This window comes from Arachis ipaensis, chromosome B3 (genome assembly GCF_059453495.1).
Source record: "Arachis ipaensis isolate K30076 ecotype BB chromosome B3, ASM5945349v1, whole genome shotgun sequence".
Lineage (NCBI taxonomy): Eukaryota > Viridiplantae > Streptophyta > Magnoliopsida > Fabales > Fabaceae > Arachis > Arachis ipaensis.
In genome coordinates, this window is record NC_142438.1 from 16,192,481 (window position 1) to 16,264,569 (window position 72,089).

The 72,089-nt window shown below is 32.2% G+C and overlaps 5 protein-coding genes across 6 annotated transcripts; 2 read left to right on the forward strand and 3 right to left on the reverse strand.

Annotated features, from left to right (window-relative positions):
- Positions 1-4,902: 4,902 nt before the first annotated feature.
- LOC107634222 (uncharacterized) lies at positions 4,903-8,025 on the reverse strand. Its single transcript, XM_088506721.1, has 6 exons — positions 7,963-8,025; positions 7,693-7,717; positions 7,442-7,594; positions 7,150-7,287; positions 5,126-5,180; positions 4,903-4,937 (listed from the first exon to the last, which is right to left on the reverse strand). The coding sequence occupies exons 1-5, from the start codon at positions 8,023-8,025 to the stop codon at positions 5,158-5,160; spliced, it is 402 nt and encodes a 133-aa protein (XP_088362847.1). The 3' UTR covers positions 4,903-4,937; positions 5,126-5,157.
- Positions 8,026-11,336: 3,311 nt separating this feature from the next.
- LOC148569914 (uncharacterized) lies at positions 11,337-21,268 on the reverse strand. Its single transcript, XM_088506722.1, has 5 exons — positions 21,122-21,268; positions 12,336-12,395; positions 11,781-11,873; positions 11,540-11,608; positions 11,337-11,465 (listed from the first exon to the last, which is right to left on the reverse strand). Exons 1-5 carry the CDS (start codon positions 21,266-21,268, stop codon positions 11,337-11,339), a joined length of 498 nt encoding a protein of 165 aa, XP_088362848.1.
- Positions 21,269-29,836: 8,568 nt separating this feature from the next.
- LOC107629787 (E3 ubiquitin-protein ligase PUB23) lies at positions 29,837-31,412 on the reverse strand. Its single transcript, XM_016332674.3, has one exon. The coding sequence runs from the start codon at positions 31,225-31,227 to the stop codon at positions 29,995-29,997; it is 1,233 nt and encodes a 410-aa protein (XP_016188160.1). The 5' UTR covers positions 31,228-31,412; the 3' UTR covers positions 29,837-29,994.
- Positions 31,413-45,418: 14,006 nt separating this feature from the next.
- Positions 45,419-46,553, forward strand: LOC148569915 (uncharacterized). Its single transcript, XM_088506723.1, has 4 exons — positions 45,419-45,580; positions 45,668-45,754; positions 45,916-46,044; positions 46,404-46,553. Exons 1-4 carry the CDS (start codon positions 45,419-45,421, stop codon positions 46,551-46,553), a joined length of 528 nt encoding a protein of 175 aa, XP_088362849.1.
- A 4,271-nt stretch (positions 46,554-50,824) lies between these two features.
- On the forward strand, positions 50,825-57,384 carry LOC107629788 (importin subunit alpha-9). Of its 2 annotated transcripts, none has more exons than XM_016332675.3 (11): positions 50,825-51,079; positions 51,161-51,398; positions 51,615-51,768; positions 51,946-52,048; positions 52,339-52,523; positions 53,278-53,357; positions 55,400-55,550; positions 55,664-55,745; positions 55,848-55,906; positions 55,993-56,298; positions 57,058-57,384. In XM_016332675.3, the coding sequence occupies exons 1-11, from the start codon at positions 51,040-51,042 to the stop codon at positions 57,223-57,225; spliced, it is 1,566 nt and encodes a 521-aa protein (XP_016188161.1). In that variant the 5' UTR covers positions 50,825-51,039; the 3' UTR covers positions 57,226-57,384. The 2 variants fall into 2 exon arrangements, with proteins under 2 accessions (XP_016188161.1, XP_016188162.1); XM_016332676.3 differs by having other exon boundaries at positions 50,926-51,079; positions 51,153-51,398.
- The last annotated feature ends 14,705 nt before the right edge of the window (positions 57,385-72,089 follow it).

The following is a 72,089-nucleotide window of genomic DNA, read 5'->3' on the forward strand; positions in this document are numbered from 1 at the left end:
TCGATTTAGAATCATCCTTAATATTTTTTTCGTATTAAAATCATCTTTTTAAATAAAATTTTTAATTTAATTCCTAAATTATCCATATTTTAATAAAAAAATAAAATTTAAAAAAAATAAAAAAAAAAACGCATTTTGGGGGAAGGGGGCAAAGGAAACGCGTTGGGGGTGGGGGAAGGAAACGCGTTGGGGATGGGGGTGGGGGAAAGGAAACGCAGGAGGGAGGGGAGGATTCCATCGCTATAGCCGCCGCCACCATCGCCGGTCCGCCCATAGCCGCCGCCACCATCGCCGGTTCTGCTTGTGTTAAATTTGTGTTGATTTGTTGATTTTCTGTTTCTCTGTTGATGCTGTTATTCTTGGAGGTGGAGGTGGAGGTGGGGGTGGGGGGAAGGGGAGACGGGGAGGGGGAGGGGAGGGAAGGGAAGACGAGGAGGGGGAGGGGGAGGGGACGCGGGGTGGGGGAAGGGGAGACGGGGAGACGGGGAGGGGGAGGGGGAGGGGGAGGGGGAGGGGGAGGGGACGCGGGGTGGGGGTGGGGGTGGGGAGGGGAGGGGGGAGGGGGACGACGGCGGCGTTGGTGGTGGTGTTGGTGCTGGTGCTGGTGCTGGTGGTGCTGTTGGTGGAGGTTGTGGCGGTGGTGTTGGTATTGTGGTGGTGGTGGTGGTGGAGAAGGTAATTGTGTTGGTAGTAGTGAGGGTATTTTTGTCCAAAAAAAATAAAAATGACGATTTTAATACAAAAAAAAAACGTTAAGGATGATTCTAAATCGAAAATTAGATGAGGGATGGTTTCGATTCTGGCTGAAAACCTTTGGGACCAAAACCATACTTAACCCTAATAATAATCTCTTAATTGTTTTACCTTTTTTTTTTCGCAATGTACCAAATCATTTGTAAATGGAATTTCCATTATCCATAATCTACTTGAAGAATCTTTATGTCAACACTTTTTATTGGATGAAAATTATCCTTTGTGACCCGAATATGAATATATTGATATTATTTTTGTGATTTAATTTTTTCTCATCACTAATATTATCAGTATATTGCTATTTCTTCAATTATAATAACATGTGGTTGAATTCTCTCGCATGAAACAACAAATTTTGTCAGAAGCTGTGTTTTCTATTCAACGGGGTCAGCCTTAAATTGTTTTTATCTATTTATTTTATACGGCTAACTTTTAATTATTTAAAATTTAAATTTTAAATTCAAAAATTGAAATTGAAAAGAAGAGATTCGTTTTTACCCTTTTATAGAATTATGGAAGATGATTTTCCTCACTCTTGCTCTTCCCCAATTTCCATTTTCTCATTTTTCCAATTTATCCCTTTCCATCTCATAACGTTTTTTCTTCCTTTTGATTTCACACAAAAATACAGAATCAAACCTTGAGTTTCAATTTCAGTTCCGCATAAGGCTCATCCACACAAGAAACAAACTAGTACGTATATACTAACTCCTCTTCTTTGGATTTCTCTTTTAAGTTGGTGATAGTAAATGGAGTATACTTCGAGCTTTATTTATTATTTTTATTTTTTAGTTCGAATTAGTTTTGAGACTGATTCCCATACCAGAGTGTTTTGATTCCCTCAGCTTTCTCTTTGAAATTTCCACACCCATAAGGTATATGTAAAATAGGTGTGGATTTGGTTCAGTATAATTCGGTCTCAATGCAAAAATCCTCGAACAACGATTCTCTTTTTTTTTTTTTTGCTTCCTTTGTTTATTCAACTCTTTGATCCACCCATTCCTTGGTTACATTTTCTGAGTTCTGCTCTTCCCAAATAATGTTCAAGTTGTGTTCTTTCACGAGTTTATTGTTAAAACAAGGTGAAATTTCATTTGGATGTTGTTTAGGATAATCAATAATGCAGGATCGAAGGACTAGAACACGATACCATTGCTCTTCGTTCTGAATTCTTGATGCACCAATTAAATCCAATGAAATATATATAATCAAGCTCTTCCTATTTTCAATTCTATGTAATCAAGCTCTTTGAATTTTTTTTATTATCTATTTATTTTTTGTTATCATTTTTCTTCTTTTCTCAGAGATTTCAAATTTTCAATGCTGTATACTGTTCTGATAGGCTAATGTTTTCTTGAAATCCAATTAGGTTGGAAAAACTGGTGGTGCCAGGTGGAAATCCATGTCCGATGCTGTGAGCAAAGCAAACATGTTCTCTGATTCTCTTTTATTATTCTTTTTTCTTCAAATAACAATTATTTCTGCTTTTGTTGTTGTTTTACGAAGAACATACTAGCATATGAGGAGAATATCAAAGCCTACAACAAAAGATTCATAATTGCTTTAACTCAATATTTTCATTCTCTCTTATATTGTGATTTATACAAATCTTATGATTGAGCTCTTTTAATGTTTAGAATGAGGGTGGAGATTCTAATAAGTCAAAATCTGTGGTGAATGATGATTATGATGATGAAGAGGTGATGGAGCTTTGTAATTTAATTTTAATTGTGAAATAGACTCTGACAATAGTTGTTTTTGTTTGTTAATGAGTTTGAAATGTTATTTTTTTAGAGGATGAGTGAAGTAGCTGCTGTGGTGAAGGAAAAGACCTTGGAGTGGGAAGAAATAATTTCATTCATTATCAATCTTCATATAGTTTTGAAAGTTGATTAACAATATAGTTTGATCATCTTAATTTTCCACTTACTTTTATGTGTGAAGATCATGAGATTTAAGGTTTAGTAGGTTGTGTATGTTTGATTCATCGAAAGGAATATATTTTAGATGCCATAATATAATTTTCTTCTTCTTATGTTTTTGGGCAAAAAACTATATTCATTATTTTTATTTATTTTTAGTTTAAGGGAGTACTTTACCTTTATAGATGTTAGAAAATAAGTTTGTAAAACTCTATATTTATTTAAGTTAGTTATCATTTTGTGTTTGAAAGTATTATGTTATATTATACTGAAGAAAATATTATGTTGAGACATCATTTATGTTTGAGCAAGTTCTTTAAAATTTTTCTTCATTTAAAAGTTTAGAATCCTCTATTATATTACTTTTTATTTCTCCTCAATTTTATTTATTTACCATAATTTTATTTGAGTATTAGTTTTTTTCTAAATTTAATTTGTTTTCCTTACCAAAATTTGAAAATTAGAAGAATGCTTCTAAAGAAAATTGAATGATTAACCTTTGAAAGAGATTTAGTTTATAGCTTTGTCATACAAGGTTTATAATTCAGAGGGACAAAGTTTAATTGTTATATTTAAGAGTACTAAATCTCCTTAGGATACTATTGAAAGAAATTTTTGGCGATCTAACTTTGCTAATTAATTCTTTTTTATTTAGTCCTCTTCTTGATGAAACTTTTCACTTGCATGCTTATTCTATTTTTAAATTAAAAGAGTTAAAAAAAAAAGGCTTTGTACCAATGCCTCATGATTATTTTATTTTTGGAACATGTAATTAACTGGCAAAACTTATACTTCATTATTAAAAAGAAAATAATAAGTTGATTGGGATTGGAGATCAAGAGAATTGAATTTTGAAATTTAGAAGAATAATTTTAGAATTCATGTAAAAGAAGCAGAAAAAATATTTTAGTTGTTTCTCAACATGAAAAAGCCGTATTAAAAATGTTAATAATAAATGTGATGAAACTGTATATATGCGATTGATGGTTTTCAACTTTTTACCTAGAAAATCGAATAAATTATCATAATGGAATGTTAAACATTTGATGAGATGAATTGTTTATTTTGTGATAAAATTTTAGTTTCTATTTCTCTTTACAATTTTCTTTCTCTTATAGTAATTAACTATGAACATAACTTACATTGTGTTCATAGTTGCATATATTTATTTATGAAAATGTTATTCTTTCTATTACCGTATTACATATGTTATATCATCTCCTTAATGAATCATTGTTAAGCGATGGAATGCAATTTTTTTTGTTGAAAAATAGATCATTTATATTTATCAATTGGCTTTTCATAGAGGGTGTGCGTGGTTATTTTGTCATGCCCTTAGCACGGGTCCTGCTTTAGTACTTGATAAAACAATGTTATTAAACCTTCACAACTAGAAAATTGCTTATTACAGACCAATTTACAGACAAATTTGGCCTTTACTACAAATAGATTTTTTGTTACCGACAAAATTATGCGCAAACAAGTATTATGCATAATTATGTGGTTGCATATTGGATGTGATTGTGCATATGTTTCTTGTTACTTCTGCTATTTGTATTTTGGCTTATATTGTTATGTATATATTTATCTCGACCCTGTTATGACTATGTGGGCACAGACGATATAAACAAACTTAACTACAAACCCAGACCTTACTAAGAACTTCCCAGTTCTTACCCTATTTCTCTTCAGATGGACACGAGAGTTCTGTTTTACGAAGTTGATCATCCTTATATCCATGAGGACCCAATGCGCGACGAGTACTATATCTATTGTGGGGAACCTCGTATACGTAATTATGTAGTACGTGGTAAACCCTTTCAGCATCCAATCAGTATACCTTTCTTTGATCTCGATGCACCTTATGACTTTCCTCCTTCCTGGTTGCACCCTGGGAGACCTGGGATACCTCATCCTAAGGAGCAGATGCCTCCTCCACCTGATTATCCTCCACCACCAGACCCTCCTCTGCCTGATGAGCCTATTACGACACAGCTCATCCATGAGATACCTCTTGCACCTTTTGTTCTTGATGAGTGAGGTATTCCTATGTTACCACCTGAGCTCGATCCCCTACCAGAGTCGATTGAGCCACCTATTCCAAAGGAGCAAGAGGGACACAGGCAGGATCAGATTATGGATACCACGTACTACATAATTACGTATACGTGGTTCCGCACAATCAATATAGTACTCGCCGTGCACTGGATCCTCGTGGATGTAAGGATGATCAACCTCGTAAAATAGAACTCCCGTATCCATCTGAAGAGAAGGAATAAGAATTGGAGAGTTCTTAGTAAGGTCGGGGTTTGCAGTTAAGTTCATTTATATCGTCCGTACCCACTACCCACAGTCATAACAGAGTCTAGACAAATATATACATAACAACAATATAAACCAAAACACAAATAATCACGTACCAAACAACCAAATCTGGTTGTTTAGTATACCTTATCGGCTTTCTTCTTCTGCCACAAGCGGTCTAGTGCACTGTCGGCATCACCCCTGTAACCAGCATATCATAGCATTAAGTATGAAACAAAATGAGTATATACCCATTTTGGTCCTCAAAGAATTTTGGACTGGACACTTTAGTCCCCAACTAAAATTAATTACTTGATTGGTCCCTAACAATTAATTTCGTCAGTCACTTGGGTCCTTTACTCCGTTAACTCTAACGGAGGACAAAATAGTCCCTGATAACTCTAACAGGGGACAAAATGGTCTCTGATCTCCTCTGTTCGGAAATGACATTGATCTCTCTCAATTTCCATCATATCTCGCATAACACTAGCAGTCTAATATTGTAATTTCAAACTACACAATGCACACTCTATAAATTTAATGTTCACAAGAAAAAAAAATCATCAACTTGTTCTTAACCAATTCATACTCGGAAAACTAATGCATATGTCTCTCAACTAGTTATCGTTTTTGATGGATCCCATGAATCTAGACAGCAAGTTTGATTTGTTAAGACCCGTCGTCATCGTTGCCATCTCCCTCCTCCTCTACCCTATCGTCTCCATGACCACATTGTCCACCACTCCGATCGCTTCCTTCAGCTTCTTCTCCAAACCAATATTCAGTAATCGCTTCAGTTTTCATATAAGCGGCAACGGCGACATTGCTCGTTGTACTGATAGCTTGGATGCGAGGTCGAAGCTATCTGTCAACTTGGACTCTGGAAAAGAAGAAATGAAGCACTCGGTGTCTATTTTAAATGAGAATTTACATATGATGTCGAAGAAGAATCTTCTCATGATGTCCTAATGTCCAACAATCTATATTGCTTGCCGGAGAGTGGAGAAAGGCGTGCCCTTGGAGTAGTTGTGGAACTTGGTCTTGAGGATGTTGTGGACGTGTCGGGGTTGGAGGTGATGTTATTGAAGACGTGAAAGTGGATGCTTTTGGTGGGTGAAGTGCAGAGGAGGTGGATGTACCAGTCACAAAGATTTAGAAAGTGTGTGGTCCATGACATGTTGAGGTAGATGCGACACGTGTGACAATTACACCATGGCTTAATATTGGAGCTAAAGAGGAGGAAGGATCCGAAAAGATGGAAAAGAAGACTGTAAAGGTAAAGAAGGAGAGTATGAATGTTAGGGTTATGCAAGATACGATAAAAATTGGAGAAGAACAGTGTCGTTTTTGAATAAAGGGGTCAGGGATCATTTTGTCCCTTGTTAGAGTTGTCAGGAACCATTTTGTCTCCTGTTAGAGTTGTCAAAGACTATTTTGTCCTCCGTTAGAGTTAACGGAGTAAAGGACCTAAGTGACTGACAAAATTAATTGTTAGGGACCAATCAAGTAATTAATTTTATTTGGGGACTAAAGTATCCAGTCTGAAATTCTTTGAGAACCAAAATGGGTATATACTCAAACAAAATTGCTAAATGGAAAGAATGAATGATATATAAGACCAAAGAAGGACATCCCGTTAAAAAGTTTAATTTGATACTAATTCTTGAAAGATCATGCAATGGCAGTAGACAATGTCTATTTAATATAAGACATAAGGTAATTGAGCATCAATTTCAGTTAACCCAATAAATTCACCATTCTTAACCCACCTAATATAAATCCACAAACATATAAAGGGGGCACACAAGTAGTCAATAAGATTTAGTGATTAGGAAACATTAGTATAGAATAGTCCAGCCCGTGTCATAGTTAAATCATATTACTATTATCTTTGCCTTAACAATTAAAGAAATACATATTCAATTCAAAATGCTCCAACTCCCACAATAGAAAACCAACAAATACTTGGTAAATAGGTTCCCATGGTTTATATATGCCATTAAATAAGAACAAATTAGATGTTCCCAATAAATAAGAAATAAACCAATTTCCATCAGTGAATGCATCACTGTAAAACAGAACAACTAAATAAGAAATTGCACATAAACTAGAGGTTCCCAATTCCTTCCCTTCTAATGATTTTCAACAGCAGTTACAATATAAAGCTTACCATTCCAAATTCTCGAGTGGTCTTCACATACATCACTACTCATCACTACAGACTTCAATCTCCACAGATACTTAAGCTGCTGCCGAATATCCGTGGAACCTGGTTCAATTGGCATTGTAAAGAACACCAAAACCTTCACTGAGTATATATATATATATATATATATATATATATATATATATATATATATATATATATATATAGAAAAAGCCATCAACCACCAAAAATCAATCAAACCCACAACAATCAGCATCATTCATGCAAATTCAAATAAGTAAAAGCAAAGCTAAACCTGCATTCAAAAGCAAATTTCGATCCTCCTGGTAGTGCTCAATGATCGGAATCAAATCCTTGGAAACCTTGTTCCATTTGCGCACCTGCTTGAACACGTCACGAGTTTGCGGGTCATTGCGCCGCAGAAACCTCAGCAAGTCATTCAGGTTATCTGGAAAGACGGTACCGATAATTGACCTATTAGGAACTAAGAAACCTTCACCGAATTGAATTTAGAGAACAAAAATGGGAAATGGGTGAAATTAATACCGAGGCAGTGTTCTCCCGATGTAGCCTATGCAGTGCCTTTGGTCATCCTCTTCGACGGTGTGGGGAACTGTCCTCTGCTGTGATGTTGATATGTGTGAAAATGGTTAAAGTAGTACAATAATCCTGCCACCCATGATTAGAAAAGGAGTTCAGACTTTCACTGTGTATATTGAATCTTTCTCCCTCACTGCACAATATTAAAAGTAGAATCATAAATGCAAAATTCTCCACTACATTTGAAATTCTCAAAAGATTAGAGGATGGATATACCTGAGGTTTGATGAATTCTAGAACTGTCAGTAAAGAAAAATGCTCAGGTGGCCCAGGCTGCATTATAGCCCTTTTAAACACCTCCTTCCAAACAACAACAATAAGCAATCAAGAAAAACAAAGTAATAAAGTCAAGTTCTAGAACACAGGAAAAGGAATCAAATCAAACACAATAAATTCACACAAAACAGTGTTCAAAATTGGGTCAGTGTTTTACTCAACAAGTGGAATATGGAAAATCACCTAAAACTAAAAATTTAACATTTGATACAACATTAATATAAAATCTAATCACAAATATATTCACCTAGTTGAAGGCATTTAAGATTTTAACATTATTACCTTAGAAGTCATATGGAATTAATATTTCTATCCAAAACAAAGAGTAAAGTAAAATAAGATTAGTTGATGCTCATAGCTTAGAACTTGTTACATTATACACATGCATTCCTTAATAGAGTAATTCAAACTACACCATAGATTAAAATTGCTATAGGTTAATAACAATAGGTAGAAAAAGAAATCTGAATATCAACAAAAGTGGCATCCGCTCATTGTCACATAAGTTGGCAACCTTTAAACTAGTAATCATATTCATCACTTATGAACCACATAGTTGTTACCCAATGCAAACAGTATACAGATTGATATTGCGATAGTATACAAACCGTTGAAACTAAAATATAGACAGCATCCATACCTTAACCTCATGCCAGTGATCCAAACACTCTCGATGTACATATTTTGATGTACCTTAGCATTTGCAAGGAGCAATGAAATCTCTGCCTGGGATGAATTAAAAGTAAAATTAACTAAATATAAGTAAATTCATATACAACTAAAATTCATAAATTCATATACTAGGTAATTGCAATAAATTCCAATCAGTAAACTGAGCTAAGAATTCAGAGTAGCAACTACACGTAATAGCTTGATATAAATAGTTTAAGCTCAAATTGAGATAAAATGTTGTTCATTTCAAACTAAAGCAAATGCATTTATCCACACAAAAAAAAAACCACAAATAGAGTAGAATCGTGCAACAAGCTCAGAACAGGTGATCAAATCCCTAAGCTGGAAATTAGAAACATTTAAACAGAAAAAAGAATGGAAAGGGCAAAATTACCATCTGTTTCAAGATAAAGTGATTACCAGCTTCCCTTACTACCAACCGTTTAATACTTTTTATTCATCAAGGCAGGATAACTATGATTCTAAATAGTTATTAATATTTACAACTGTGTATTTAGTTGCAACTAATGACAAATGGAAGTTAGTTTTGGTTCTCACCAACATCTGATGCATTAACTACATATTATGTAGATTGGAATAGAAGATGCAGAAATTGGATATAGTTCTTGTTTTGCCACTCCAAAAACAAAGATTAAATAAGATGAAGATAATAGTATCATATGAAATTGAAAAACGTTAGAAGAATGATACCACCAAAAAGTGAAGATAGAAAAAGTCAAGATATAAGTATATGAAACACCTTTAATTTCCCTTAGTCCTCTTCTCTAAGGATCTTCTTAATTAGTAGTAAGATACAGTGAAAAAACAAGGAAGAGAAGAATGGAGGGAGGTACCTGAGAATAGATTTTGTTCTTGCTGAGTTTGGCCAGTGTATAGCTCATCCGTTAATGAACGTCTTTAAGCTTTTCGTCGGGATGAGTTATACGTCGGCAAGGAGAGAACAAGGGGGTGGGTATCTGCAAAAGACACGCCGACACTTAAGTCAGTAAGTGTTTAAGAGGTATAAGAATAATTCTATGAATATAGAATGTAAGACATGAAATAAAAGTTATCATGTGTTGTATATTATAATAATTCTATGAATATAGAATGTATCTAGAATGTATGGTGTATATAGAAATTGGTGCCTTTTATAGGTATAGAGTTTATGGTATGACCGTTGATCATTAAGTCAGAATAATGGTCATTAAGTCGGTAATGAAGGTGTCGGTTATAGAATGAATGATAATTAAAACCGAGTTATAACTCATAATGCACAATAAAGATCGAGTTATAAGGTGACGGATCATAGTCCCCAAGCTTTGTCTACCGATTATATGATCTAGGCTAAGCTTAGAAAATAAAATGATTTATAACTCGTTTAAAAGATAAGTGAATAATGATATGGTGAGCCCCCAAGCTTAGTCGGGTTATTATGTCGACACTTGTTCAAAAAATAATTAAGTGATAAGAGTCATTCGATCAAGATAATTGTGTGGGGGAATACTTTTCCGCTTAATAACAATTTTAGCATTTGATTGTATGTGAACTGAAAAGTTCAGAGATAGATATCCATTGACGGAATCGATTGTATGATCCGGAGATATAATGGTTAATTGTCTTGGAAATTTTTTTGGCCCACAACAACTTATTGATAAATTTCTCGCTCAAAGCAATTAGTTATTGAATATTTACAATTTATAGTGAAGGTCTGACATGAATAAGATAAATTGAGAAAATGAATAGGTATAAAGTCGCAACATATATTGAATAATATATATTATAAAAGTAAAATAGTTCAAAGTAAAAAAATATACCTTGAAAGTTGATAATTGTAGAGAAGAACACGACATATATGAATGTCATACATGTATGCCAAATGCGAATATCTGAATTTTGTTTAGTAGGACACACAACTAGAAAATGGATTAATACAGACAGATTTAGTCTTTATTACAGACGGATTTTTGGTTATCGACGAAATTACCGACGGATTTTGTCCCTCTGTAAAAGCCCCGTCGAAAATTATTTACCGACGGATTTTTTTTCGTCGGAAAATTACCGACGGATTTTTACCAGTTACCGACGGATTTTCCCTCTGTAAATTCTCCATCCATTTCCCGGAGACGACGAACTTTCCGACGGATTTTTTGTCTGTAATTACAGACGGATTTTCTGACAGATTTTCTGTCTGTAATTACAGACAGATTTTCAGATGAATTTTTTGTCTGTAATTACAGACGGCTTTTCCGACAGATTTTCCGTCTATAATTTGAACCTTAGAAAATCATCTCACTCTAATTACAAACAGAAAATCCATCTGTAAATCCATCAGTAAAGTAAAATAGAATTTTTTTATTTTTTCATTGCAAAATAAACCTGTTTTCATACAAAATAAATATAAATTTAAACAAGTTCATTGTATTATCAAATTAAAAGAAAAGAACTATAAACAAGCAAGTCAATAAATTTCAAAATATAAACAAAGTATATTGATACATCAACTATAATAATAAGTAACAACCATATATCAACAAAGTGTATTGATACGTCAACTAAGATTCAAAATATAAACTCACTGTATTGTTCAACTATACTACATCAAAAACAAAAGAAGATTCTGTTTTTCAAAGTTCCACAGCTCATTGGCAGCGTGCAGAAATTGAATTCTGGAAGTGGTTCACCAGTGCAGCCTTTCCTTGGATTCGTGCATATGCCAGAGAAGCAACTTTTTCACTATTAAACTTCTCCCACTTCTTCCCATTAAATGTCTGCAAAATCAAATACATTAGTTAGAATCAAACACATTAGTTACAATGAGAAATATGCACAAAAAACTAATAACCTCATAGAATGGAATAATGTGTGATGCCGACAGCATGTTGATAAATGTGTATCCCACATTGCATTCATTCTAAAATCAAAAGAGGAAAAGGATTAACTAAGCTTCACTGGTTTAAATGGAGACTATCGGAAAAGGATCAAAGTAATCACGATCAGTTCAAATAACTTCTGGATATCTCCTGCGACACATCAAATATATAAAAAAAATTGTGCTGAAATTTAACAAGTTATAGAGAATTAACCTGACAACCACCTCGGAAAGCTTCAAAAATCAGGTACTTCAATTGTTCTCTGCTAATGGAAACATCATTTAGATACTCTCTAGCCAAGATGATCTGCAATAGGAAAATATTGCAAATACTATAACATTTAATTGACAACCTACAGATAAAAGCTAATATTAACAAACCTTAAAAAGAACAAGGGCCAATAAATTTTGTAAATTCAGTTGTTTGGTTGTAGAATGTACATATCTCCGCCTTAAAAAGCAAAGTTTTTGGATACATTCCTATGGCTTCTGCCTATCAATCTTGAGTTCTTGACATTATCAGTTTTGAGAAAATGTCATTTTAGTTATAGCCCCGCCAAAAAAACTATAGTAGCTAGTATAACATCACTTTTAGGTGTTTTCATTTCCTAAGTTCATATATCAGTCCTAAGGCTACTCTTATTTAGTTTCAATTGCTGCACATATGCCTATTGAAAAACCAACACATATCAATCATTCAATGGTTGGGGGCTTAAGTTTAGGTTCAATTGAGCAATCTAACATATCAGGTTGGGAGCAGTTAATTTACCTTCTTCCTCAATTGACTCTTCCTAGCAGCCTCACAATTCTGAGCCAGTCTACGAAGAGTCTAGAAAAATGTTTATATAAAAATGTAAGAATCAGTACTACCAATGAAACAGAAATTGAAAAATCCTAATTCTCTTAATTTGTTTAACTATGGTTAAAACAATCGCATATTCTTCCTTCTTAAGGTAAACGTTTAATGTTTTGTATCTACGTCCTCGATAGCTTGCTCCCACTAGTGCACCTGTCTTTTCACCTCAACTGTATTGCTTCGTACTGCATCGTTTCTGAAGATGGTACGGAGAGAGGGGTGAGAAACAAAAGTTTCTCAGTAGTTTATCTATATGGTGTCATCGTATCCATCCCCAGCCACTCCGAGTTTTAAAATAAAAACAGTGATGATGCAATGTTGTTCAATTATTATTTTCAAAAGTCTTGATTAGTCGGAGTGGTGTGACTTTTAGATGCTTCTCATTTACTTATGTTATGACATGTGTAATGCAAACAAAATGCCTATAGCATTAAAACATATAAAGGTAACTCATAAACCTTGGTATGATGTTCTCATAGGCCATAAAGCAAGATAAAATAAATAATAAATAAGAGAAGAATAGTAACATTGCCATAGATAAGTCAAACATAATAGATCTGAATAAAATAAAGATATTATTCAATATCATACATCATACACAAAAGAACTTTGGAAAAAAGAAGGATCTTTGAATGCAATAATAAACATAATCATAAATAAAAAAAGATAAAAGAAAAACAATCATGATCACACTTTTCATTGCACTTTTCATTACTTTTTCTCGTAGCTTTTATGGAAGGTATTGAGCTCAAACTGGTATAAAAAGTGGGAGTCCCCTTCCCTTACTGAAGGTTCTTATCCCAAACGTTTTGGTGATCACCTTCCCTTACCGAAGGATCATATCGATATCTTGTCTTTGGGGGTCACCTTCCCTTACCGAAGGATCATTCCCTCAGTTCAATTTACAATCAAGGTTATTTAGACAGACACAAGAAAAGAGTTATATCAACAAAGATATCTTATTATATAAAATTGATGGGAGTCTCCTTCCCTTACCGAAGGTTCCCAAAAGTTTGTCGATCACCTTCCCTTACTGAAGGATCATCTCGATTATCTTGTCTTTGGGGGTCACCTTCCCTTACCGAAGGATCATTCCCTCAGTTCTTTATGCACATAAGATTTTTATTATAATGCATAATGTGTATGAAGAAAAGAGACATTATATCATGACGTGCAATGCTAACATATATGTTCAAAAACATTTAGGATATGACATATAAAAATTAGCACAAAACCCCCTACCTCGAGTAAAGTTCCGATAGGTGTTCCGATACAAATAGATGCGGTTTGTTAGTGAAGAGAGACTTGTTCCATAGCTAGACTTTGTGTATACTAGAAAGTTTTGTATAGAAAAAGGGAATAGAATGAGAAAGGAAGGATCAAATAGCTCTCAGGTAGTGCAGATTATGTTAGGAGGCATTTAGGTGAAATCTTCAATCTGAATTGTCACTTTGTGAGCCTATAATTTTTTTTACGTTTGGAATTTGAAAATATCTATTAGATACAAATTTATAGAGAATTGAATTATATTTAAAATGAATCTTAAACGAAGTCAATTGGATAACCACAGCTTGAGATATTCCCGAAATACTGTTAGTATATCAGGCTGGCTGATAAGAGCGCGATTTTCTACTATGAACTTGTAACCGATTTATCTACCTAATTTAATTTGAATTTGATTTTATACTGAACTTAAGGAATAGAGCTAGTATTCTTATCTTTTTATATAACTAAATATCATTCAAATCTAATAAATGTAGAATTAATTATGACTATATTTTAAAAGGTTGTTTATTGTCGGTTAGAGATTTACTACCACTAGTGCTTTCATATATTTAAATTTTAAATTTAAATCTTAAATCATTACCATTTTAATTAATTAATTAGTTATTAAATAATGATTTGATTCAAAAAGTTTGGATGTTACAGTGCACCTTATTTAAAGAAGAATGACACCAAAATTATTTAATGATGACGACATAGAAACTGAATCCAAAACAAGTACACAAACAAGACTCAATCAACCACAAAAACACATCCAAATCAATTTTGGATAAGAAAAAGTCATGAATATGACTTAAATGACACCAGAGGCCACTACAATTCCCTTGTATAACCTAATTATATTAAATCCAAGTCAATGAGACAAAGTGCATCTCGTTTAACTCAAAATGACACCGAAATTACTTAATAATAACGACACACAAATCCAGTTCAGCACAAACACACAAATGAGATTTAATCAGCCACAAAAATACATCCAAGTCAATTTTGGATCAGAAAAAGTCATGAACATGACTTAAATGACATCAGAATCATTACAACTATCTGATATGACATAATTATAACAAATCCAAGTTAATGACAACAAGCACAACACATTTAACTCAGAATGATAATGAAAATAATTAATGATGATAACACATGAACTCAATTTAGAACAAACACAAACAAGACTCAATCAACTATAAAAATATTGCATGTAAATTTAAAATTCAGAAAAGCCATCAATATGTTGTTCATAATTTTTGTTTCACTCCTTTAACAAGAACTTGTGTTTCAGTTAAAAAAATTTATTGTCAAAATTGAGAAACTTCTGTGTCATGATTAAAAGATCTCGGTAGTATTTTCTAATAAATTCTGTATAACTCAAGACTTCTCATTTTCTTTTTCTTCATTATCATCGTCATCTTCTTCTTTTCTGGTTCATCTTCTCTTTCTTATTTTATCTTCTCATAATTATTCTTGTTTTACTCTTTAAGCAAAAATAAAACAAAAAAATCAAATAAAAAAAAAAGAAAAACATATAATGTTACAAAAGTATCAAGAAGAAAATGAGGAAAAGAGAAAAAAATACAACAGTAATGAAAGAAAGGCGATAAGAAAGAAACTATCGAAGAAGAAGAAAAAAAAGAATAATCGCGAAGAAAAAAAAAGGAAGAATATAGCATACAAACATTTACGTTAGTGAGAATAATTAGAACGTATATTTACTCTCTTATTAATAAAATTAATTTTTATTGGATTTGAACTAACTTAATTGAATTTAGTTTAAAAAAACATTAAATGTATAATAAGCTTGAATATTAACCACCACGTCTTCATTCTTAGGAATCAATATTAATAACACCCACAAATGCTGTCAATGACTAAATGTAGTGAAAATCATGTACCTGCAAAGAAAAGTCCACGCGGTTTATACTGTTCTATATATTCATATTCATATTATTCAATGACAGAATAATCTCTTTTCTATTACTGCGATTTACTAGTATTTCGGGAAAAATATCATTTAGTTAGGGTTTTTTTTTTTTTTTTCTGTGACAAGTTAGTTTAATTTACTTTCTTATAAAGTAGGACATATTGCGATTACTAAGAGATAACTATGAATCTTTTCTTTTCTCTCGGGCTTATTAGCCGCTCATCTTTTTAGATGCACTTAAAAAGAAATACGATATTTCTTTTAAGAACATATTTTTGGTTAAAAAAATAAATAAACAAATCTCTGATTGGTTGGTTGAATGGCTCTTGTATCTGTTCTTATTAGCTAGTCAAGAAGTCATTCTGCGAATTTTATTTTATTAATAGGAATGTAGTAATAAATTTAATATATATTCCTATTCACATACAGATAATAATTATTCAAAAATATTATTTATATATTAAAATTAATTATTAATATATTTATATATAAATATATATAATTTAATTTATTTTTAATATATATTTATATTTTAATATATATTTTATATTATTGACTAATTTTAATTGCTGATTCACTTTTCTTACCCGACTAAACGCTAATGAAGTAACTCTATCAACGGAAACGGGAGAAGAATAGAGGCCGAACCCAATGCACAACAGCCAAGAATCCGGGAATAGAATAGGTGTAATAGTCCCGCAGGATCAGTCAAATGAGGGTGGAATTCCCGAGCGATAATGCATATATAATATAATTGTAATTTGTTTGAGGTTAAATTTATTTCATTCATTTTTTTCAAGTAAGATTATCTGTTTAGTAGACGAGTTTTCACTGGTGCTTAAATTCATACTATAAAACAGAATTTTAAAAATGAAAACACAAATTATATTATCTAAACGGCTAAGTCTGTCATTTATTTTAGTAAGAGTTGGATCAATTTAAATTGGCTTTTAAAAAAATTTTAAATTTTTTATCTTTTTTAAAAAAAAAAGTAATAAAAAAAGGTTTAATTACTCTGTTGATTCCTATAGTTTCGTGAAATTTTCAATTAGGTCCTTATACTTTTTTTTTTTTAATTGGGTCTCTGCACTAATTTTTTTTTTCAATTAAGTCCCTCTTAGTAGTAATTGGCTTAATTTTATAGGGACGTAACTAAAAAAAATAGAATTGGTATTAGGGACCTAAATAAAAGGAAAAAAAATATAGGGACCCAATTAAAAAAAATTTTGTGCAAGAACTCAATTAAAAGGAAAAAAAATATAGGGACCTAATTAAAAATTTTGCGAAACTATAGGACCAACAGAGTAATTAAACCTAAAAAAAATTATTTTATGTTTAGATAATTTTTAAAAAAATAAATATAAAAAGATAAGATCAAAGCATAAAATATAAGAATGACCAAAGATATTTTTGAACTTAGTACTATATTCTTTCAAATTTTTTTATTAAAGTGTGTACGACGCCAATTTCCAGCAACAATAATTGTACATCTTATAATTTATAATTGATCATAAACAAATAATAAAAAATAAAATTTTAAAAGAGTAAAGTATCGTTTTTGTTCTCAACATTTGGGGTAAGTTTTAAAGTTGTTCCTAACGTTTCAATCGTCCTATTTAAGTCCCTAACGTTTCAAAATTGACTCAATGTTGTCCTGCCGTTAGGGATCCGTTAACAGAATTGACAGCGGGATAAAATTGAGACGATTTTGAAACGTTAGGGACTTAAATAGAACGAAAACGTTAGGAACAAAAACGATACATAAAAATAAATTTTTATTTTATTTTATTTTAATAATATTAATTTTTTATTGTACATAATATTCAATTATCTTTTAATTACATCTAAATAAATTACACTTAATCACATTACTTTTATTTTAAATAAATTTATTTTTTTATAATTTTAAAGAATTTTGATACATTAGAGACAAAAGGTATAATTTATATTTTATTGTATATATATTATTTTTTTTTTCTGCAAGTTTATATACTAGTCATTCTACAAACATTTCATGATAACTAAAAATCTTTAAGAGTAAGATTAAAAAAAATTAATTTATTTAAAATGAGAATAATATGATTAAGTGTAATTTACTTAGATGTGATGAAAAATAATTGAATACTATGTATAGTAAAAAATTGATATTATTAAAGGATAAAATTAAAATTTATTTCTATGTATCATTTTTGTCCCTAACGTTTTCGTCCTATTTAAGTCCCTAACGTTTTAAAATTGTCTAAATTTTATCCCGCCGTCAATTCTGTTAACGGATCCCTAACGGCAGGACAACATTGAGTCAGTTTTGAAACGTTAAGGACTTAAATAGGACGATTGAAACGTTAGAGACAACTTTGGAACTTACTCCAAATGTTGGGGATAAAAACAATACTTTACTTGTCATTTTAAAATTATCTTAGATTTATAGATTAATCAATACTCTTAAAGTTTTATGTTAATCCCAAACTTTATTAGTTTAACAATATGTATACATCTTATACATATGATTAATAGAAATTATAACTAAAATTAATAATAAAATACAATAAGGTATGGTGGCTTGAAGAGTTTTTTTAACAAAGTGATAAGAATTAGAAATGAGTTTAGAATTTAGAGAAAAAAAATTAAAATTAAAAAAAAAATAGAAAAAAATTAAAAATTCAGAGAAAAAATTATAATTAAGAATATAAATTTTAATTACTAATTATAATAATAAAAGAAATTTTTATAAAGAAAATATTTAAAAAACTGATTTTGCTTTTACTTTTTTATTTAAGTAATGTCTTGTTGGCTTTTAGAAAAAATAAATTATTTATTTTATTAATAAAAATATTTTTTTAAAAGTGATATTCAAACATATTTAAAATTAAAAAATATTTTAAAAATATTTTTTTAACATTAAGAAACCAATATAAACTAGCACTTAAATTATTTGATTTGGGATAAATGCTAGTAGAGTAGTAGTTTTAGGTGAAAATTCTTACAATATTATGGCATAATAGAATTAAACTCCAAAGTTTTTTTTTGAAATTGGTTGCGTTTGTTAAAATAATTTTTAAGATTTTAATTGTATTAATTACGTCCATAAATTTTACAATAAAATGAAAAAAATTGGTGCAAAGACTAATTTAGTTTATTATATTTAATTTCAAAACCTAAAATAGTGTAGAGTCAATGACTAATTTGGTGTATCTACAACAATAAAACATCGAATGACAAATTATGTTGTAGCATGCAATACCAAACTGACATGTGGACAAATAGTATTGTGAGATGTGACAGTATCATCCATGCCAGTATGTTACGTGTCATTAGTTGATTCATCATTATATCATTACACGAAGTTAAACTATGATGTAACACGTATTACTATGAGTCCATGTTATCAAGCCACATCAATATGTCTTTAATAAAAAACTAGTGAGAGACTAACTTAGTGTATTTTTGCCAATCTAAAAAACGTAAGTACTGAAATTGAGATCTCGAGAATTATTCTAGTGCATGTAATAATTTTAAGGACCACTTTAGAATTTGAATCTTACAAAATAAACATTGAATTATTAACTAAAGTGATAATTTATGATTCAATCCTGCTATATTTATACTCTTTATAATAAATATCTTTTGACATCAGTATTCTTTAACAACTAAATAAATATTTATATATTTTTTTAATTAAAAAACAATGTAAATATATCATTATTTAATAATAATTATATTTTTATACAGATGTTAAAAATTAGTATATAAATAGTACTATTTTTTATAATTCTCATCTCAAATAAAATAAATAAGAATTATGTCGCCACAAGAACATATAGTAATAAGACACTTTTTCTATCAAAATAAAATGGAATATTGTTGGTGCTGATTTATGTTATTTGGTGAAAAATATTTTTCATAATTCTCAAGAACTAAGAAACATAAATGAGACCTTAATTATTCTTATGCTGAAGGTGGAGTCTGTTACAAATTTGAAGCAAATGCGACCAATCAGCTTTTGTAATGTCTCTTATAAAGTTGTTATTAAAGTTCTTGTTAGAAGGTTAAGAAGTGTGATGGAAAAGCTAATCAAGTCAAATCAATGCAATTTTGTGCCGCATAGACATAGCTAGGATAATATTATTATTACTCAAGAGATGATTCATACTATAAGAAAGAAGAATGGCATGACGGGATGGATGGCGATCAAGATCGACCTTAAAAAAAGCTTATGACAGATTAAAATAGAGTTTTGTTAAGGATACGATGCAGGACATTGGGCTAGCCACCAACTTTATTGATCTGGTCTGTACTTGTATTTTTAGTGCTAGAATGAGGGTTTTATGGAATGGGGAATTCCTTGATGAATTCAATCCATCCAAAGGAATTCGGCAAGAAGACTCTCTCTCTTCATACATTTTTGTTCTTTGCATAGAGCGTTTATCTCAGCTTGGTGTGGCGGTGGATTTGAAGTATTGAAAACCGATGAAACTAAATCAGGATAGGCCCGGATTATCACATCTCTGCTTTGTTGATGACCTTATCCTTTTTGCGGAAGCAAACATAGAACAAGCTAAAATTATTAAAAAGGTTCTTGAAACTTTTTGTAACAGTTTAGGTGAAAAAGTTAGCAATGATAGGACTCAAATTTTTTTTCTAAAAATGTGGGTCATAACATTTGGGAGGAGATCAGTAAGGCATTTCAGTTTACTAAAACAAATGATCTTGGGAAGTATTTGGGTATTCCTCTACTTCATTTTGGAGTCACGGAATATACCTACAATGGATTATGAATAGATTGAAATCTAAACTAAACAATTGGAAAGCAGCTTATCTTTCTCTTGCAGGACGAGCTACCTTGGTAGATCTATCATTATTACTCTTTCTAGTTATACTATGTAAACTACATTACTTCCTACTTCTACTTGTAATATGATTGATCTAAATTGTAGAAAATTATTGTGCGGTGACACTTAACAATCTAAAAGGACCCATTTTCTTGGCTGGAGAAATATAACAAAATTCAAGAATGTGGAAGGCTTAGAAATTCGTCATTCCAAGAATTTAAATCATGCCTTCATGATAAAAATTGGTTGGAGATTGGTAGAAAAGAAAGATTGCGTATGGTCAAGAGTCTTGAAATCAAAGTACAATGTGGAAGTGACATGCTCCCCAATCTCAAGACAAGGAAGAATGACTCAAATTTGTGGAAAGGAGTTTGTTCTTCTTGAAAGAATGTACAAAAGAATACTATTTGACGTATTGGCAATGACTCTCGCATAAATTTTTGGAAACATCAATGAATTTCAAATATTAGAAGGCTTTATCAATATGCCTTGCAGGTAAATCAATATTTGAATAATAATATATCTCTAAATGATTTTCTCTGTATTTTAGGAGATTGGGATGAAACCAAACTTAAAGAGTGGCTGTTGAACAACATTGTGGATAGAATTATAGCCATGGCGCCTCCATCTCCATGGAAAGAAGATGACCAAGTGGCATGGGCACTTACCCCTGATGGAACCTTCAGCATAAAAACTGCATACCACTCGCTAGAGGATAATCCAACCCCTTCTGAGTATATTTTTAGATAGATATGGAAATGGAGAGGTCCTGAAAGAATTTGATACCTCTTATGGCTTATAATTAATGAAGCCATTCTTACCAACTCGACATGGAAAAGGAGACACATGATAAATATTGCAAATTGTCCAAGATGTGTTGGAAGGGAAGAAACCACTTTGCACGTCTTGAGAGATTGTCTCTATGCAAAGTTTATTTGGAGTTTCCTTGTTCCTTGAGCCTACATGAGAAATTTCTTCAACTCAGATACAAGGAATTGTATTGGGTTCAACATCAATAGAAAGGATCAGTGACCTATTTTATTTGGTGTAGATGTCTCGACCATTTGGTACCTTAGAAATCAATTGATTTTTGAAGCTAAAGTCACTCCTCCAAATACTGCTTGTGCTTCCATCCAAACTAGGATAAAGAAAGTCCTTCATGTTCTAGGAAGTACGATTAGCCTTAAGAAACCAAATGATGCCATGGATCAACTTATTCATTGGGTTCCACCTCAAAAACATCTTATCAAGCTAAATGTCGACGGATTCTTCTTCACACATAATAGTAATACGGCGAGCAGGGGTACTTTCAGAGATCACTTGGGGAGATTTATTAAAAGTTTTTCTAGTAACCTTGAGAATTGCTCTATTATGCATGCAAAACTTTGAGTGATTATTAAGGATCTCCAAATTGCTATTATTAATGAAATTTACCATGTCATAGTGGAGTCTGACTCACAAATGGTACTCAGTTTCATTAGGAATGGATGTCCAAATTTTCATTCTTGCTCATCTTTGTCCAAGAAATTTGAATTATGACCAACTGAATGCAAGGTACCAATTGGATTCATACACTCCGTGAGGCAAATGTTGTTGCTCATATTTTAGCTAAAAGAGGATAAAAATTTCCTTTTAGGTTGCACATCTTTGACAATCCTCCCCCGGATATAGCTCATGCTTTGGTTTTTGATAGTTTTAGTTCTTTTAGACTAAGAGGGTCTTGTTAAGCCTTTTTTTTTCTGTTTTTTTAGGGTCTTTGACCCTCCTTCTTCACCAAAAAAAAAAGATATTTTTTCTTGTATCAATACTTCATCAAGAAGAGAAGATTAGTAAGCACCCTAAACCCTACATACAAATAGAAGAATTCAAGAATTTGGTGCACAAGAAGAATCTCATGGACCTAAAACTCAAAGGCAGTAAATTCACGTGATTCAGTAACCCAAGAGACGACTTTGTGACAAGAGAAAAAATAGACAAAGCTCTAGTAAACTGGAAGTGGAGACAGATCTTCAACCATACCAATTTGATAGCTCTACCAGCAATTTCTTCAGACTATTGCTCATTAATCCTCAACATTAAACTGAATCTAAAGGTACCAAGGCAGTTCAGATATAAGGCCTATTGGAATGACAAGGAAGAGTGCAAGGAAGTGATAAAAAAGGGGTGGACATCCAAATTATAAGGAGGAGACTGGAACAAACTTATGGATAAAACCAGCAATTGCATCAAAGAACTCTAACAATGGAACATGAGGAGCTTCAAAAGAGCCGATGAGGAGATTACTAGATGGCAACGTAAAATCCAAAACCTCCAAAACTCTCATCACAACCCAAGGTAACAACAACAAATTGAGGATGCTAAACAAAGAATTAGAGAACTATAGAGACAAGAAGAAAAGTATTGAACTCAAAGGGCTAGAGTGAAATGGCTCAAATGGGAAAACCGGAACACGCCCTTCTTCCATGCTTCAACCATTCAAAGGAGAGACAAAAATCGCATTGACAGATTGAGGGACACAAAAGGGAGATGGGTACAAGATGAGGAGGAAATCTTGCAGCTCATTGAAGATTACCACTCTAAGCTCTTTACTTCTAGTGGTCAATCTAATATAGCGGAATGTATAAAAGAGGTCACCAGAAGAGTCACAGAAGAAATGAATGAAGACCTTCTAAAAGAAGTCACAGAGGACGAGATCAAATAGGCAGTGTTTAGTATGGATAGTACTACAGCCAGATGGCTTAAGCGGTCTTTTCTATTAGAACTATTGGAACACCATAAGCAAAGATGTTTATGCGGTGGTTAAAAATTTCTTTGAAGGAGGATTCATTCCAAGACAAATTAATGAAACAAAGGTTATGCTCATCCCAAAAATTAAGCAAGTGGAAACCTTGAACCACTTGAGGCCCATAAGTTGTTGCAACTACATCTACAAAATAGTATCCAAGTGACAGTGGCTAGATTGCGGGGAATCATGGATAAGATTGTTTCACCAATCCAAAGCGCTTCCGTCATTAGAAGACTCATTTAAGACAACATAGTCATAGTTCAAGAAGTATTTCACAGGATAACAAGTAAAGGGAAAGAAGCCACAAAGGACTTAGCCATTAAGCTCGACATGAATAAAGCTTTTGATAGGATGGAATGGAAGTTCATAGAAGAAGCGCTAAAGGCTTTTGGTTCCATCCAAAGTAGGTGAAGCTCATAATGTAGTGCATCGGAAGCGTGACATATTAAGTTTAAGATCAATGGAGCTCTAACCAAGGAAATCAACCCACAGAGAGAATTAAGACAGGGAGACTCTCTTCCCCTTATCTTTTTATCATGACTTCTGAGATTTTTACTATTTTAATAGATAATGCCTTAAACAAAAAGATTATTTCAGGAGTTAAACTAGCACCTAAAGCACCAATCATCACTCGCTTACTATTCACTGATGATTGCATCATATTTTCAGGGGCAAAGGAGGAAAAAATCTATCAACTAGTAAAAATTCTAAACCAATACACCTCGGCCTCTGAACAAGTGATCAACTTAGAAAAATCAGGAATAATCTTTGGTAACCAAATTTCAATCTAAACCAAAGTTAATATAGAAAAGATTCTCAGTATCCCAACTTGGGACAGCCCGGGGAGATACTTGGGACTCCTGACACATTGGGGAAGGACAAAAGGTAATGCTCTAAAGTGGATCATGCAAAAAGTGGAAGAAAAAATAGAAGGATGAAAAGAAAGCCTGTTAAATCAAGCTGGGAAGGAAGTTCTCATTAAAGCAGTCATACAAGTAATTCCAACATACGCCATGAGTATTCTAAGATTTCCTAAGTCTTTTTGCAATAAATTAAATGGCAAAGTCGCAAAATTTTGGTGGAGGAGCCAAGAAAAAGAAAGAAGGATCCATTGGAAGGCTTGGCTTTAAAGAGTAAGAAAGAAGGAGGACTCGGCTTTAAAGAGTTTCACCACCAAAACGCTGCGCAATTAGCCAAACAGGTTTGGAGGGTGATCAGGAACCCAAAAGCTATATGGGTACAAGTGCTCAAAGCCCTATATTTTTCGTATTGTGATTTTTGGAAAGCGCCAAAACACCAAAAGGGCACATGGGTATGGAACAGTTTATTACAAGGGAGGGAGCTTTTAAAATGTAAAGTAAAATGGATTATAGGCAAAGGAAGTGGAGTTAAAGTTTGAGAAGATAACTGAATTCATGGAATTAACGAGCCACTCAATAGAGGAAACACTAACAATCAAAGAGTAGAAGAATTATTCACATCCTCTAGAGATTGGAATAGAGCAAAAATCCAAAGGAGTTTCCCCCAGTTGTAGCAAAAAAGGTAATTTAGACTCCAGTTAGCAGGATCTCAGAGGAGGACAGGTTATTGTGGCCCTTCAGAAATGATGGAGAATTCACAACCAAAATAGGATACTATATGACAAAAAAAAAAAGGAGAAGACAAAAGAAACCACAACAACAACCCCTCATCAAGCTCTACATTAGAGGATCTATGGGAAGGAATTTGGAATAAGAAGGCACCACAAAAAATCAAAATATTTCTCTGGAAGGCAGCGCACAATATCATACCAGTAAGAGCAAATTAAAAAAAATAGTGATTATTGATTAATAGTGTCTGTTCGATCTGTTTGTAGGAGGAAGAGACCAGCGAGCATACTCTTTTGCTCTGTGAATGGACTAAAGCAGTGTGGTTCGGCTCACAGTCATAATATACACCAACAAATCAAAACGTCAGATCAGTGGGTGAATGGCTGCAACAAGTGTACAGGAATTGCAAAAAGCAAGCAGAGCGAAAGCAGACCAGAATTGGAGTAGAATAGACATCATTATGTGGTCAATATGGAAGGCAAAAAATAACCATGTATATAACAACATAGAATCTAATCTAGAGTCTACCATCAATTATGCAAGGAAAATAAAGCAAGAGTACAACAGCCAAACAAATGATAATATCTACAAAGTCAGAGAGGATAACAAAGGTAATGCAATACCTGTCAAATGGAGACCTCCTCCTTAAAGCTGGCTCAAGATAAACTCCGACGCTTCTTTTTTCAATAGGACCAAGTCAGGGGCAACGACTTCAGTGATCAGAGACCATAGAGGAAAAATCTTGGGAGGATCAGCAACAGAGATTCAAGCAAGTTCAAGCCTGTTAGCAGAAGCACAAGTAGTAAGGGAAACTATAATTCTAGTAGAAAATTTCAATATTCAAAAAGCTACCATTGAAACAGATTGTATATAGCTTGCTCAGACTCTCAAATCAGGAAATACAAATTGGGAGATAGACCTAATCATTCAAGACATAAAATCCATACAGAAAAGACTTCTAAATTGCGGATTCACCTAGACCCCTCGAGAAGGAAACAGATGGGCACATTTACTAGCAATTTTGAAACTCCAAAATCAATTTTCCGCTGTTTGGCCAACAACTCCCCCGCCTCAAATTGCAGATATCATTAGAAGGAAAAGATTTAGACTACCTCTCCAAAATTCTCATCAGCAAAATTGAAGGCAGATTCGGAGTAGGCAGTAGAGCTCACCACGCTAGCATTTCTTTTTTTTTTTGTAAAGTATTACAAAAAAAAAATATTACATTAAAAAATGAAACTTAACTAATTACTATTAAAATATTAATAAAAAAATTTAAATTAGCAGGCTTAGGTACGTGAAGAATGGATCAGACAAAAGGGAAAGACACCATCAATGCATAGCTGTCTCAGCCTTGCAAGCTTGCAGCGATCCTATTTGAATCCACCTTCGCCGGAATAGAGCTGTCAGTCTGGGCATCGATAATATCAGAGCTGTAACAACGTAAGTCGCTTCCAGCAACCTTGAAACAGTGAAACGGAGTAGCGCTTCACAGAGGCATACCTTCCATTAGCGTCGAAGCAGTAGTGCGATCTCCACTTTCCATCATCGCCGGAACGTAGGCACAAGTTTGGTCACCGCCAATAGCCAAATTACAATAGCGACAACCTCTTCCATCTCTCAAGACGTTAGCTTTGGGGAATTAGCTTCTTCTGGTTCAGTGGATCCTCTAAATTTTGAATCTCACCTTAGAGGATAAAGTGTGATTTTTCACAATTGAATAATTTTTCTCTCATATTTTTTTTTTGTCTCACTTATGAAATAAATGGTGAAATATTATATTTTATTTTTTTAAGTAAAAATTCAAAATTTAAAAAATCTAAATTTGTTGGGTGAGAGATGAATGTTGAGAGGAAGAAATAGTTTAAATTAGAATAGTTTAGTTTGACGGATTTGAAACTTAATATTTTTAGTATGTGGGCTGGATGTCCGGCCTGTATCATGTCAAAAAAAAACCAAACAACGCGTTTATATTTCTATCTATCACTAGGAGAGAGAATCAAATTCCTGTTATGTTTTTTTTTTTTTTCTTTTGTTTTCTGTTTTTTAAAAAGAAAAGGTTCATATAATATACAATTCTAAAACTTCAACCTGGAAGTTACAAAAACTCGCAAGCTTACAGACAGGATCATAAACTCATAATTGGCAATTGCCTCCATAGTGAGAAAAGAAAAATAAATTAATTACCCGTAACTCGAAAGTCAATTGAGTGAAACAAATTGAACATAATCCGATATTATTAAAGCGTTTTGTTTATAAGGGTCTGTTTGAAAAGTTTAAAAAATAATTTTTTTGAATTTTTTATTTATAAAAATAGTAGTATTAATATTCGGTACAATTTTTAAAATTAAATTGTAATTTTTTAAAAAGTTATTTAAAAAATTAACTTGGTTAGTGGAGTGATCAACTCACTCGTCCACGCTATTTTTACAAAAGTAGTTTAATTAAATAGAGTTCAGATCCACGCTATTTTTTCAAAAATATTTTAATTAAATTATTTATCCAAAGTGAACCTAACAACCTAAGTCTACGACATTGAGACATGAATATAAAAGGATTTTTTTTATTTATAAAATAAAAAAAATTATTATTTCTCTAAACATGATTTTTGGACTTTAATTTCTCAAATACTATTTTTTTTTTTGGCATTTAAATAAGTTCGTCGGATCCCGACGAACTCTATAAAAATTGGCAAGTTCGCCTAACCCTGGGCGAACTCTATAAATTTTATAACTCCTTTTTAAGTTTTTTTAATTTCGCGTTTTTAATCCATTATCATCATCTGCAAACAGTATATAGATCTACAAACAATATATAGGAATACACAAAAATACACGGACAATAAACATGGCTTCTTCAAGAATTTTTTTAATTATAAATTAAAAAAAATAAGCCATATTTAACAATAGCAATCATTGTTATCGTTTCTAAAAATACATAGGTACACCGGAATAAGCCATATTTAACAAAAAAAATTTAATTATAAATTAAAAAATAATTATTTTCCATAAATAATCCACTTCAAATATATCATATTGAAAAGTTAACAATGGTAATCATTATTATCGTTTCCAGAGAGTACATAAGAGTATACAAAAAGTATATAAGATAACAATCCTTGTTATTTTTGGGAAATAGTTATTTTTTTAATTTATAATTAAAAAAATCCTTGTTAAATATGGCTTATTCCTAACATATGTATTTTTAGAGATGATAAGAATGGTTGCCATTGTTAAATATGGCTTATTTTTTTTAATTTATAATTAGAAAAAATCCTTAAAGAAGCCATGCTTGTTTTTTTTTTTACCAAAGATAGGAGACTCGAACCCGCAACCTCTTAATTGAGTGTGTGAGACTATGCCATTTGAGTTATAACTCATTGGCAAGAAGCCATGCTTGTTGTCCGTGTATTTTTGTGTATTCCTATATACTGTTTGTAGATCTATATATTATTTGGAGACGATGATAATGGATTAAATTGAAAAAACTTAAAAGAGAGTTCGCCGGAGTTAGGCAAACTTGCCAATTTTTATAGAGTTTGTCGGGGTCCGGCGAACTTGGCTTAAATGCCAAATATATATATATATGTATATATATTTGGGGAATTAAAGTCCAAAAATTTATGTTGGAAAAATAATAATTTTTTTATTTTATAAATGAAAAAATTCTGAATATAAAAATATAAAATTGTATTTAATAGATAAAATATGAATAAAAATATTATATTTTAAAATATTAAATTAGTGTATTTTATATTTTTTTATAAAAAAACATAAAAATATTGAATGAAATTTTTATAATTATATTTTTAATTATTTTATTTTTTATTTTAAATTTTATGTAAAAAAAAAAGAGAAATTAAATTTTTTTATTGTTTATTTTATTTTATATTCAGTATATTATTAAATAAAATATAAAAATATTAATTTTTGTATTTTTATTTTTTATATTTATTTTTAATATTTTGCCTTATTCTGATTTTTTAAAACTAAATGAAGCCTGATATATCAACCGATGATGATAACATTATTTTACTATTCTCGTCAGGAATATATATTGTGACTAACTCATCCATAAGTAATTGATAATGCACGTTAGCTCACAGTTTGTTTATAAGTAACCACGATTTGAGCCTATGAATCACATAAACAATCATTTTAAGCATTAATCTGCGCGTTATAACCCTTTGTCTTGTTCTCATTTCTCAATCAACAGGATTAGGTAACCTAATAGTAATGTTATTAACAGCATCTTGTTCACCAAAATCTATAGCACTAGCAACCAAAATCTAGCTCAGGTTTTCTCTCAATATATATTATATTATTGCACCCAAGATAGAACGCTTTACTAAAAATTAAACGGAATATGACAATTTACACATGACATACAAGTCAATGAAACACTTGATTTTATTAATACTTACTAGTAGTAGTTCTAGACTTCTAGACTAGTACATATAATTCATACATAATAGTTTTCCTTTTCCGATAATATATATACATTAAAATTAATTATTAATATAAAATATATATTAAAATAATTTAAATAATACATATATTTATACATAAATACATAGTAATTAATTTTGGTATATACGTATATATATATATATTAAAATTAATTATTAATATAAAATATATGTTAAAATAATTTAAATAACACATATATTTATACATAAATATATAGTAACTGATTTTGGTATGTATATATATATATTACAAAATTAATAGGCTAAATTATATTTTTTTCAAGACCCAGTAAATAAATGAATCATAAACTATTTTTTTAAATGACTTGCACTATTTTTTTTATGTATTCTAAATGATTTCAGTTTAACCGTTGAATAACGGTATATTATGCATCAAATATTTCAGAAATTATATATATATATTCAATATTTACAAGTATTTTAAAAATTAATTATACATAAAAATAAAGTAATATGAGAAAATATCAATAAATTTTATAAAATTTTATAAATTGATATCTATATGTAATAAAGTATTTTGTTTCAACGGTTAGAAGACTTATAAAATTTATAATATATAGAAAATTATTATTAACTAATGTGAGTATATAGATAAGTAAATTCACAAACACATATATAATCATAATTAATTTCAACATGAATTGAAAATGCAAAGAGTGACGCCTTTTTTTTTTCAAATCATGGATAGTTTGAAAGCAAATTAACAGGAATACATGGGGAATTCTTCCAAACCTTTGTATGCAACTTAAGGATCTCACTAGCCCTCTCCTTAGCCTTATTGGAAGCACCATTATCCACTTGAAGCACCAAACACAACTTAGACACAGCACCAACCACCAACATCTCTTGAAGCAAATTAAGTGTTGCTGAATACCTACAAACTGTGGCCAAAATCTTAACAGCTCTATCACTTGCAACACAAGAAACCCTTAGAATCTTCTTCGAAATGGCGGCGACAGCAGCACCATGGCTCAACAAGGCGGCGCGCCCTTCTGCGCAGCCGCAGAGCCTATCCAAAGCTATCAATATGAGTTCACAAATCCGTTTTTCGGAAATATTGTTACTATCAATGAGGAGATCAATGAGGTTTAGTACTAAGCCAGCCTCGACTGCTCTGACCTGGTTCCTGCCCCGGGAACAAAGATCCACAAGAAGCTTCAGCGCGGCCTTGGAAGCTTCTTGTGAGATCTTGTCCCTTATCACTCTTGATATTTCGACAAAATATTCGGTTTTGACACAGCTCAATTGGGTTGGATTGGCCACCCCAAATGATGATTTCAATAGCAATGTTGCATAAGTTCTAGATTCTTGGTTTCCAAGTCTCAATACATGAAACAATGACTCAAAAAAGTGAATTTTTTCATTGTTTATAAGATACTTTAGCTGATATATTGAAGGATTCAATTTAAACAAGAGTTCAATACCTGCTTCAATGATGAACAAAGTTGAATGTGCTTCATCCATGGTTGAAGCCAAGAAATCTATTGCCCCTGCAGATTCCAAACACTGTTTGTTACTTTCACTCTCCAGAGCAATTGTTTTAATCCATTTGAGAAACTTCAATTTCTCATCATGTGAAAACCTCTTTGCTTCATTCAAGAGTTTCACAACTTGAGCTTTTTCAATGGTTGAACTAGAATCATGCTGAGTCGTTTCATCAAGTGAGACATGATTCTGAGTGCACCAATTTTGGATCAACCTTTGAAGAGTGTGGTTTGGAGTAAGATCTTGTGTTTGTAAAACTTGTTGCTTTGTAACAGGGCAAGTGAAATTCTTGCATGAGAATAACCATCTCTCTATGGATTCTCTATCATATGTGATTCCTGTTGAAACAGTAACAGGCTCTCTCATTAGGTGAAGTGATATTGGGCATAGAAATGGTGCAGGAACCTCGATTTCTGAATAGTCCATGTTTTTTTTGTTGAGAGATTAAGGATGTGAAAACTGAAATTGACGAGTCAATTGAGTTATCAAAACACTGTTAAAGGTTCAGATTTGGAAAATGAGGGCGTTGAATTAGCTATAAAATTGAGATTGACATTGACATTGTTAGAAGAGTTGAATTTTTTGGGTGAGGCATTATCACAAACAGATAGTGTGGGCACTGCATAGGACTAACAAATTGGAGGAATGGAGACGGGACACGTCTTTTGTACAAGTTGTTACATCAACTACGTATATATATAAAATGAGGAATGCTAAGAGGCCAGCAACTTTTGTGATTTGTAACCATTAATAATATTTTTAATAATATAAAATTTCATCCAATAATCTATAATTATTCACTTTTTTTACTAATTACATGCTGATCAGAATTTAATAAAGTCACTTGTCCTAGACTTTTCCATATAAAATTATAAAGTCAACACATACAAAAGATTTGATGGATAAATATTAAGATGTGAAATGAGTTATGACCTTTTCCAAGGTTTTGTAAATTGTAAGGAGAAAATGTTAGTTTCTAACGTTTTGGTTAATTTTGGTTTTAAATATTTTATTTCGTTTTATTTTTGTTTTGTAATCAAAATTAAAATATTTTTTTAAATTATTAGTTTTTTTTTATTTTTTTATTCTTTTGTCACTTTCATTCTCAAATCACTACAAACACTATATAACTATTATAATTACGATTTTTGTTACTATCTAAAAGAATATTATAATGAAACAAAGGGTATTTTTAAAAGAAAATATATTAATTTTCACTAAAGAATTAAAATAAAACAAAATAAAATATTTAAAATAAAAAAAGCTTTCAAATGTTAAAAACAAAACTACGACCTAATCTAAATGTCAGGAATTTTAAAATTTTTTTTATCAATATACCACCTTTTTCATACTATTTATTCATGTACTCCCGTTTTGCCATGGCGACGTCTTGTATTTTTTTTTTTTTAAGGCATTTTAACGAGAAGGCGCTTAAGAGAAATGTGTCTTTCACTGGAAAATGCTAAATAGAAAAACGTATCTCTTCTAAATGAAAAGGTGTCTTTAATATTGAAATCAATAAATGTAAAAATGCCTCCAAAATTTAATAACATAAACAAAAGAATAATTTCTTTTTTTGATAATTTTTGTTAGAATGGATAACAACATTAAATAAAAGAATAAATTAATAAACATGTTATACTAATAGTAAGAAGAATAAACCACTATAAGTACTTCTAGAAGATTCAGGAAATGACAAACTGCTTATAAATTGCACAAATTGTTTATATATTTGATGCGAATTTTTGTAAAAATATATAGATAACTATTTCAAAAGCGTACCTAAAAATTGCAGCAAAATTCTAATATCTCTTTGTTTTAAAATAAAAATATTCGGCGCTTCCCAAAAACATAGAAAAAATAATCCACTTGACTCTCTTGTTTTAATGATTCAATCTTCTAAAGAGATTTTTTTTTTTTTAGGTTTAATGATTCAGAAATTTTAATACAACTTCGAGCTAGCTGTCCATTTTTGTCACTCTTTTGATCTCTTCTTTTGCCTCAATCTAACGCTTTTCTTGACTATACACTCATAACTTATTGATGTTTCTGAGTTTTCTAATTGTTGTCGTTGAATTTGCCTACCTTCATTATGACAAATAAACACCCCTCACCAGTAAAATTGATTCTTGTGTACATTTGGTTGTTGCAACTTAATTGGTTAATTGAGATATATACATAGTCATATAGAATTATAGATCAACTACTAATAAGAAAACGTTCATACTTCATAGGTAAACTAAACTATATACATACATGTATGTCATTTAATTTTCCAGGTCTTATTTTCGGTATATTACTTGATCGTTTTCATTATGTGAATGTTGTTGAATGGCGACAAGTATACATATGACTCAGACAAATTAAAGCATCCATAACTAATTTGAATTAGTCTAGTAGTTTAGTTCATCACTAGTTCGCTTAAATAAGTGTTAGATTTAAATTTGTTTTGTATATGTGACAATTCATTGGCTAGAAACAAACTTTTAGATAGAGTTCTAATTTGCGACAAATTAGTTATTAATCTGTCAGATTAAAAAATACGCAAATAAAAAAAAATTAAAGAATCCATCTATACACAAGACAAATAAAAAACATATAATATATATAGAGTTCTGACTTCTGACTTTGGAGTATTTTTCTAATATTTATGCATGACACTAATAAGATTTGAGTCTAGTCATGCACACATTTTATATACGCAGGGAGATGTGATAATGTGGCAGCCATGCATATTTTATGTAAAAGATGTATATTTTATTTGATAGGAGAAACAGGATGCTTGAAGAAAATAGTCATTTGGGGGGAGGGGGAGGGAGGTTTAAATAAAATTTAAAACGATATATATAGAAAAAGTACAGTAAATAATATGAATAATAAATAATATTAAATAATATGAATAATAAATATATCGAATGTTCATTTTATTAGGTGCATAGATGGTTATTTTAATATTAAAATTTAGATGATTAATTTAAAGGTATAATATGTTTTTATTTGATTGGTGATTGTTTATGTTGTTCAAGATGGGATATATATATATATATATATATATATATATATATATATGTGTGTGTGTGATATAAAAATTAGGTAAAAATTCACATAAAATTATATTTTATAATAAAAAACCGTTAAATAATTATTTTTTTTATTCATTTTACATGCATATAACTGCTATGAATATCTTCACTTGAAAATTATTGTAAGATATATACAACAATGTTTAGTTGGGAGATTTCTTCAGAAATTGATCTTCTCGTTTGGAAATTATTATCATGTCCATAGCAATAATACATTATTAATTTAAGTTTCCAACACATTCAATATTGAAAGTATGGATTTTGACAATAAACAATTTTTTTTCTATTTTGAAATAAATAAATGTATGTAGTTTTATTTAATAGGTGTACAAATTATATGATTATGATATATGGATCGACGACCATCTATGTGCTGCAAAAATTAAAGAAAAAGCGTTATATTCACATGGCATTGAAAACTTCAAACTAATATGGTTGACGAGCAAAATTTCAATGGTGGGATGATATGGTTGTGGTTATATTTGAATTCAGAAAATGAGCAGCTACTATCATATTTACGCTTAAAAGTTACTACAATTCTTATTTAAAATCTCAATCAAACATATTAAATAAAAGAGAAATTCTATTTGGCCATTAGTTTTTTTTTTATAATTTTAGTCATTATTTTATTATTATAAATACTAAATTATTATATATAAATGTGTGTAACTTCTAAAAATATAAATACAAATTATATTTATTTATGTGTGTAAATTTTGATAAATATATATAGAAATTATATATTTTTTGTATACAAATACTTATAAATATGGGTACAAATTATTACTATCAAATGTCAGTCCAAAATTATGTGTGCAAATTTTGTAAAATATACGTGCAAATTATATTAATTTATGTGTGTAAATTCTGATAAATATAGATGCAACTTGTATTGATTCTTATTATGTGTAAATACATGCAAATATGAGTGTCAATTATTATTAGCCAAATAATAGAAAAAATAATAAATTTTGCTAATCCTCTAATATTCCTTTTAAATAAAATAAACCAGAATTTGGATGAGACAAATTTTTAATTCAAAGAAGTTCAAATGCATAATAATTTAAATGTTTCAATTTAATTCTTTTTGTTTGAAAAAAAAAATATTATGTATGTCGTTTGAATTTATAAATTTTTTGTTTGGGTATATGATAATTAAATTAACTATATTAGGTAGGTGTATATAAAAAAATCAATTATCAAATCGGTTATTCTCATAAAATACATATTAAAATATAAAATATATATTAAAAATGAATTAAATAATACATGTGTTCTTTAATTTATTTTTAGTATATATTTTAATATTTAATAAATATTTTATATTAATAATTAATTTTAATAAATAATTTTTATTTTTGGTATACACATAGTATAAGTAATTTTTGTAGTATATCTTTGAGATAAAAAACATATGTGATAATGTTAATTATTGGCGAGTCACTGACACATCAATCAAGGATTACCAAGCATTAGTAATACGGTGTACAATTGTCACCTCAATATTTCCATTATAAAATAGCCTTACAAGTCCTTTGTTATTTGAAGAACAATTCGGGACGAGGTTTTTTTTTTTTTTTTTTTTTTTTCAGGGACTCTGCTATTCATATTTTTAGGTTTAGCGACTCTGATTAGGCTGAGTGTTTAAATAATTGCCGTTTCGTCACTGGTTATTACTTTTTTATCGATGATTCTTTGATTTTTTAGAAGATCAAAAAATAAAGTACTGTGGCTCGCTCCTCTACGAAAGTTAAATACTGAGTTCTTGCTAATATTACCTGTAAATTGCTCTAGATGATCTTGAATTTGTTACAATTTCTTCAAATTTTTTGTGATCATCTTCCAGTGTTGTTTTGTGATAACTAAGGTGCTCTTCATATTGTTGTTAGTCCTGTTTTTCATGAGCATACTAAACACTTGGATGTTGATTGTCACCTCGTCTATCAAAAAGCTCAAGCCGGAGTTATGAAATTACTCTCTGTTCCTTCATCTCGACAATTAGCGAATATTTTTACTAAGCCACTTCCAACTCATCTGTTCCACCTCAGTCTATCCAAGTTGGAGATTCATGACTTATACCATCCTCCAACTTGCGAGAGCATATCAGACAATTCACTATCTTCGGCCCAACACAATAAGACACAGGTCCATTAGTAATGACATTATTTCTTTATTTTTATTCTTTCGTACATTTTTTACATTTTAAAACTAGTGACTCAACATAGATTTTTTTCATTCTGTTATAATAGGAATCTTTCTGTTAGAATAGAAAGATTTAGAAGATTTGATAGTCTGTCCAAAATTTTCTCTTGTATATATTACCTGTATAATTCAACGTTTGCAATACAGAAAATTTACACACAACACATTTTACATTTTTCACTTATCCATAAATTTGTTAGAACCAAAAAACAAAACTATAAATAATAGTCATATACAAAAAATAGTTTAGAACTGCAAATCAAAGAGATCCAAAGACGAGGTGCTGCGAACTATGATAAAGATGACATTGTGAACTACAAAAGAAGGTGCTACAATTAGGGATGGCAACGAGTCCCCATGGGCGGGGACATGCCCCCCGCCCCCGCCACCCATAATCCATCCCCGTTCCCGTCCCGTCCCCGTGATGGGGAACGGGACCCATATTCGCTGGGAATCAGGGTATCCGCGAATATCCACAGATTAAAAAAAAAAAGGAATCAATCATTAGAATCATAATTTCCATCACCAGCAACATTCAGTCATAAGTTTACAACCCGTAACTAAATCAAATCAATCAAATACCAAAAACACCCAAAACATAAAAATTTTCAAATTTATTCATCCAATTTCAAATTCACTTTAGTAAAACTAGAAGTAGAAGCAGCCATCAACTATAAAAAACTAACAAATTCATTCATCCAACTTGAAATTTACCTCAGCAAAAGCTAGAAGCAAAAGTAGCCATCAATCGGATCTTCTACAAATCAATCTCAGCCTTTATTAAAAACAGAAACAGATTTTAAAAAAATTAGAACAGTATTTTTTAGTATTAACTAAATCATTTTTTGAAAAGAAGAAAAATAAAATAAAAATTTTAAAAAAAGAAATACATTTTTCTTTGTCGGCTGTAACATCGTCAATGACAGAACCTCCATAAGCAACGCCGCCTCCCTTTCTTCTCTGATTTCTCTTTACCGAACCGTCTTTCTGCATGTAGCAGCACCACGGCCTTTCTCTCTTCTCAGGTATGCGACAACGGCGTTCTCTTCAGCTGAGTTAGGCGTGCCACAACGATGTTCTCCTCGACTGGGACAGGCGCGCCACGGCATCGTTCTCCTCAGGTTGGGTCACAAGCGTGCGACGAAGGTATTGTAGTCACCTTGAGAGTGAGAGGGAAAAGCAGTGAATGAGGAGGAGATTAGTGGTGATGGGTAGGTGGGTGGCAGACGGTGGTAAGGAGATAGGAAGAGAGTTCTGTGACTCATGAGGGTTTGAGAGAAACAAAAGTGAGAAAAGAGAGAAGGAGAAGTGAGAAGAGAGAGAGTAACCGTAGGATGGGTTAGGATATCATGTTAACTAATATATATATATATATATATATATATATATATATATATATATATATATATATATATATATGTTAATATCATATTAATAATATAAATATGTAGTTCTATTAGATGCAAATTAAACATGAGTAATATTAATAACAGAATAACATCTAATAAACTAATAATGTATATTAATACTCACAATATGATCAAATAATATGAATTTGTATTGTAATTCAGAAGCTTGAATGAAATACAAAGATGCTTATACAGAATACAAAGTTTGCAACGAAAGCTTAAATGTGTTTTAGAGTATAAGAGATTGTGTGTGTAAATGCGGACGCCTTACAACTTCCTCCCCCTTTTTATAGTAGGCTATTCCGCTAATTCTTTTACAATTTTATCCCTGATTTTACAAATTTACTTGCTTTTTCTGTGGGTAATTTTGTCTTAGATTTGATGTGCTCTGTCATGATTTTTGTGAATCTGGTAGCTGATTTTATTATCCTGCTAGTATTCTGTTAGTATTCCACTATGAGCTTTTGTTGTTTTCTGCATGTGATGCTTTTATTGATTTCTGAGTTGTTTTGACACCTCTTCTTCTGTTGTTGGATAGGTGTCTGATTTTCTGATTTTGAAACTTTTTTTTTTAATCTCCAAATAGATATTGGGTGTCTAGTATGTACAATCCTGGATTAGACTGAAATTCTTCGTCTTCATCTGTTGTGACTATTTTTATTACTTTTAGAGAATTATGAATTTTTTCTTCTGAGGTGGCCGCTGCAAAGGCAGCCATCATCTGTTTTTTATGGGCTAAGAAACAAGTTTATTTTTCGTATGATACTTTCTCAAACCCCGAACTGTGGTTTGGGGGTTCTGATCCTTTTTGAGATATAGTCATCCAGTTATCAATGGCCTCTTTTACTGACTAGATTAAGGTCGAACTTATTCCACTATTTTACTTTTATGTTTTTTATTAAATATTATACACACTTGGAGTGTCTTCATATCCTGCAAAGTTATATTCCCAAGTCATAATCCAATATATTCCTATAGTGGAAATGAAAAAAATCAACTTATATTCATCTTAAAATGAGGTTTTGCTTTTAAAATATTCATAAGTCATGCTAGCCTCTTTTGAAAAAATAACTTCTATCGGTCCGAGCTCTTGGAACCATACCTGAAACCACTTAAAAAACTGTAGAAAAATTCCCTTGTAGAACCATATCAACTAGGAGTGTGGATTTGGAAAAAGATACAGAGTGTACCACCAGGCATCTATGTAATCATAATAGGAGTAATTTTGAGGTTCAAATTTTTTAGTAAATATTTTACAGTGAAAGAGAGGTCTTTTCCATTCTGACAGGGTTATTACTTTGAGGATCTTAATTTTAGAGTATATTGTGTTTTTGTGATTGGGTCTTTATTGTGGGTTAATTCAATAGATCCTGTGTTAACTAAAATAAACTCATAAAAGGTTCGGATTTTTTGGATACTTATTGGTGGGTAATGAAAAGTATTTGAAAAAACTGTTTTGTAAAGGGTTCTTCTGTCTATCTTGAACCATTCTTTCTCCAAAATCATTATTTTCATAAGCACGGGTTTTTCATGGTAAGGATGTTCCTCTGATAATAGTTTAGTTTTAAATAGATAAGATGGTTGTAATAATGTATATCTGTTAACTGTAGGAACTTCATATAAGCTTTTAGTTTATGCAGATAATTTTTCACTCTTAACAACTTGGGACATTGTCAAAGGTTTAATGGCTAATTGTTTAGCTTGTAATGAAGTCGCTGGTTGGTCAAGTGATTGACTATGATCATTACTGTTTTCTTTCTAGCGCTTCAGCTCCTCTATGTCGCGCCCCTGCCTGCGCTGCTCCTCCACTAGTTGATAGAGGAGAGTTGAATGGTCGTGATGTTCAATCCTCAGCTGATCAACATAGGATGTCAGCTCCCATATGAATGTGGTCAACTGGTCCCAGTAGTCACGGGGAGGGAAATAGAATCCCTGAGGCATCTTCAGAAGCTCCTGCTAAGGAGGTAGAACTGGCTCCTGTGGTGGTGTATGCCCATGCTCTCTAGCGTACTCCATACCCATCCTAGTAATTGGTCTATCGACTTCAATAGGGGTATCTCCATCAATGCGAACTTGGGCTGTCTCACACATGCGAAAGATGAGGTGAGAGAAGGCCAATCTTGCCGAGGTGGAGGCCTTTGCCACTATGCGTAGAGCTCCTGAGGAATCACCTGATGCACCTCTACCTCTTTACTAAGCATGATGCAATAGATTATCACTGCTCGGTCTACTGTAACCTCAGACCGGTTGCTTTTGGACTACCTGTAATTCTATAGTTTCTTTCGGTGGATATTGAGATTTTACCATTTGTCCTATATATATGAGTATTACACAGGTACTCACGGAGCGGGTACTTCGTTCCCCGCCCCGCCCCGTTTAATAAACGGGTCCTCATCTCCCGTCTTCATAGGTGTAAAATTTTTCCTATATTCATCCTCTGGCAGGTAATTTATCGCAGATACCCACCCTGCCGAGAAAAATTATCATGCCTAGCTACAATTTGAGAAGACGACGATTGGAGGCTGAACGTCGACAACAAAAAGGAGTAGAGGACTGAGTCTATGACTGAGAGAGGAGAGTGCGTCTGTGCGTGGGGGATGACGGCAGCAACTAGTGCGTGGTGTCGTAGAGGAGGACTGAGAGAGAAGTGTTACGAGAGAGAGGACTGGGTTGTGCTGCCGCATGACGCACATGAGTCAGGGTACTATGGCCTGTGGGGTGGCATCGACGGTGGATGTAACGACCCACATTTTTTAAAATCTAAATATAAATAAGTTATAATTTATTTTATTAATTGGATTTCCTTATTTTTAGAAATTATTTTATTAAAAATAATTAAATTAATTTTATGACTATTTGAGTTTAATTAAATTCATATTCTTATATATATTTTTATTATGATGAAATATTTTACATAATAAAAAATATAACTTTAGTAATTTATAAATAATAAAAATTATATATATATATATATATATATATATATTAATTTAAAAATAAAGTTTAGCTAATAATATTATTATCGAGCTAGATATTCACCGATATGAGTAAATATCGGTATTCTTCGGTGAACTTAGCTTTGCTAATGCTTCACCATATATCTTTTATCGTTATGTTGTTAATGTCATTTATATTAGTAACTCATATATATTATTACTTGTGTTTTAATATATCCGATTTTTATAGTTATTCATTTAAGATATTTATAATTTGAATAGCCGACTCAACAGTCTTATTAAGTGACACCTAACCCACCTACATGTCACTTAATCACCTTAATCATCATTAATCATTCTCTTCCCTTCATGCATGACCGAAATATTCCTTGTGAAAAAGGAAGAAAGAAACCGTGAGAGAAAAAGAAAGAGAATTTCATGGCACCGTAAACTTTTGGTGTTCGATTTCTAGAGATCTGTAACTCCAATAAAAAATCTAATCCGGTAAAAGTGTTCATATCCTCCTCCTCTACACGTTGGTGTTACTTTTGTTCGGTAGAAGTTGACGGTGATGTAGCTCCTCTTCCCTTTGACTAAGGCCAATTGGAGTTCTAGGAGGCACATATGACTTCTAACGTTTTCTTCTTCAGCAGCTCGATCAAAATATTTCTTTGGAGTTTTCGTTGTTGTGATTTCTGCACGGAGGTAGGGTTTGGTAATTTTATAATAATTAAATATGAATATGATAAGTGAATGTTGGTTTGATTAATTATTGTTTGAGTTTGAATGAGTTTATGTTGAATTATTGTTGTTTGCTTGAGATTTTGATTTAATTATGTATGAACAGTCAGTTGGGGGTATTTTGAATATTTTGGGAGTCAATGAATTTTCAAAAGCTTTAAGAATTATATTAGCTAATTTTGAATTATTAAAGAAATGATTATGTTCTGAGTTTTATCGAGAAAAGTATTATGTTTGAATTCGATTTATCAAGAAAAGAAAAGGAGTTTGATGAAAAAGAAATGGATTTGAATTATTGTTTAAAGAGAGATTTTGATATTTGAAAAGACATGGGTAGTATGCAAGGGTTGTGGCTTAGTCCCTCTTACTCCAGGTCAAGATTTTAAAAGATTGTGGTTTTGAATTTGAGCTAGGACCTGGCAAGGATCGTGGCGATGTACCGCTTGCCCAATGTCGAGACGTATGTGGGGTTCGTTGTGGTTTACCGCCCACATATTTAAAAAAAAAAATGCTTCGTGGGGATCATGGTGGTTTACCGCCCACGGATTGTGGAAGTGTTTGTGGGGATCGTGGTTATTTACCGCCCACGTATGTATTATTTTTCCAATTGAAGATCTTGCGAGGTTTGTGGTGGTGTATCGCTCGCAATGATGGGGTTCATGGTGGTGTACCGCCCGTTAGGTGGGATTTGTGGTGGTGTATCGCCCACCGATTTTCAAGAGGACGATATCTGGATTAGCTATCGGGTGTGTCGGATTCTGGCAAAGTAACCGACACGTGAGCTCACGGCCAGTAGAAAAGGCATGCATCATACCTGTTTGCGCATATCTCTGTGCTATGTAACTCTGTGATTGTGTGTGTGTGCCGCATGACTGATTGACTTCTATGTTCTTTTATTATTTATGCTTGTATGTGTTCTGATGTTAGTTGCGGTTGGCTAATAATAGCAAAATGAAGATAACTATACACCCCGACCCTACTAAAAACTCTCCAGTTTTTCCCCCTTATTTCCACCTCTTTCAGCTATAGGTGTGAAGGTTTAGTGTGGAATTATAGGAGTATAGAAGATTATGTTCACAAGTTAAATTGTTAGAATTTATTTTCCTCTCGTCGTTTATTGCTTTGGTTTTAGGGGAGTAGGACTTGTATTTAAAAATATTTGAATAAGTCTATATATATAATGCTATGTGAATATAAATATTTTTGCGACTAAATGGTCTAAGGTACAGACTTTTTGCTTTCTGAAATAAAATTTCGGTTCGTATTTACAAAGACTCAATATTAAATGAAGATAGTAAAAGATAAAAAGGTTTAAAGGTAAGTAACGCCTTAAGCTTTTAGTATGATTATGAAGTGCTAAAAGTTAAGGTGTTACAACGGAGATGAGTGATGATTTTGTCATTGTGAGAGAGTGAGAGAGTGAGAGAGTGAGAGGAAGTGGGAGAATGGGAGAGAGTGAAACGACGCTGTGAATGTGAAGTGTGAAGACCGAAAAGAGAAGAAGGAGATGGGTTAGGTCATTTGGCTTGGGCCTGAGACCTGAAGTGGTTAAAATTCAGAGTTTCCATTAAATATCTGTTTAGTTCGATTTGGTTAGGATTTTTCTTAGCGGAATTAAAAATTGAATCGAACCAAAACAGAAATTACAAAACGTCATTTTTTTTAGTTCGATTCGATTAATCGATTCGGGCCTGCTACACATACAAGCTTACAAGCTTACAAGTTGGCCCAGCCCAAATACAACTCACGCGCATGAAGAGGGATTACATGGAGCGTCACATTCACGCGCTCAACACTCAAACGGTTACGTATCCTACGAGTAATGGCAAACTCTTCCACTTCTTCCACTTCTCAAACCGATTCGAATACAAAGCAACCCTTCCGTTTTTGAGCAAAAATCGAAGTTCAAAATATACAAGTCGTCGCTAACCTTCGAAACCTCCATCAACACACCATCAAACTCTTCATCAAGAATCTGAAGAGAAAACAAAGCAACAATACTCAAGGTAAGTTCATTAAGATTCCTGTATATTTTCCAGATTACGAACTAGGTTTTACTTTTCTTCTACGTCGTTGTTCTAGGGTTTACTGTTATTCTTGCTTCTTTGTTACACTGTTCTTCTACGTTGTTGTTCTAAGTTCTCCTGTTATTCTTGTTGTTCTAGATCTTCTGGTAACTGATCTTTGGGGGTATATTCCGTAGATTGGGGGGTGTATACTGCTTGACATTGTAATGTTGCTTGATATTGGCAAACAACTTCAAACTTGGGGAGAACAGACTGAAAACAGGATATGGTTCTTTCAAAATAACACCAAAAACAATAGGTGATGCGCTTGGCATCAATGCAACAGGTAACTAGCTTAAAATTATAGGTGTATATTAAGTTGATGCTTGGGTGTATTTAAGTTGATGATTGGGTGTATTTGAACCGACTTGGATACTTTTTTGTTTTCCTTTTTGTAGGAGATCTATTTCCTGAGAAAGTTGAGTATAAGAAACTTTCTGATGATGACAAAATAATTTTTAGAAGATTCCAGGGTAAAACCCTCAAAAGTCTTACCGATGAGATGATGGAAATCGGCGTTGGCAACGAAGAGGAACGCCTGATGTTCAAGAGGATATTCATCCTCTATATACAGATGGCGTTCCTTTTGCCAACGACGATAAACAAAATATCGCCTGTGCACTTGGCCCCAATTTTTAAGATGGACGGCATATCGGAGAGAAACTGGGGGGGGCATGTTTTGACCTTCATGGTCAAGGGCATCACAGACTACAAGGAGAAAAAGAAGAAGGCAATTGATGGCTGCCTCTTCGCCCGGATGATAATTTACTTTCATCTTTCAAAAAACAAAGGCAAGAAGAGGGCTGAAAGACCACCAAAGCCCTGGATTGCCAACTGGACTAAGGAGCAGTTGGTGGAAAGAATGACTGCAGAAAGAGAGAAAATTTTGGTAAGTAAACATAATATGTTGGTTGTATTTTATTTACCTAAATGCTGCTAGCTAAAATATCTAATGTTTCAGGGGATTGTGAAGATGGCGGAGACAAGAGCAAGAGAAAAAATGAAAAAAAAAAGAAAAAAAAGAAAAAAAACAAGAAATAAAAAAAACAAAAAAAAGGAAGACGAGTTCAACATCGTCTTCGGAGACAGAAACAACTACTAACAGTGACACTTCTACCTCTGAGTCTGAGACTCAAGAAGACTCTGAGGATTCAGGAAGAAAACACCGCATCAAAAAGGGGAAAAAGTAAGTACCATACTTGGGTGTAATTTCTTTTTCGAGTTGGATGTATTTTGTTGATCACGTTGGGTGTATGTAGTTTATTAAGCTGGGTGTGTTTCGTTTGCTGTGTTGGGTGTATATTGTATATTCAGTTGGGTGTATCTTGTGCATTCATTTGGGTGTATTTTTTAGTATGTTCTAAATAATGATTGTTTGCCTTCCAGAATAGACTCTAGAAAAAGAAAGAAGAGTCAAGAGGAGTCAGATTCTGATTCTGAATCTGAATCTGAATCAAGTGATGAGTAATGTCCTGAAATTATTGCTCCTTTCTTTTGGCTTCATTATAAAGATTTCGTGTATTAACTGAAGTGTCTCTTATTAACTTATAGGAGCGAAGAATCATCACCGGTGGAGAAGGAAAAGAAAAAGAAAAAGACAAAAACATCACCAAAAAAGTAAGCACTTCTTTGAATAATATTCTGTGATAAAATTAATTTTTTATTTCTGATTGGTACTCTTTTTTTCCACCCAGAACACAACCAAAAAAGAAAAAAGTTGTTGTGGAAGATTCACCTCCTGAAGAAGATCAATACTTTGATGGGTACAGTACCTCGTAAGCTATATTACCGTCTATCATCGTAATTATTTTTGTTAACATCTTCTTTTATGAATGTAGTGAGAGATATGAAATATCAAGTGACGAACTAGAAGAATGGCTAAGGGAAAACGTTGATAAATCTGCTGCAGAGGGGTATGTCTTGGTGGGGTGTCTATTTCAGATTTTGGTGTGTCTTGGATTGACTGATTCAAGCCAGGAGGGAGCATCAACGCAGGAGACAGAAAGGGCAAAATCTCCAAAAGCTGCAAATTTGATAGAACAATTAGACGATTTGGTCCAAAAAATAGCAAGCAGTGCGGCGAAGGGAAAAAACAAAAGTCCACAAATTCAAAGGGAGACTGGGGGGAAAGTTCTGGGAAGTTTGAAACTCCTGGGGAAATAAATCAGATTACGGATGATATGAAACAAAAGTGCTACATCTGGGGGACGCGACTGAAGGAAGATGCAGATGGCAATACTAACGAGTATGAGCACATGTGCACTCTAATTGCCCAAGATGAACACCTTTTGATTAGAATGCACCTTGCATCCCTCCAGGCAAAAAGTGATATAGAATCTGGCGTAATATTAGAATAACATTAATGTTTTTACACCAAAGTCAACTGCAATGTTTATTAATGTAAAATTGATTTCGGCATATATTTCTAGATTGTATCTGCCATCTGCCTCATCCTCAACCAGAAAAATGAAAAGAGGTTTCAAGAACAAATATACTGTCTCCCCCCCGATATTGTGGTAAGTGTTACTTCTACAAACTTTGGGTGTATTTTCTGTATTGATTTGGGTGTATTTTTTACGTTCAATTGGGTGTAAGTTGTGTAGTCATTTGGGTGTATTTAAAGTATTCACTTGGGTGTATTTTCAGTATTTTATTTCTTGTTTCGCAATTCTTGCAGAACATGGCACTTTCGGATCACCCAAACGGGGAATTCATATCACCGAAAACGAATAAGGAATTCAGGGTGGAAGACTACCCGAGTTTTATTCCCTTCATAGATGCAAAAAAATTAACTTCGCATCCATATGTAAGTTTCATTTGCTAAATTTGTTAGTACGCTTCTTTACTTATATGCCAAATAAAATAACACACTATTGAAATGTGGCAATCCTTCAGATTTTTGCACCTGTTTGCTACTCGGGGCATTGGTGGTTATGGCTGATAGATACAACGAAGCGGAGATGTCATATACTTGACCCGCTACACAAAAAAGCTCCCGGCGAAGAGAGAAAGAAGGTTAATAAATTCACTGTAAGTTGCCTCTGTCTTCTTTACTTTAATATTTAGGTCTATTTCGTTAGTTGTGTTGGGTGTATATTGTCCATCCAGTTGGGTGTATCTTGTGCATTCATTCGGGTGTATTACTGATTTATTTTGGTATTTAAGGGATATGTATTTTCAAGATTGATAACATATGCCGGCGGGGAACCTCTAAAGAAAGGCGAGAAGGAGAAGGAAATTAAATCATCATATGTTAAAATATCAGACCAAAAATCAAGGTATAAATTTGTGACTCTGAATATTAAACTTTCGTAAATGAGATTTGTAATTTATTTTCTTCGTTTTTAGCTATGACTGCGCTATCTACGTTATGAAGTGGATGGAGTTAATTGAGCCGGAAAACATTAAAAACGGGAAGTATGAATGGGATAATTGGCCACAGGTAACTGTCTTTAGAACTATATAACTCTGTATTACTTTACTGAATTAATATTGCTGTTTAAACAGAATATACTTTTTAATTGTAGGAGGAGGTGGACCACTATAGAGTGGAGTATGCTTCGCGGATACTATTCAGTGAGATGAATAAAGAGAGAGATCGGACAATTAGAGAGAGTAATGCTATAAGGCTGTCGAAGCCATCCTCTGTATTATTGAGTCCGTTTTATCAGATAAATTCTGCTGATATAGAAACTGCGTAAATATTTGTAAATTGAACAAATGCTGTAAATATTTGCCATTTATCAACAACTTCTATTCCATGTATATTTTTTTCCATAGTTAAACTATCTGTGCTGTATTCAAAAGCTGTATTACACGTGGTAAAATATGAAGGAAAAAATCAAGGCATATATAAACGCAAATTATAAACTGTTACACCCAACGCAGGTCTAATAATACACCCAAGATTGCATAAAATATACACCCAAACTGTCTGTGCTGTATTCAAAATGTATGAATTACAAGTACTAAAATATGAAGAAAAACATCAAATCAAATATACACCCATAACCTGCGAATTTTTACAGCTTTTGTTCTATATGTATCTATATATGTATCTATATGTAAATTGTCAATGAACAAAAATACACCCAAAAGAACAGTGCTTTTACACCCATATTCTCTAAAACTATACACCCAAAGAGTTATCCCCTGCTGCTGGTACCCTGAACTGATAATTCATAACGTGTCCTTGATATTGGCTGGAATTTGAATGCACCGCTGATGCAGCATCAAACAGGTTTATCTGAATATAACACTCACACATTAGCTAAACTATTAACGAGAAAAATAAACTCAATCGCCACAAATTTAAAGAACATTACTTTTACCTCGCTTAAAACTTTCGTCTTCTTCTTCTTTGTGGCATTTGCAATCTGTTTGTCCAACTTTGAACCTAGCCTATTTTTTGGATGTCCTCTTGTTCGAATCCTTGGCGGGCTTTGAAGCTCGTTAACGGATTCCAAGTTGGCGTCTTCTTGGGATAAAGAAGATGTCCCCTTCCTTTTGGCTTTTAATGATTCCATCTCGGCCATGACGTTATCGTACGCACGGTGCAGAATTGCAGTCAGCTCCTCCGATTCGGATGCAAATTTGCAAATATTTTGCGAACGAAAAACCAATTGGTCAAACCTCTTGCTTCTTGGCTCCATTAGTGGCTCGTCGTGGCTGCTCTTGATGTGTGTGTGTCGCCTCTTTACCTTCTTACTCCATCGTTCCAGTATATATCTAGGTGACACTTGGCTTACTTGTTCGAAGCTTAACACGCTTAGTGCGTGACGGCACAATATCCCTCTCAACTCGAATAATAAGCATTGGCATTTTACCTCGGCTGCAACTGAGTCGTAAGTAACCACGAACTTGTTGAATATTGAGCTGGAAACTTGCTCTCCGACTTCGTATACTGAATAGCCTAGAGCAGAATTCTTTAATCTGGTGATGCAATTCGCCTTTCCTCTGAATTGCGCTTGGACTTCCCTAAACTTTGCATGAGTGTACGCATCTTGAAACTGAGCTTCAATGGAGGATTTGGTTGCACACGGTATGACCGTATAAAAATCTGCAGCATCTGATTCTCTCTCTGCTTGCTCCCTGCTTCCGAGGCAATTATCGTATTGTTTGACGAACTAAATAAGCGAGCTGTTCCGGGTGATATACTTGTTAAAAAATGAATGCATGCTCTCGCTCCTTTGTGTGCTTCTCATCCCTGCCCATAAGTGGTGATCCAGATAGATAGGAACCCATATGTGACGGTCTTCGTACAGATCTGCATAATACACCCAAACACAGACTATAAATACACCCGAGGGAACATGCAATTTACACCTCTGCTGCAGATTTTAAAAAGACATTACCTGAAAGCCACTTGTTGTCCGCAAGACCAAAATTCAGCAGAAAATCATTCCAATTCCTATCGAATGAGTCTTTGCTATGAGAGTTCCAAACAACTTGGCTCATTTCTTGTTCAATATCGGCATGTCCCTTGTACCCGTTTAATTTGCTTGGAATCTTCTTCATGATGTGCCAAATACACCAACGGTGAACTGTCGTTGGCATACAGGCCTCTAAAGCCCTTTTCATTGATGCGCACTGATCGGTGAGAAACCCTTTCGGAGCGTTTCCTCCCATGCAACGAAGCCAGCATTGAAATAACCATTTGAATGATTCAATTTCTTCGTTCTTCATCAAAGAGCATCCGAGAAGTGTTGACTGACCGTGGTGATTCACCCCGACAAAAGAACCACAGACCAAATTATACCTGAAACAAATTACCATAGTCCAGAATGCAAAATCATTAGGTACCCCCCAACAAATGCTTCGTATACACCCAATGAAACAGCCAGTATACACCTCTGCTGCGGATTCGTAAAAATACATTAGTTTAGCATCATAAACAGGGGCAGTTTGTTACCTGTTTGTATTGTAGGTGGTGTTGAATGAAATGACGTCTCCGAAATACTCAAAGGCAGCTCTGCTTCTTGCATCGGCCCAAAAAGCGAGCTTAATCGATTGATCCTCCTCGAGTTCGAGCTCAAAAAAGAAATTCGGATTCTTCTCTTTCATTCTTAAGAAATATTTCCCGAATTCCTTTGCATCTTCTTGTTTGGAAACATTCCGCACTTCCCTGGTAATGTAATTCCTCACGTTCTTTTCGATAAAATTTAACTCGCGGTGACCCCCGGCAGCCGCAACAAATGATTGGTAGGTTTTGCTTGGTCTGATACCGGCCTCCTCGTTATTCTCTATCGTACGACGAATGGACATGCTTAGTTCCCTGTGTTGTTTGAGCATCTCTGCTTTACTTGGACAGCAGGGGTGTGAATGATCCAGCACAACCTTTGAAATGATCCAAGCACCAACATCCTTCAATGTGTGTATATAAATTCTTGCAGGACAGTTTAAACCGGCTGTCGAATTGGTCTTCTCGGTCGGAGATATTTTAGATTTCCATTTTTCCTCTCTGCTACATGTAATCAGTTGATTCTTAATCTCGTTTCCCTTCCTATTTGTGCATCGAACTCTTGTAGAGAAACCTGCAGCCTTGGCGTAGTTCCTGTAAAATTTTCCAACATCTTCAAGGGTGGTAAAGGTCATTCCAACCTTCGGAACAAGCTCGTTATCAACAACCGAGAGATGCTGCACAATACACCATGTCAGAAACTGTGAATACACCCATAGATATGACTCAAATACACCCAATCATGTCTAATATGATACACCCGAACCGCAACAACTCAACTACAGAATGACCTTTAAAGCCATAAACTGTAAATACACAGGCGGTAGAATACATCATGTCAAAAACTAAAAACACACCCACTCATGTCTGATATAATACACCTGAACAACAACAACTCAATTAAAATAACAAAAAACCAGTAAAGTGTAAATACACCCACACTTCTAGCAAAAATACACCCAAAATGAAATTGATCTACACCCGAGCGTCTGCTATAAATTCCAGATAATTAATCACAACTAATACATTGAATCGACAAATTCATGTTAACGTGTTACTTTCACAGTCAATGTTCAGCAATTTTTCAACTACACAATGCTATACAAATTACTGAAAGAAAATTCATACTAATCCTATGTAAATCAAACCTCAGGAACTTCGTTAGATTCAAATTCATAATCCACTTCGCCTGGATTCAGTTGACAATCTGAGGTTGAATGATCCATTATCTTCAAAACGAGTTCAAACTTTGATTTCAGAAAACAACAAATCAAAATAGAAAACGAAGCTTGAGTTGCAGAGAGAGAGGAAAGTAACGTAAACGAAGAACATACCAGTGAGAAAAGGAGAGGAAAAGAACGATGGAGAAGAAGGAGGGAAGACGCGCGAGAAGAAGAACAACCAAATCTCAAAATAACGAAAACGAAGAAGGAAACAAATCTTTTAAATTTGGTAGTTAGATATACGCGGAATCTTATATAGCGCGTGTATACAACGTATGTGGAGCAGCGCATTTTTTTGTTTTATTACTTAATGAACTTGTAAAGCATACAAGCCCTAATGGCTTGTATCCAGAGCTTTTCCCTAATCCGATTTTATTTAAATTGGATCGATTTTGAGCCCTCCCAATTCAAATTGACCATTTACCAATGACTATGATACCGCTAGTTTCTAGTTTCGGAGTTTCCCCGGTTCAATAACCGGTTCGAACTAGCACTGCACCACTCATCCCTAACACCGAACCCAAGCTACGAAGAAGGAAAAAGAAAAGGAAGCTCAGTGCCTCAGTGGCGACTGGCGAGTAGATACTACTACTTCAGTTGGTGAAGGAACCAAGCAACAATGGCGGATTCTACTACCAGAAGCCCTATTAAGTCCTCAGGTAACACTTTTCCTTGCATAGTTATGCATATGCTTTTCATTTCATCTCAGTTATGAACACTGCAATAATCTAGGGTTTCAGTTGGGACTGTTGCGGGTACCAGGAGACGGCAACAGGCGGTGGCGATTGGCAAAGAAAGAAGGGAGTCTCTTGTGCGTGCCAAGAGGCTCTGTAGGGTCCCCGTTGGCGGCAGTGGCGACGGGGACGGCGATGGCCAAGCTCCCCTTGATAGTGACATGATTATTGATGAAGAGCAATCTATTTTGGACTCTCAAACTTCCCTTGCCGTCGAAAAGCTGAAATCTTCTGTTGCTTTTCAGTTTGGTCCTCTGAACTCATCTATTTGTTATATTATGCGTTAGTTAAATAACAAGAATTATCCAGTTCGGTTTGATTTGATAGGTTTTTGAATGAGTGATTGAATGTTGTTGTTCACTCTCCTCACTAAGAAGTAACTTTATAAAGCTTCAAGCATGTGATGTGCAAGTTCATATATTGATTAACTTTGGCTCATATGCATTATGACTATGTATAGGGGGAAGGGTGCAATGCAGAAAAGAGTGGTTGCCCTGCAAGAATTAAGGCGACTGCTGTCAAGGTCTGAATTTCCGCCTGTTGAGTCTGCTATTAAAGCCGGCGTGGTACCTGCACTTGTGCAGTGTCTTTCGTTTGGGTCTCCAGATGAACAGGTCTAAAGATTTGTCTCCTCCTTTAGAATGATCTTCTGTTGCTTCCATGAATGCCTTTTACTATCCATGAAACTTGAGAAAGCAGTACTGCACTGTGCATGTTATGCAGATAGTATCAATACTGAACCGTAAGTTACTACTAGTCACTTACGCTTTTTTGGTGATTGTGTTATTCAGTTGCTGGAGGCGGCTTGGTGTCTTACAAATATTGCTGCAGGGAATCCTGAAGAAACAAAAGCTTTGTTGCCTGCCTTACCTTTGCTTATTGCTCATCTTGGGGGTGAGTGATCACTGATCACTTTGAGTTTAATTTTGCATGTCCATGAATGAATTAGTTGTTTCATTGATGTCTGCATAGAAAGATTAAGACGAATTCTAGTAGCTCAAATTCAAATTGTTATAACATTGCAAAGTGTCTATGATCTAAAGGAACTAGGAAGAATGGGATGCACAGGACTTTGGCAACTATATTAAACATTTGCGATAAATTCATACTTGAACTTTGAGCCTATTTTAATTATTTTAGTATTTGCTTCTACCTTTTGTATTTATGAATGATCTGTTCTGCAGAAAAGAGCTCATCACCTGTTGCCGAACAGTGTGCTTGGGCTCTTGGAAATGTAGCTGGTGAAGGCGAAGAGTTGAGGAATGTTCTGCTTGCTCAAGGGGCTTTACTACCTCTTGCAAGAATGATGCTACCAAACAAAGGTTCAACTGTTAGAACAGCTGCCTGGGCTTTGTCTAACCTCATCAAGGTGTCAAAGTTTATCAATTTTATAGTTTATATTGTATTGCATTACATTTGTTTGTGCTCTGATTTGTTTATATTGTATAAAGCCAAAGGGTAAATTTCACTGCTCAGCTATAAGATATGGGATTGTATGTTGGGCAGTAAAGTTAGCAGTATGACAAGCTAAATGTTGTAGAGATGAGGATGTTGCATTGAACATGACGACATATTAGAAGGGATAGGATTAGGAATGAGCGCATTAGAAAGAAATACTGTGTAGTGCTTATTGTAGGTGGTTTGGGTATGTGAGAAGATATAAAGAGGCCCAAGTAAAGAGCGCCCCAGATGGGGAGTGCAGTCCAATAGCTAGATGTAGTGGAAAATTCACACATAAGAGAAACGACTAGAACAGTTTGACTGTAAATGGTTTAAAATTATGATTTATGATAGATAGAACACTATAGCAGCAGTTAATGCTTGTAGGTTGTAGCTAACACCACCTAGTGGGATAAATTTTTTTTGGTTATGGTAATTCTTCACTGTTTATAGTTAGCTTGTGTGATGTGATCAGTGTTGTCTAAAATATATTTTGCAGTCCCCTGCTTTCGTTATGATGGCACATGCTAGTGTAGTAGCAGTGACAAGGCTTAGTTGTTTAATCCATCTAGCTGACCTCACTAGCTGGACAAATCTTTGTTGTTGAATTGAACTATAGTTGTGGCGACAAATTTTTTCTTTTTTTTGGAATTTTAACATCACTTTGGTATGATTATGTGCAGGGTCCAGAACCGAAAGCTGCAACTGAACTCATTCGTGTTGATGGAGTATTGGATGCAATCGTTCGACACTTGAAGAAAGCGTGAGTATTATTCTGGATTTACTTGGTTCTATATCATTGCTAAGAACTCATGTCTCCTTTTGTATTTATCTATTTTTGGGTCAACATGCTAGGAGTTCATATTGTTTAAATCACAGTTGAACATCTTAGTCTAGTTTTAAGGATATTTAGCTTTTACTTCACTAAAATCACAGCAGAATTCTCTTTTATCATAAACAGAAAACATATTGCCAAACATATACAGAATACAGGCATGAAACTAACAATCAAAATTTCAAGTGATTCATCTCAAACTCTCTTCGTAGGTCAATGATTTGGTATCCCTATCTAGAGAGGGACACCGGTACCCCCCCTTAAATATTTATTAAAACTTCATTCACCCTTTTTTTCGACTGTTAGGTGAAGCAAATAACAGAACCATTCTTCCTTCAAACCCATTTCGTGGATACTGGGCGAATCACCTTCACTTCTCTTTCTGAATTCCTCCCAGAAAGGAGAATCACCGTTTTAGGTGGCTTTCATTCTTCTCCTGAATGGTTTTTCTTTGTCCAAGCTCTTTTCTGGCTCTAGTTTGCATTCATAATTTGAAATTTGGTGTTGGTAATTTCAAATGTTTCAAAAGAACAAGTACATGTTAATTGCTATATATTTTAGATATCTATTGAATTGGTAAAAAGGGCATTATCACATGAAGGGAGTTTCAGCTGTTATGCATGTCATGAGGAAAACATGTGTGTCTATTTGTTTGATTGGTACAAATTCTTTGTCTGAGTTTGAGTGATTAAATGAGTTGGAGACAAAATTAGCATGACAAAATCAGCTGACAAATGCATTGCATGAACATGTTCTCTCTGTCATGCTAATCTTTGTTCTTCCATTTCCCTCTCTCTTGGAGACTACAATATGAACAAATCTGCAGACAACATTGACTTCTTTAATCACACAACAAAAAGTCAGGAATGGAACCTCTGTTTCAACTTACATGAAATTAGTATAACCATTTGGGATTTAATTTGTATAGGTAAAAGGAAGAACAACCTCCATTAAGGTTGAATTGAAATTGGGTCAAATGTGAATAGTGGAAAAAGTGGAGCAGGATTATAATTTCTAAGTAAAGGATCCGGGGGGTACATTTTGCAAATATTTAACAGACAGGTACCAGTGCTCGGTACCAAATCCTTGGCCCTTTTTGTAAATCTGCCAATTTGCAAAATTTATGTTAACCATGTCATGCACATGTGTGTGTATGCATGCTGTTGTATATAAGGAGAGTGGTTCTTCTTCCTTATCAGCTAGTTTTTAAGGTGTGGTTCCCCACTTCTCTTAGATACTTAACAATGGTATCAAAGCTTGGTTGTTGGTGTTATGGAAAGGGCTACCTATAGGTTGGATTAAGGTGAATACCGAATACTGATAGCTGGTAGCAAAGTGGCTACCACTAGGTCAATGTTGATAGAGTGAAGCCATCATGGACATCGGCTCTCCAGGGGCGGTGTATTATTAGGGACTTGGGTATTATGGGGTACCCAAAATCCCACATCGGGTAGTACGGGATGCTTGATGTTGTATGTAAGGAGAGTAGTTCTTCCACCTTATCGGCTAGCTTTTAAGGTGTGGTTCCCCACTTTCCTTAGATACTTAACACATGCATGCACACTTGTGTGTGTGTTAGATGGCAATTTAAATCTGAAACCATCGATGACTTTAGAGGCATTTGCTTTTCTCAAGGAAGAAAACCCTTCTATGTGTTCTGCCTTTTCTTTCTCTGTATAAGAGTATTTATTATATATGTTGATTAGAGTTTCTGTATGATATACCTGTAAAAAAAAAACATGCGGTGTGCCTTTAACTAGTATCAATATAATCATAAACTTCACCTTACTGTAAGTTTGTGGGGTTGAAATTGGAAGTGTGATAGACTTATAACACAACCTCCTTTGGTACTGTGAACACAAAGCTTATTTCTTGGAAGTGTTAGATTAGTAGCAAGCTCTAACTCTTTTAACAGTACAGCTTGCAATGATGTCCTAAGTAATGCGAGTCATGTTTTTAATTGACACCAGGGATGATGAATTAGCAACTGAAGTAGCATGGGTAGTTGTGTATCTGTCGGCACTTTCGAATGTAGCTACGAGTCTGCTGGTGAAGAGTGACGTGCTTCAATTGCTAGTACACAGATTGGCAACATCAAATAACTTGCAATTACTGATTCCAGTAATGACCTCTTCATCTACAACATTTTAGCATTAGCATCTAATAATACATACAAATCACAATTGTTATTTTCACTGATAAGTCTTTCTAACAACAAAGGAAAATCGTTGTAGGTTTTGCGAAGTTTAGGTAATCTCATTGCTGCTGATTCCCATACAATTTATGTTATTCTGACACCTGGACAAGAAATTACAGGCTAGTAATTTTCTTGGTTCTCCCTTTACTTGATAATCTTGGTGCATTTTCGTTCAAAATATGGATAATTTCTTGCATCTGATCTTGTAATAATATTTTCAGATAATATCATAAAAGCCCTGGTAAAATGTATGAATAGCGAACACAGGGTCTTAAAGAAGGTAAAAAATTTTAATCTTCAATTTGATGAACTTATTCCTTCTTTTGTTTATCTTCTTGATATAAGAGCTTAAATTTCAAAATGCAGGAAGCAGCCTGGGTGCTATCTAATATAGCCGCTGGTGACATTGAGCACAAGCGGTTGATATATTCAAGCGAGGCGGTGCCTTTGCTGCTGCGTCTTCTTTCTGCCGCTCCATTTGATATAAGAAAGGAGGTTGCTTATGTATTGGGGAACCTTTGTGTCGCGCCTACTAAAGGTAATGCGAAGCCGGATCTGATCTTTGAGCACCTGATTTTGTTGGTCGAAAAAGGATGCTTGCCAGGTTTTATTGATTTGGTTAGATCTGCTGATATTGAAGCTGCTAGGCTTGGACTCCAATTCATAGAGCTGGTAAGAAATCCGCTAATTCATTCGCATAACTAATGATAACTTTCCACCAAAATATCAAATATTAAATATTATAAATAATCCTTCCATAACCAATAACAATCATTCCACAAGTTACTATTTTTATACGAGTTGAGTACTCTTTTAGTCTCAACGTTTGGGTTAAGTCTTAATTTCGGCACTAACATTTGAAACACTATTTTTGTCCCAAATGCCTTATTTTGTTCTATTTTAGTCCTTTGGTCAAAATTAAATTTTTTCTTTGAAAAATATTTTTTTTCCTCCAGTATCGTCTAGGTAACAATCATAATTGTGGTGGCTGTAGTTATAGTTTTAGTGATTTGAGAGTGAAATTGATAGAAGAATAAGCGAAAGAATAAGATATTAACAGAGGGAAAACGATGTTTTTTAAAAATAAAAAAAAAAAAACGAAAAGAAAGCATTTGAAACAAAAATAAGACATTTTTTTCAATAAAGGGAGCGGGAAAACTGCCCAGAAGAGAGGAAAACTACATATCAGAAAACATGTTAACCGTTAGAAATGAAATTAGAACTTAATCTAAATATTAGAGACTAAAAGAAAAAGGGTGCTTATTAGCTAATTTCCAAAAGAAAAATAAAAAAAGAGGCAGATATATAAATAAGCTATTATGAAATAAGTTCAATTTATCAACTTACTTTTCTCTTTTGTTCATAATTGATCAAGTTTCAAAAACACAAGCTATGCATCCTTCTTGACGATGTTTTTGGTGTTTACAACAGGTCCTGAGAGGGATGCCAAATGGCAAGGGCCCAAAGCTTGTAGAAGAAGAAGATGGGATTGAAGCAATGGAAAGATTTCAGTTTCATGAAAATGAACAACTGAGAACTATGGCAAATACCCTTGTTGACAAGTACTTTGGAGAGGACTATGGCCTTCATGACCAGTAACTTAGTTGTTTGATATTGTAATAAATGTGCTCTTTCTCCCACACAATTTTAGATGAAAATGTAAAATTTTATTAGTGTTATTAACTCTAGAGACTAGTGAGTTGTAATTTTTGGCTGGGTTAATTTGAAACATTTTTGAAATAACTCTCTTAATTTGGAGTAAATATTTGTTCTCTGAGAAAATTTAAATAATTTTTTAAGGATACTTCTATCGTTAATGAGAAGAAAAAATATTATAGTTTGATGGAAAGGCTATTAATTTTGCAAGATATACTGATGTTACTATAACAATTGATATTTTTCCAAATTATCCTAAATAATAATTTTGAAAGGTGGTAATTGAATTTCTTTTTTTTTGGGTGTCTAAACACAAAAAGCTTTATCTTATTCTTAGCCTATAAATCAACCAATTCAACCACGTCAATGTCCTTTAGTAGATCAAATTCCTTACACATTCATACACAGACACACTTTATTGCTTCCTTAGCTTAGATCAGAATCCAATCTTAAAAGAAAATTTAGAGCTTAGGCAATCACTTTGGTACAACTTCCAAAAGATAATGTACCATGTTACTTTTTGGTGTATGTAATTGTAATGTATGTGATTTATGAACCACATGATTTGTTAGAAAACAGAGAAGTTGAGAATTGAGAATATCTAAAACATAACATAAGCAAATGTAAAATACATGAGAAAATGCAAATCTGCAATGGTCATATACTCATATTTAAAGCCATAAACTTCACAGTAGCAGCAAATCAAACTGAATATCATGATTTTGTTTAAACTTCAATTTAAATTGTTATACTTGATATGACATAATAGGTATGGAAACTGTAAATACTTTTTTTTTTTTAATTGAAGGCATATTTGCTCAAACATATTGAAATCACATCATGATATGGCTTTCTTAATAATAATAATAATTACTCCATATCTAATACCCAAATTTGAGAAACAGATTAGTAGATTACAAAAGAAAAATGAAAATGTCACTCAACCACATCGATTACTTATTATAATACTGTCAAAAAAGAGTTGTGTTATTTATAGTATACAATAAAATAATAAAGATGTGAATATGAGATACAAGTAAGACCATTAAAATGGGGTTAAATTTATTGGGTTAGTCTATTTATTTGTTTAAATGGGAAAACTTTACTTCTAAAATTAAGGACCCGTTTGGATAGATTCATAATTGATTTTTTTTTAACTTTTAACTTATGAAAAGATGTAGTATTAATGTCTGGTATAATTTTTAAAACAAAATTGCAACTTTTTAAAAAACTATTTTGGTGTTTAAGGAGAAGTTAAAAAAAATGACTTCTCTCATAATAAAAAACTTTTTATCACTTTTCTCTTAAAATAATTATTTTTAGAACTAAAAAACCAAACACAAAATAACTTATTTATAAGTTACTTTTAATACAAGCATTTATTGTTTAAACTATTTTTTTAAAAGTAACTTAATTAAGTTGTTTACCCAAATTGGGTCTAACTCCGTTTAAATTTTGGATTAAACGGATTGAGTCTAATTAATCCAAAAAAATAACGAGTTAAATGGGTTAACCTGCGGGATAAACGGGCGGTTTATTTTCTTTATATATATATTTTTCAAAAAAATATTAACACTTTTGACCAACATTTATTTCGATTCAATCTAAAAATTTGACCCATTAACTAAAAAAAACACAATTTATTTAAGGTTGTTGACCTAAAAGTAATATTTTTGTCAAAATATTTTTCAAAAGCTAAAATAAAAAAAATAAATAGACCACTCGTTTAATCAATCAAACTAGTCGTAAATAGTTTAGGTTAAAAAATTAGGATCAGTGAATAAAACGAATTTAAACAAACTAGTCCATTTAACTCACAAATTTAAATGGATCAAATGTTAATGGTCAGGCCGGCCTGTTTAACTGTCCGTACGAGTAGATAAATGTTTAAAAACAATAACCTTTCTCAATAAGTAAAACACTGCATTTGTAATTTATATTGGCAAATCACACATCTAATAATAGTAATGCTAATGGGCCAAACTAGGGGAAGACAAGAATCCAATCACAATTCAAAAATCTGTGTTTGCTCATTTTGCTCCCCAAATGACAAGGGGAAGGAGTATAAAATTTAAGTACCATCCAACTCGTATCTTCAACTACTGTATAAATATTCTCTTGCTAATTGCTTTGTTGTCGAATTCACATTGGGCTGCCAAGTTCTTTACTCATATCATGTTGTCGTTCCATTGTTCATTCCTCAAGTCAATGAAATAACTCATGAGCTATAATAATTACACAAGATTTTGTTAGATTTTGCAACCCCCCAAGAAGTTATTTTTCTCCCTCATCATCAATTAAAGCTGTCGTAAGATATTATCCCAAGAAAAAAAGCACTAGTGGGATATATAGCAATGGTGTCCGTATATGGCATTTCAATGTTTAAAGTAAAACAATTATAAATAAATTTAATTTTAATACCTTGATAATGTAAATTATTATATACTGTTATTCAATTCTATTTATTTGTTCAAGTGATTATTTACTCGTCAATTGTTAAAAATAGTTATTTTTTATAATTAAATACATGATAAATTTTTTTTTTATTATAAGTGTATTAAAATTAAATTTATATAAATAATAAACTTGTTTGTGAATGGTTACAAATTATTATATTTCACATTTTATGAATTTTGTTTTAGCTTTTTTTTTTTAATCTTTGTATATCTTGTTGTGGATTCTGATGATTTCATGTCTGCCTTAGAAAGATTTTGGACTTCTCCAAAGTGTATAACTTGTTTTAGTATTTGTGTTTGTATAGTAATATCTCGGATAGAAGACCTATTTTTTTATTTATGATTTAAAACTTAAACATTAGGTAACAATAACATCAAGGAAACCTAATAATCCATCCGACTAAATGGGATTGATTAAATAGATCAAACAATGTATATATTATCATAAATTATGTTCTCTATTCAATCTATTTATACTTAAATTGTAAAAGTAAATATGAATGGAAGAAAATTTTCTTTCTTTTTTCAATGCCCGCTTGTTTTTTTTTTTTTTTTTTTTTTCATATATAAAAGAGATACTCATACATCGGTATAACTCGATCAAATCTTATACCCACTCAACAAAATTTGTATTGAAGAAAATTTTTATGACACTAACCGTCATATTGAAAATTCATATGCTATCAATCATAGCTATAAAATTTCATATTAAACTGACATAGTTAAATGATCTATAAATATATAGTTGCGTTCAATGATTTTGTTTTTTCAAAGACAATATAATGATATTTTATTTAATAAAAAAGTAAATATAATGTCCAAAAAACAGAACAAAAAAAATAGGAAAAGAAAGATTCTCCGATATTCGTAAACAGTTGAAATTATAAAAAGAAAATAGAAAATTTTTTTTAAGGTATTATGCATAAAGTAAAATAGATGACTCATGGATCAACTTAAGTGATGTTGTTAGCATTTTTTTCGGAGGTTCCTAAACATGCTCAAAAACTCACCAACACCTCTTCTTCCAGATATTTCAAGCTATAATCAAAATCACTCGGGCTCTATGAGAGCTTGTTCCTTGAAATCCAACTTGTAATACTAAATTCCTCCACCAATCGAAGAATAAAGAACATCTAGGATTTGGAATGAGGTAAGGCAAATGATTCTTCTTTCACACTAGATTAGTATTCCCAAAAAAAAAAAAAAGACCGTACATGAGTGATTCTAGTGTTGAATTAAAATTGGACAAGTTGCTGGAGTGGATGAAAACCATTGGTGGATGAAAAGCAGAATATGAAACTTACCATGGAGGATTTTCCATGCAAAAAATAAAATCTTGTGAGGAATTTTTAGCTTTTATAAATGGCTCAAAACTGGCCTCTATTGCATAAAGTTCGGACAAGATTTAATGGAAGTATGGTAAAATTGGTAAGTAATCCTATACCCTGATACAATATCATATGTTTTTGCTCTGTTCATCACCCATTGAATTGTGTCTTCACCTTCTCTTGGGGTTATGGAGAAGATTCGTTGAGCAATTTCTGAAGAAAAAAGGTCTGAGAATAATGCTTGGTTCCACTGTTTATTTGACAAAAATATGTCTTTCACCCATAACAGATGGTAACTATTTGATACCAGTGTCGCATATGGTAGGACAGTGAAGGGGTAAGGAGTAGGGAACCATGGTTCACTGAAGATTCGGATATCACCAACTTATTTTTGAACTGATGTCTTTCTCTACAACTCGCTGATACGGAAAAATTGATGAACAATAATTCCACTGGTAAGTATATTGGGTCGTAATCAAGTAATAACTCACTTTGAGTGAGGTCGATCCCACGAGAATTGATGGATCAAGCAACTTTTGTTAAGTAGCTATTCTAGTCAAACAAACATTTAATGATTTTTGAGTATTCATTAAGCAAATGAGTAAATTACATAAGAGTAAAGAACATGAAACTAAATGACTGAATGTAAGAGCGAGAATGTAAATAACTGAAATTGTAAAAAACATAAAATTAAATTGCAAGAAGATAAGTGCTGAAAAGTAAATGGCAATGAAATGTAAATTGCAAGAATGTAAAAGAAATTGAAAAATTGGGTATCAAAGAGAAATTGACAATTTGAAAACTAAGACAAGAAATTAAAGTGAGAATTGATAATGGGTAAGATCATTAGGGATTGGAGATGCTTGATTCTTTTTGAATCAATGGGTCTTAACCCATTCTCAATCATGTGAAGTAGATCTATGGCAGATTGTAAGTAACTGGGTCCCAATCTCTTGGTGACTCAATTTCTCTTAACACACACAATTACCAATCTCTTGATCTATTGCTCATTAAAAGAGGTGAAGTGCATTTGCTAATCTCAAATCACACAACCTCCAGGATTTCAATTCAAAGTAATTATATGTCACGTATCAACTAAGAATGTATCAATCAAGAAGGCTATGAAAGAAGAGTCTCAATATGAATTTCATAACTCCTTTCTCAAGTTCATTATGAAATTCAAGTAGATTCAATCCCTTTCTCGATAGTAATTGGATCTATGAAGCACAAAGGCTTTCTCTTAGATAACAACACTTGAATTGAGAAGAAGAAAATTATCATTAATTCATTGAAATCAAACAAAGCTCCTCCCCCCTAATGAATGAAGGGTTTAGTGAATCATAGCTCTCATTACAAAAGGAATTCAAAATTACAAAGCTAGAAAATAGACTAAGAACTAAGTACAAACAAAGTATGAAAAGTGATGTATATAATCCTAGCTAGGGACCCCTTATAGTTCAAAGTCACCTCTATTTATTCTAATTCTAAGCTTCAGGTGTGCCTTCGAAGTGTACTCTAGAAATGGGCTTCTTGGGCTTGCAATTATAAGTACTGGGAAGCTTTTGGCGCTCCCTCTGGCGCTGATTAAGTGAGCGTGCAAACGAGCGCTAGCATTTTTTCTTTGTCACGTGTACGCGTCGCCCACGCGTACGCGTTACCCTTGTCGAAGGTGCTCATTAAACGAGCGTGCAATCGAGCGACAAACTGAGCACTGAAATTTTTTCCTTGTCACGCGTATGCGTCGCCCATGCGTACGCGTACGCGTGACCCTTGTCGAAGGCGCTCACTAAACGAGCGTGCAACCGAGTGCCAAACTGAGCACTGGCATTTTTCCCTTGTCACGCGTACACGTGACCCTTATCGAAGGCGCTCACTAAACGAGCATGCAACCGAGCGTGCAAACGAGCGCCAGGTCTCACCTCCAGGGGCACAAATCTTTATCCTCACGCGTACGCGTCGCCCACGCGTATGCGTTGCCCACACGTACGCGTGACCTTCTTCGCAGGTACTCAGTAAATGAGCGCCCAACTCAGCACTCGTTCAATCCTAGCGCTCATTCCACCCTCATGTGTATGCGTCGCCATGCGTACGCATGACCCTCAAATTTTCTACATGAAGTATCACAGGTGCTCGTTTACTGAGCGTGCAAACGAGCACCCAAGTGAGCGCCAGGCCTTGCTCCAGGGGTGTTCTTGGGGCTTGGTATGTGAACGTTGAAGTGAGCATGCAAACGAGCGCTGAGGGTAGCTCCACGTGCCCTTTGGCGCTTGCTAATCGAGCGCCACTTCGAGCGCTAAGGCATGCTTCAGGGTGCTTCTTGGCGCTTGGTAATTGAGCGCCAAAGTGAGCGCTGCCTCTTGCTTAGTGAGCACTGCTTTGTTGCTTCATTGCTGGCGCTTGGTTGATGAGCGCCAAAGTGAACGCCAAGGCATTATTGGTGCTTGCCCCTTGAGTGCCACTTTGAGCGCTGTTGCTTCTCCATGGCTTTCCTTTCTCCTATCATCAACCAAGGAAGGTGCATCAAAGCTGTGATAGTTCATGATTTAATATAAGATTTTCTATTCTATCTCAATGCAATGAAACTCATCTACTCACACCATTTCTTAAGCACCACTTCTTGCATTAAATAACTTTTGTATTTTTATGAAACGATCACAATTTCACTAATTCTTGATGAACTAATGCATGTAAGGATATTTCATGAATTTGCTTGTTTATTAACTACAATTGCATGAAAACAAACTAAAAGTTACTAAAATAACAAGTAAAAACTACCTATAATGCATATGCATCACTCGCTTCTCTATAAGAATACTTTGTCAACTCCAAGAAGGTAAGGTTTCTACTTCTGCTGTAAATATAGAATTAAATCTAAAATATTTACCTTTAAATATTTCAGAAAGAAGAGAGTTAGTTTGAGCCATGATTTTTCAACACTATTTATCCAAAAGAGTCAGGATTTAAGTCTTGAGATCTTTGGAATCAAGTTTACCTTTTTTCTTAGGTCTAGTCATTTTATCCCAATTAATCCACACTATTTGTATTTTAAAACCTTACTGTCTCCATCAGAACTGGATTAGAAGACTATAAATTTCATTTAGCAAGTTGTCCGAAAGTTTAAAACATAACAATGTGTAGATTGGTATGACTTCACCAACTGCATACAGTAATACATGTCTTCTTTAATTGGATAACAAGCACCTTTTCATATACCCTTGGAGTCTGTGGATCAACACTTTTGAAATAATTTTGTAGACAACAGAGGAAAAACTGATGGTCTTAGCTGAATCATATCGCTCGCATTTGGGACCTTTGGCACTAGGCAGATATTGGCATGGTTAAAACTTTTCAAAATTTTACCTCTGGCAAAGAAACTCCTCACAACTCGAAACACATCTTCTCCCACTATATCTCAGTAGAATTGGAAGAATTTAGTCGTTATATACCCCTCCCCCAGTGCACCCTGAGGATGGATACTAAAAGTAACTCTTTTCTCCTCATACATAGGAACAAGTTTTCTGAGCCTACGATTCATGTTAGCTATATCCTTAGGCTTGAAGTCTATGAAAAAACACCCATGATCTACCTAATTAAAAGACGTGAAAATACTCTTAAAGTAATCTTCAGCCACCTTAGCAATATCATCATTGGTTGTTGCCATATCCCTATTATCCCTCTGCAAATGTCATATATTATTTCTTCTGGTTCTAGATTTAAATTTCCAGTGGAAGAAGTTTGGTCTCTTTCCTTTAGCCATTTAATTCTAGATTTATCTTCACAATAAAATTTCTCACACAAATATTTTTTCAAGCTACTGTTCAATCTCAACTAATCCAATGCCTCCCATGATGTCTGATACCTGCTTTTGTTCTAGGATAGTAATAACTTATACGATCTCTTTTTAAAATTAGTAGAGTTGCTCTTTTGCTAGAGAATCAATCAGTGTCTAACCAATTTAAGCTTCTGAAATAATCTAAACATTGTCAAACTTTCTATATCTGAGCTTCAAGCCTCGCTGATGAAGTTACAAATTTGTTCTTCACCACACCAGCGAGATTGAAACTTGAATCTTCTCTTTGATCTCTCCGATTGGTAGTTAGTGTCCAAAAGGAAGGGACGTGATCAGAACCTGTCTCTGATAGTATAAAGATCGTGATTTGAGAGTATAATTAGGACCAAAATTTATCAACAAGCACTCTGTCAAGCCTTTCCTGAATTAGTTCACCTTTTCTGCGCCTGTTCCTCTAAGTAAATGATCTACCTATCATTCCCAAATCAATTAACAAGTTATCTCAAATAAAGTGATTAAAGACAGCAATAGAAATATGAAATTTAGGATTACCACCAAATTTAATTTCTCACCTTAATCAATAATGGAATTGAAATCACCATCAATAACCGATTCACCTTGGAATTAGGAGAGAATCAAAGAGATTTCTTAGAACTGAGATAACGGAATATTCTCCCTGCAATTTAAATAAATGCCTATAAAGTTCTATTCAATATTGAAATGGACATATTTTATCAAGGCAGCAACATAAAACTCAGAATAACTAATAATCTGAACAACAAAATCATCCTTCCATGTCAACACAAGTTCACCCGCACTATCAGAAGGATCAATAATTTACCAATTAGAGGAGCCACAAGATCTGAATTTTTCTTCACCTATCGAGATTAATTTTTCATTTCAAAAAAAAAAAACTCGAGAGAGTGGGATTGAACCATTCCTGTAAGGTTGTGAACTGTGATCAGCAATTAACTCCTGCTCAACACACATCTTCTTGGCTACAAACTTATTTATCAGAGCCTTTTCATTTTGTCCTACACAATTGGTTAAATAAATTATGACTCTATCTTGTTATCTATTTTAGATTTAGTTTTTTACTGCTAACTTCTATTATCATTTGATTGTCTTCCTATATTTCATTCATAGAGTCTGTAATATTTTCTAACATAATAGGAGAACCAGATTTTGTTATTCATTGTCAAGCTAATTCTGGAATTGGACTGGGAGACTCTGTACTTTGAGACTTTATTTTTTTTATCTTTCATATTCAGCTTAGAGAAGTTTTCAAGCAAGTAAGAAGGGACAATCTTTTTCCTTAGTTGTGAAGGTTTGGATTATTAATTGCTGAAATTATTTGCATTATCACTATCTTTATTGTCAATTTTTTTTCTACGTGATCGGCTTTGACCCAGTCGCCGATACTTTTCACTTCAGCAAAACATGAAAATCAGGTAGTTATTTGAATAATGTCCAAAGTAAGTACAATAGGTACAGAAAATCACAATACCCTCCTATCGCTGACAAAAAAAATCCAATATCAATAATTTTACTCATTTTTTCACCCAATCTATGACCAACTTCAACTGTCTTAAAATTTTTTCTAAAAGTCCACAGAATTGAATTCAAATGGAAAAGACTGGTTTGATCCTAATTCCATTAATCTAAATTCATCCATCAATAGTCTTCAATTCGTTTTCAATGGTTCCTATTATTAAAATACGTTATAAACATATGATTAAATAGATTCTTAGTACATGTTTTCAGTCTTTTAGAAAAATTTTCTTTTATCACAAATATCAATTCCTAATCTTCTTCTATGTTCTGTGAGTTCGGATATGAATTTCTTCTCCTTTTAGATTTATGATACAAATGAAGGTGTAATAATGATAGAATGAGAGAAAGATAAAAAAAAATTGAAAGAAGAAGAGAAATTTGTAAAAATGGATTCACATAAAAATAAAATTTGTAAAAGTAAAAGAACAATTAGAAAATTAAGGTTAAAAAGAAAGGAAAAAATCCGTCAAGCAGAATAAAAAATCTAGTAGAACAATTTAAAAATTATATTAGGTCATTTTTTAGGGATTTTTTATTTTAATATGGAAGAATGAAGAGAGTTTTACATTTATGTTACAAAAAATAGAGTTTTACAGTATTATGGGGGCGTTGTTCTATACAAGCACAATACGCAGAACACGTATTGTACTGACAATACGCAAACTGTGTATTTACAATACGCAAGACTGTGTATTGTAATTTAACATTAAAATAATACAATACGCAGTCTGTGTATTATCTTTATAAATTAAAAAAAATTGATCTGACAATTCGCACTCTGCGAATTCTATAGCCCCAAAATTTTGTAAAATACTATAACTTCCAATATTAAAGGATTACACTCATTTTTATCCCATATCCAAAAAAATTAACCCATTTTTTAGTACTGATGTACTCAATTGTGTTTAATAATTATTCTATCTAAAAAAATAAAAATATAAATTCACCAACTATTCCACTGTTCTATTGTACCTAGTGCGCATTTAATTTAAATTACAAAATTTTGCATTCAAGTTAGGAAAGAAATATACAACTGATTGTATGTGCAATAAAAGAAATATACAACTAATTTAGAATTTTACACGGCAATTGATGAAAGAATGTTTGAATTTATTTATTTTATAATAAAAAGAGAAAAATATGGATATAAGATAAGTGATTGTATGTGCAATAAAAAAAGAAACATTTTTTTCTTGTTTTAGCGCAACATATAAACAAGAATGACAGCAGTTGAAAGAAGAAAAGACAGTTTTTTACAGACAAAAAATAATATTATATTAAGTCATTTTTAATATTGATATACTCAGTTGTATTTAACAATTATTCTATACAAAAAAAGAAAAAGTATAAATTCACTGACTATTCTACTGTTCTATAGTACCTTGACATTTTAAGCATTTGAAATCGCCGAAGAAATATACATTTTTTTCTCTATTTTAGTGCAACATATAAGTAAGAATGACAGTTGAAAGAAGAAAAGACAGTATTTTATCACTTTTTAGGACTGATGTATTCAGTTATGTTTAATAATTATTCTATATAAAAAAATTAAAAAGTATGAATTCATCATCTATTCCACTATTCTATTGTACTTAGTGCACTGATATTTTAAGCATTTGAATTTGAATTACAAACTTTTACATTTAAGTTGCACAAGGAATATACAATTGGAATGATGTTAGAATTTTACACTGCAATTCATGAAAGAATGTTTGAATTCATTTATTTTATAATAAGAAGAGAAAAATATAGATATAAGATAAGTGATTGTATGTGCAATTAAAAAAAAAGAAATATTTTTTTTTCTTGTTTTAGTGCAACATATAAACAATAATGACAGTTGAAAGAAGAAAAAACAGTCTTTTATAGATAAAAAAGGTCTTTCTAATTAATAAAAAGACAAAAAATAATCAATAGGATAGAATAATTAGAGATGCTCTTTCACTAAATTGCACTTAACTAGTACTCTTATTTATTTACATAAATCTCATTTCAAAAATACATTATTAGCTACTAATATTAATACACTAAAAAAAAGAGTTGAGAGTGCAGTGTTTTTTTTAAATATGTTATTAAAAATAATAAATAAATGGATTTTAAATTTTTATTATTTATAATCTTAAAAAAATTAATTAACCTAATTAATACGTTATTTTTTAAATTAAAATTATTAGTATAAAATATAATAAATAAATTAATAATATTAAGTTAATATATAATACAATAATTTTTATTTAATAAAATATTTAAAAATAAACATACTCTTGTCACATATCTTACACTAACATTTTTCAAATATTTCAAACATCTTAAACTAAAATTTTAGCCATATTTTAAAAAATAAGTATGATATAGCTTTAACTCTTAGTATTTTTTGTTTATTGAAAAATATAGATAAATTAGCACTGTTTTTCTAAAAAATAATAAACACTATTTATATTATATATACATAAAAAACTAATCATATTATATAATATATATTAATATAAAATATAAAAATACATGTTTTTATAAAATAATTATTCGCAGCACATAAGTAGGTAGATAATATTTTGTTGGAGCCCCTCATTTTTGTTTGTTATTTTTTATTTTACTATTTTTTCTTTTAGCCGCATATACACATGCGGCTCTGAAAGCTAGACAAACATGTGTGTTTTAACCTCAATTAGAAAAAAAAATGAATAAATAAAATAAAAAGAATTAAAAAAGGCATTTATTATTTTTTGGTGGCTAAAAAAGTATTTATTATAATAAGAGCATTTATTCCTAACGTCTGCCACCTTTTTGGATAAAGTTATGGAAACATTAATAAAATTGCCATACGTAACTCAAATTAGTTAGTCATATATATATATATATATATATATATATATATATGTCACAACTCAACATTATTTCCGTCACACTAAAAGTGGTTGTAGTCTCAGGTAAATGAGTAAATAAAAAATATTAAAATTTAAAAATAAATAAAATAAAAATATAAAAATTTAATGTTTAAATATCAATATTAGTCAATTGTTATTATATTATTTTTAACTTTATTTTTAAAATTATTAGATTTTACAGTTTAGAATTTACAAAAATTAGGTGATGTTGAGTGTAAAAGATTAACTCCCTAATTAAATTCTAAAATAAATAAATTTAATTATTGACATCGTTGCATAATTATCAAATTTGGTTATTAATTTGGATTGAGTAGGTTATAATTTTTTTTGGTGACTGAGTAGGTTATAATTTAAACCAGTTAAATAATTAATTCGATCAAATATAGTCAAATCCAATAAAATTTGGTCAAATCTGATTGAGTTAAAAAAAATTGTTTTCTATACATATTTTTTTATTAAATGTATTATGTAAATAAAATTAAATTATATTTATAAATTTTAAAAAAATAATATTTATTAACTATAATATATTTTTTATTTTTATGATTGTTATTTTTATTTTTTTCTATAAATACTTAAAGAATATAATAAATATAAATTTATAAATATATAAAAATCTAATAAATATAAATTAATTAATAAATTATTAAAATTTAAAAATAATTACAAAATAAAAATAAAAAATAGTTATTATAAAAATAAAAAATAAATAAAATTTTATATAATTATTTAATTAAAATTACATTAATTAATTTAATTTATAATTTATCAATCTATTCTATTATATAAAAATCGGATGTCTACACTTAATGATGGAGTTGACGTGGCATGCTATAGAGAGTGTTTCCCGATTTAAATATTTTAACTCATTCATGACTTAATTATATCAGTTAATTGATTTGATTAGATATTTAAATATTAATATAATTTATTATAATATATATTACTTAATTAATTTTACTACATTAATTGTAATTTGTTATATTAGTTAATTAATTTATTCATTTATAAAGTCTGAAATAAAATAAATAATTTATTGTTTATTCTAATTGAATTCATTAAATTTAATTATACATTATATACGAATTAATAATAATTTGTAAATCACTTTATATTATATATGTATTAACAAAATATTATATATGTCTTAATGTGTTAATTAAATATTATATTAGCACGGTGATTTTTTTTATTTTGATATCATATAATATTGATAATGATAATATTATTATATAGTATTATATAAACTTTCTAATATTAATTAGTATAGAAAATGGGAAAATTATTCCTTATGGAAATCATTCTTAGTGGAATAATGTGTCCTTTATATAGTATTGATAATCGTTGCTTAATTTAAAGTAATTGTATGTTGGTATCTTAAATTTATTTTTAATAATGATCTAAATAGATAAATCTAATTGAATTGAATGATTATATAAAATATTTTATATTATTAATATACTAAAATTAAATTCATTTTTCGGTACAGAATTTTATAGGTAAATTTTATACAAAATTAAGTTTTTTTTTTAATTTTTTTTATTTATTTTATCTATGTTACTTTATTTAATTTTAAGTAGCGTCATATTTACAATTACCGCCAGTATGATATTTTATAAAATATGAAAATCAATTTTTTTTATAATTTAAATATCAATGTTTGAATAGAAGAACTTAACAGACTCAGAGAGAGAGAGAGAGAGAGAATTAGTAATGGGGACAAAAATATAATAAAATTTAGGTATAGATATTTTTTTTGCTTCCCACGATATTCAACAAGTTAAAGACTAATCCGTCATGAATTTGAATTCCATTTAAGAATCTACAATTGGCCGGCAACGAATTGCTATACATACGAGATAGAATTCGAACCCTCAATACTTATTTAAGCGGACGACTAAGTTGATCACTTGATCAATCTAAATTGGTTTAGATATATTCAAAATTTAAAATTAGAACTATCTAATACATATTGATAAGTCAATGAGTTATAGCTCAAATGGCATAGTCTCCCCATACTCAATTAAGAGGTTGCGGGTTCGAGTCTCCTATCTTTGGTAAAAAAAAAAAATACATATTGATAAGAACTAGAAATATACACACAATCATTATTATAATATTTAAAATAATAAAATTATAATTTCATACACATAGTATAATATTTAAAATAACAAAAAAATATTTATAAGGACCTTTTTTATTTTTAACATGATTAAATATTATTTTTTTATATATATTTTTAAACAATTATTTTACTTAATTATCAAATTTACTTATTATAATTTTTATAGTATAAATAAATTTTTTAACCAAAATAATTACAGTATATTAATACATAGATAATATATTTTTTTATCTTAACCAATTTTTAAAAAATCACTAATAATTTAAGTTGTATTTAATTAGAAAACTAAGTTTTAATTTAATTATTAATTAATTAACTAATATAATATAATTAATTATCACTAATTTTTGAGTGTATTTATTTATTTTTCATGCTAAATCAAATTTAACAATATAATTATTATTATGTATTAAGTTTAACAAAATATTTTTTAACATAAAATACAAAAAAACTATTTATATTTTATTTTGAGACAAATATAATATAATAAGTGGTATATATGTATATAAGTATTAATTTTTTTTAAAAAAATTTGTGGGGTAAATTTCCCTCTATATTAAATGTGGATCCGTCTCTGGCTGTGAAGGAAGATGGTAGTTGTGAATAGGTAAGCGGTGATGGACTCAGCAACAACATGACAGGAGCTATGCAGTTTTTTTGTGAAGAAGT

Bases quoted from the DNA above. Each gene is read 5' to 3' on its own strand.
- LOC148569915 (XM_088506723.1), top strand. From the start codon at position 45,419: ATGAAACAAAAGTGCTACATCTGGGGGACGCGACTGAAGGAAGATGCA. The intron at 45,755-45,915 runs GTAAGTGTTACT...CAATTCTTGCAG, and splicing joins GTCTCCCCCCCGATATTGTG to AACATGGCACTTTCGGATCA. The intron at 46,045-46,403 runs GTAAGTTTCATT...TTGGTATTTAAG, and splicing joins AATTAACTTCGCATCCATAT to GGATATGTATTTTCAAGATT.
- LOC148569914 (XM_088506722.1), bottom strand. From the start codon at position 21,268: ATGGCTTCATTAATTATAAGCCATAAGAGGTATCAAATTCTTTCAGGA. The intron at 11,874-12,335 runs GTAAATTAACTG...TTCCTATTGCAG, and splicing joins AGAGTCAATTGAGGAAGAAG to ATCATCTTGGCTAGAGAGTA. The intron at 11,466-11,539 runs GTTATTAGTTTT...TTGATTTTGCAG, and splicing joins ACATTATTCCATTCTATGAG to ACATTTAATGGGAAGAAGTG.
- LOC107629787 (XM_016332674.3), bottom strand. From the start codon at position 31,227: ATGGACTATTCAGAAATCGAGGTTCCTGCACCATTTCTATGCCCAATA.
- LOC107629788 (XM_016332675.3), top strand. From the start codon at position 51,040: ATGGCGGATTCTACTACCAGAAGCCCTATTAAGTCCTCAG. The intron at 51,080-51,160 runs GTAACACTTTTC...CTAGGGTTTCAG, and splicing joins AAGCCCTATTAAGTCCTCAG to TTGGGACTGTTGCGGGTACC. The intron at 55,907-55,992 runs GTAAAAAATTTT...TTCAAAATGCAG, and splicing joins AACACAGGGTCTTAAAGAAG to GAAGCAGCCTGGGTGCTATC.
- LOC107634222 (XM_088506721.1), bottom strand. From the start codon at position 8,025: ATGCAGCCTGGGCCACCTGAGCATTTTTCTTTACTGACAGTTCTAGAA. The intron at 7,595-7,692 runs GTATTAATTTCA...CCGTCTTTCCAG, and splicing joins ATCGGGAGAACACTGCCTCG to ATAACCTGAATGACTTGCTG. The intron at 5,181-7,149 runs GTAAGCTTTATA...TGCTGGTTACAG, and splicing joins CCACTCGAGAATTTGGAATG to GGGTGATGCCGACAGTGCAC.